The following is a 72,089-nucleotide window of genomic DNA, read 5'->3' as shown; positions in this document are numbered from 1 at the left end:
ACGCTCACCACCCCTCACCCCCCAGTAAAAAAAATCTTTCTCTCAATAGCTCAGGGGGAGGTAATATTAACATAATGATCTCTTTTTTGCAAATGAAAATCATCCAATCATAGATTTAGAGTGGGAAAGGACCTCAGCTGATCCAAACCCCTGCTTAGTTATATACTGTAAGGTGACTGTTTGATGGAACTTTTTTTTTTTTTTGGTTAAACCTTTTTTTTAAAACCTTTACTTTCTTTCTTAGAACTGATACAAATATCAGTTCCAAGGCAGAAGAGAGATAAGGGCTAGGTAAATGGGGTTAAGGGTCTTACCCAAGGCCATACAGCTAGGAAATTTCTGAGGCTAGACTTGAACCCAAGTTCTTCATACATTTTTGGCTCTCTATCCATGGAGCCACCTAGCCACCCCTTGGGTGGAACTTTAAAATCAAACCGATGGAGCCAAGATGTTGTTCTGGTCAAAATTTGTTCTGGTCAGCAGAGGACATGACCTAAAACCACGAGAAGGCCACTTTTTGTGCCAGGGATCTTCCCTGGGACCCCAAGGGGATCTTGAGTTTTCCCTTGGGGGAAGTAGGTGGGAGCCCAGGCTCTGGATAAGTGATGGTCTTGTCTTTCCTTTTTCCTAGACGCCTTTTGAAGAACGCCACTGGAGACTGTTGGAGAGGGGCCAAGAAAGACTTTACAGGAAACTTCAGAAAGAAACAGTTCCCAGAGCAGCAGAGCAGAGAGACATGTTCCGTGTGTCCACCCTGAGCGGAGCTTTACCATGCATTCTGAGGTCTCAAAATGCCACCTAATTTGTTCTGTCCCCTCAAGAGCTAGACACCAGCCCTAGGGGATTTGGATACACAGTGAAGGTAGCCAGTTGGCCTCCCATGAGGCTTGGATCCCAAAACACCCAAGGGTTGTCACGGGGATAGCAGAGGATATTAAGTCAAGGTGAAGAGGGGTGCGGACCATGGAATAAAGGATGCTGACTAGGAAGTCCTAGAACATCTTCTGTGTGAGTTCAGCATCACAGCCGCACACTTTCAGTGTTTTTTTTTTTTTTGGAGGGGGAACTAACTGAGGGTACAAAGTGAACCCTCCAGCTTTGAGCAGTCTTACCTTTTTTGTGAGTAATTTCTGACTCCCTAGTTACCTCAGGATGCTAAGATCCATGTTCTGAGGTTCTTTCCTAGAGAGATGTTCTATTGTGGGAATGTTGTTGCCAGATTCTCTTTTGAACCTCCCACTTTGTTGGTTCTAAGAAGGAAACCTGTTTGTAGGGTTAATGGTTTCCAGGGTCAATGTGTTGATTTTGTTTGTGCTTAATGAAATTTAACTGTTACAAAGTTGGATTTTGCTTAAGGGGTGGGAGTGGGGTTGTTGGGGTTATTTGGTAGTGATGTGGGAAAAAATAAATAAATTGTGTTTGTTTTTTTTAACATGCTAAACTAAAACTAAATCAGAAGAGCAAGGGGAACTCCTATTTATCTGCCTTATGTACTCTAGGCTTCTTATCTGGTTCTTTCCCTCACATTCTTCCCTATAGCCTGAATGAACTAATGTTCCCAGCCATCCTAGCCATCCCACCCCATCTACCACATAGCTGTGGTTTACAGGAAAGAGAAATGGTTTTGAAGTAAGAAGACCTGGGCAGGAATCTCAGCACTGCCACTTAATTACCTCTGGACAAGCCTTTTCTCTTCCTGGGCTTTCATTTACTCATCTTTCCAATGAGGGGAAGGAATCAGATGTTCTATCTGCCAGTCCTGTGATTCTGCTCATCCTTCATGACCTCTCTTAAACGATACTTCCTCCAGAAAGCTTCCCCTCATATCCCTTCCACTACAAATCAGAAATGACTTAGCAAAATCTCCCTGGCTAGTGTCCAGCTGCGGGCGTGCTAGGGTCAAGAATTGGAATGGGTTGGGTCTACGTGGATGCGTGATCCCAACAAAAAGCTTTCCGTTTCCACCAGGATAGTCTTACATAGGCAATGGCGAGCAGAGAGGGGGAAAGGAGAAGTGAGAGAGTGACAAAGAATAATAAGCAGAATTCTTCAGTGGCTTACAAGGCTTAGATCTGAACATGCCAGATGTTTTATCCGTTGTTCTTATTGTGTTTTGTGGATATATTCAAGTTTTGTCCTACCCTCCTTTCTGGAGAAAGGGCTCATTCTATCAACTGTCATGATTCCCAGCTTTCAGCTGTCCTTCAGCAGGGGCATAAGGATGCCAAAGTCAACCACAGCCTCTCCATGGTGCAGCCAAGGGAGGAGGAGAAGAGAGTACCAGATGTCTGGGCTGGAAAAAACTACCTGATTCTCCCCCAAAGTTGTGAATGATCTCTAGGACCAGAGCTCAGAGAGTTAAGCAGGAATGCTCAGCTTCAATCTACATCTGGGGAAGTTTTTCAGTTCCAGAATGGGGAGTTCAAATCCTGGCTCTATATGATCCTGGGCAGGTTCCTTTATAGCTCTAGAACTCACTTTCCTCACCTGTAAGATAAAGGAATTGAACTCTCTAGGTCCTTACAGCCCCAAATCTCAAGATCCTGTGAACTACATCAGGCTCTTTGCTTGACTCTCTTCTCTTCAACTGCTAGAGTTTGTGTCTCTACTTGGGGTCAGTTAGTCTCTGAAAGACTTGAAGTTAGTAAATTCAGTTCAACAAACATTTAAAGGCCTTTTGTGTTGGCAGGGGAGGAGGAAGATACAAATTTTAGAGAAGACACTCCCTGGCCTCATCAACCTTAGTTTCATAAGGGAAGGAGATGGAAACATGGACAAACTCTAGTACAAAAACACCAGGGTAAATGAGGTGTTCAGGGAAACAGCTAGTGCGAGGGCTCACTGAGCCTTTTTCAGGGCTGTTCATCCTCCTCTGACGTCCACCTGCCACCCAGCTCTCCGCTGTGGCTCTGAGAAGCAGGAGCATGTGCAGAGCCTCACCCTGATAAACTCTCTCCAGGCGGGCTAAACCAGGTTGAAGGAAACCAACGGGTCTTACACCCATCAGTGAGTTGGAGGATGTCTGCCCCAAGCATGTGAAGACATCCCCCAGTGGAAGGGGAAGAGGAGAACAATTTGTTCCAGCACTTTGGAGACCTTAGAGCTTGGGCAGACACTGGAGACACCATCACCGGTCACCCTGACTTTTGTCTTGCCACTGGACTTTGATGACTCTGGAAGAGAGAGGGAAGCTGATGACTTTGTATGCCTCTGCCTCACTGAAGTCCATTTTTTCTGCAAGTTGAAAGATCACCCAGGGATACATTTTGATCTTTTTTCAAATACGAAGGGCAACGACCACAAAAACACTAAAGAAAAAGCAGGGTTTTGTTGTTGTTTTTTTTTTCAGCAGAAATTGTGCTGGACTTACATTTTGGAAGATCCAGATTCAAATTCCATCACGAGCACATGGTAGCTATGTGACCCTGACTCAGTTTCCACATCTAATAATAATAATAATAATAATAATGATGATGATGATGATGATGATGATGATGATGATGATGATGATAGCTGACATCTATATAGCACCTACTATGTGCCAGACACGGTGCTAAGATTTTTCAAATATCTCATTTGATTATAACAATAACCCTTAGAGGCAGGTGCTATTATTATCTCCATTTTATAGTCCAAACGGAGGCAGTCACATAGCTAACAAGTGTCTGAGGGTGAATTTGAACTCAGATCTTTCTGATACAAGGTTCAGTGCTCTATTCCCTGTACCACTTAATGACCCTATAAAAAGGAGTTGGTCTAAAAATGAGGTAATTATAAGATGGGTAGACAAAGCATATGCCAAGCTCTGTGCTAAGTTCCTGGGAGATAAATACAAGCAAATGACATTTCTTAGACTCAAGGTCTACATGCCAAAGGGGGGAAAAGATTTTTTTTATTTTTATTTTTTAGAAAAATTTTTCATGGTTACACGATTCATGTTTTTACTTTCCCCTTCATCCCCCAAAGGGGAAAAACTATTGATAAAGAAGAGATCAAACAGGGAGAGGGAGCAGCAGTATAATAGGTGAGGAGGAAAAGGACTCTAAAGAGAATGCAGGCATGAGGGAGGTAAGGCATGGCAGGACCCTTTCCTAAAAAAAAAAATATCTCTGGCTCTAAATCCATCATTATTGTAATGAGTGCATATGAGGTCTGTAGGGAAAAGATCATCATCAAAAAGAGAAATCAGGGAAGGCTGCCTTGGGAAGGTGCCATTTGAGTTGGGCTTTAAAGTATGGGCAATAATAACACACAAGGAGAGAGTACAATAGGCATAGAGAACAAAACATACAAAATATTTCTGGAAGACAGTCTGTAAAAATAATTAGTTTGATTAGAACAGAGAGTGTTAAGTCATGGGAGATAAGGTTGGATAGTTAGCTTTGTGCTAGGTCATGGAGGATCTTGGATGCCAGGTTAAGGATGCCATGGTTCTGTAGATACTGGGGCAGCTAATTGGTACAGTAGACAGAGCACTGGGCTTGGAGTCAGGAAGATTCCACCTCCTGAGTTCAAATCTAGTCTCAGAAATTCGGGCAAATCACTTAACCCTATTTACCTCACTTTCCTCATCTATAAAATGAACCAAAGAAAGATATGGCAAATCACTCCAGAATCTTTGCCAAGAAAACCCCAAATGGAGGCAGGAAGGGTCAGGCATGACTGGAAAATGACAACAAAAACAACATCAAACAGTAGATAGCAGCAACAACATAACTGGATTTATGTGTAAGGAAGACTAGTCTGGAAATGGTATGAAAGTTTAGATTAGAGTGGAAAGAGAATGGAAGTAAAAAGAATTGGTAGGAGTCTGCTACCATGATCTCCAGAGATGATGAGGAGCACTTTTGTTAGAGTGGTGGTTTGGGGAAAAGTGATGATGGGATGGGTACAAGAGGTGCTGTGGAGGAGGAAAGAATAGGGCATGGCAGCTGCTTAGGGGAGACTAGGGAAGAGGAAGAGTCACCTACTCCTAACCTTTCACACATGGGAGACCTGGCCAATGGTGGTACCAAAGATAGAAATAATGAAGTCATAAAGAAGAGTGGATGCTTCTTCTTCCAGTTACTTTGTGTTATGTATACATGATCTATCCCCCGCACCCCCAGTAAGCTCCTATAGAGCAAGAACTATTTCATTATTTCCTTCCAATTAATACTGGATGCCTAGAACACTCCATGGTATGTCTTAGATGTTTATTCAGTTGGGGGAATAATGAGGAACTTTGTTGAAACATTGAATTGAATGTGTTGAAAATATTCAACTCGCAGTTGGGGACGGGTGGTGGGTAAGGGTCTGGAGTTTAAGCAGGAGGCCAAGTCAAGTCAATCAACATTTATTATTAAGTGCTTATGTTGTGCCAGGTACTGTGCTAAGCCCTGGGAATACAAATACAAGCAGAAATAAAGTCAATCCTTGCCTTCAAGGACCTAAGATTGGGAAAGATAACATATAAAAGGAAGCAACGATGGAGAAGACCCTGGCACAGAGGAATGGTGGAGAAAGCTTGAAGACTCAGGAATGGAGTGCAACGGAGAAGGGAGATATGGTTGACCTGGACACTTTCCTCAAATTGGAGGGTCTGGGAGCAATCAACCAATCAGAAGAAAGGACTGTAAGGGCGGAGTATATCTGCATTGTGAGAAGGTCAGGGATGAGGATAAATTTCCAGGATGAGGTTAGGAGGCTCCAGGAGCAAAGTGAACTTCCATGGTGAGAAAGCTGCTATAGTATGGTGGGGAAAAGTCTGGAGAGTGGAGTGGAACCCAGAGAAGAAGAAAGACAAGTTTGAAGATAAAAAATTGGGAGGTACCTGAATAGTGGTTGTAGTTGAAGTTGTGGGAATAAGTGCCTTTTTTAAGAGAGAGATTGTGAAGAGAGAGGTAAAGAAGGTTTGGTCCCTATCTTCCTAATATTTCTAGATAGGTGAAACCACCATAAAATGACTGCCAAGGATAACTTTGAAGGGAAGAAAAGCCACAATTAGTCTCTTTAAGGAGATTATCCTTTGGGGAAAGGAAGAGGCTATATGTATATATACACACATATATGATCTTTTTTAGTACCAGACATAGAGCCATCCTTTTCATTCCTCCAGTCCATTTCTCTGAGTCCATACCCAAGCCCAGCACCAGCAGTGAGAGGACTCTCACCACCGAGACTGCCTCAGTAAAAGCCATTGGAGGAAATGGATAGACTACCACTTAGAGTCCTGATGTGTTCAGGAGATAGCTCTAGTAAACCTGAAGAACTGCTTTCAGAAAGGATGTGAACCTATGCCAACCTTGCTTCTCTTTTGGAAAAGAAGATTTCTGGGAACTGGGATGGGCAAACTGGTAAAGGCAGTTTTGAATGGAAAGTGGAGTGTGGTGAATAGAATAATAGGTGTGAGTGTGCTGGTGTGTGTATATCTAATCTTTGCTACCAGAGGAAGCTGAGGCTTAGGTTAAGCTGATGGAGGCACTAAGTCTGGTACCACCCCAGATCAGGGGGCCACAAGGCTGCCTAAAATGGGGATGGGGTAAACCAACCCAGGTCAGAAATGGAGGACAAAATTTCTGTGCCAGTGCAATAGTAGGATCAAGCCATGAGTCACTGCTGCAGCCCAAGTGAGATAGACACACACCACTAAAAAATTAGAAGTCTCTTCAAATTCCTCACTTCTAAATGAGCAAATCTTTGGGGCTCTTCCTTCCGAGAGGGAAGTCACAGCTTATTCTTCAAAGGTTGAATGATGTGAATATGCAGGTACCATCAAAGAAATGCTTAAATCCACTAGGGTCAAAGGGAGAAGAGAAAAATATGGGTGATTGGTTAATTTTTTGTCATACTGAAGCAGCAATTTTTGAACTTGACAATAACAAGAGAGGTGTTTGCTATCTTCCCTGGGTATATAAGACATGACAGAGAACCAATCAATAATGACTTGTCAAGTTCTAATGTCTTCCATTCATTTATGTGGGCAGAAATGACTGCCAGAAGGAATCTAGGGGAACCTGTGGCTAGATCCTGAGACTCAGCTCTAGAGACTTCTCAGTAACCATTGATTTGGGTGGTGGTGAAGATAGGTGGCTCAGTGGATAGAGTAAGGCCTAGAGATGGGAGGTCCTGGGTTCAAATTTGGCTTCAGACACTTCCTAGCGTTGTAACCCTGGGCCAAGTCACTTATCCCCAACTACCTAGCTCTTATCGCCCTTCTGCCTTAGAACCAATACACAGTATTGATTCTAATATGGAAGGTAAAGGTTTTAAATTAAAAAAAATAATAATCATTGATTTGGCTTAAGCCTCCATCTAAGATTTCCCTTAGGAATGTCAGAATTTGCTTCATTTTTTTCCAAGGAATATTTGTATCATATCTAAAAGTGCCTTCATCTTCCATGTATATACTCAGGTTAAAAATATCAGAGGATTTGGAATAGTTTTTATTTGATCTGGCAGAAAACATAAATGATTCTAACCTGAGTCCATAAATGGTCAAGACATTTCCTTCTGCCTCATGTAGGTGTTGGCCTACGGACCAATAGAGTTCAATTCTAGTATTACCAAGGGCAAAGAATCAAGGAGTCAAAGAACTTTCCCATCTGGTGAGCCTCACCTTCCCTAGGATCCTATCTAGTCCTCTCGTCTTACAGCACAGCCCTGGGAGGGACCCCTTTCAGAAGGAAAGGATTCAGGATTGCTAGAGAATTGCAAATCATCAACCCCTCCCCTCTGGTAGATTCTGTTTTCCCATAGAATCCACCAAGTCCATATGCCTTAAAGTACCAGTAAATCTGTAGGCCTGGGTTGTTTTCTCACATCATGGCTCCCCATTGGACCTACTTCCCCTTCCTGTTTCCCTCTGGTGATGGCTCCTTATCTTCTGAATCTCCAACTCCTCATCAGTTTGTGACTCCATTTGGCACCATTTCTTCAATGGACCTGGTTTCCTGCAGGCTACTTGTTGGTGCTCAGGTCTCCTCCAGGAAAGAGTTTGGGTAGGTGTGTGACTCCAGTCTTCATTTATCCATCTGTCTTTTCTCTCCATCTCTCAGGGTTCTTTCCCTTAGAAAGCTCCTTCCTCTATCTGACTCTCTTCTTGGATCTCTATCTCTTTCTGTGCCTGTTGGCTCTAGTGCTCTTTCTCAGGGGGTTCTCTCTTTGTTCTTGAATTTTCACCCTGCCTCCAGTTAAAGTCAGTTCTGTCTATTCACCACAGTTTCTTAACCTTTCTGGCATTTACCCAATACATTACATGTTGTTTTTTTTTTTAATGCTAATTTTGGTTATATTAAATCAAAAAGCCTTTGCAGGAACAAAATTAAAACAAGGTAAGCAGGGAAGTAAGTGTTCAATTGGGGGAAAAATTTACATCAACTATCACTAATGGTCTGATGTTCAAGATATACAGACAACTAGAAGAACTACATAAGAATAAAAGTCATTCTCCTGGGGAAAATGGTCAAAAAAGAAGAACCAACAGTTCTCAAAAGAATTACACATTACAGTCTTCAAAGTGTTTTTGCATCCATTATCCTTCCCTTTTCTCCTCAACCCCCAGCCCTCTTTCCATTCTCTTCCTTCTTGCTGTCCACAAACATACTCAGAACAAAAATACTGGGATCTCCTCCTTTGATAACAACCTCAGGCTATCCTCTACCTCTTCTCCCTACTGTCAAACTCCTAAAAAGACATAATTACATTCACTACCTCCACTCCTTTCCACCCATTTACTTTTCAATCCCTTGTAACATGGCTCTTTACCTTCTCTCTTTCCTGTTACTGTACTCCCAAAGGTTCCCAAGATCAGTCATTGTTAAATTTGCCATTCTGGATGGCAATTTGGAACTATGCCCAAAGAGCTCTAAAAGATTGCTTGCCCTTTGATCATAGATAAAAACTTGTACAAAAATATTTATAGTTAAATCTGATGGCCTTTTCTATCCTTGCCTTCAAGACCTCTGAAGCTTTCTGGACTTTTTACCATCCTCTCTCAAGTATGTTTCATTTCCTTGACTTCTCTCCTGGGTGTCCTTCTACCTGTTTGGTCATCTTCCATCTCCTTTGATGAACCATGTACCATTTTCTCCCCCACAGGTATGGATATCCCCTGTACTCTGTCTTGTCTCATCTTTTCTCTTTACACTTTTTCCTTTGCTGATCTTATTTAACTCCTCTTTGTTCAAATATCAGTTCTACTTAGATAACTCAAACACACACATAACAACATATCCATCTGCTGAACTCAGCAGGGCTGTGATTGCTTGCCCTCCTTCTCCAAAGGGATCCCTCCTGGCTCAGTCCCAGGGTGGGTATTTCATCCCTTAAAAAGTGGAGTCAGGATCTTTTTCTCCAACTTTCTGACTCTTTATGCCCACTCCCTGGAGTCTCATGGAAAATCAGTTAAAGCTGAGGTTGGATAATGGGTTTCCTCAAAAGAGAAACACAGAGTATTCAATGTAATATGTAGACCATGCATAGAACATTTATTTTCCTACACATACACACACACGCTGACAAATTTGAAATAATAATATAACTCCCGTTATATTACTCTGTGGGGTGCGGTTGGTATTTAAAACATTAAAACAAGAAGCATTTAGTGGGGATTATCAGATATTTTACCTTTACCTCAGCTCTATACTGTCTGGCAAGATAGGCCAGATCTGTGTTTTTCTTTGAAAAAGCACTTAAATAGCTGCTGGGGGCTTCTCCAGAAGTATTGACTAAGGAGTCCAAGAATTCCCAAATTTTGGAGTAGATACTCTCCTCTCATTTTCAATTCTTGGTCACTTAGGATTAGTGAAAGAAAGCCTAGAAGGCAGCCCAGGGCCCAAGGCCTAGCTCAGGCTCCTCTGGGCATCTCCCATGCTTACTGCCATGGGTGAGCCATGGCTATTCGTCCCAATTCCCAGGGAAGGAGTTTCCATACATGGTCATTCTGGAGGAAAAAAAAAAAACAAAACTGTCTACAGAAAGTGGAAGCAACATCTCCTAAAATGAGCTGTACTTCCCCTCTCCACTCCTCTAATCCTCACTGTCATAGGGGGACCAGAGGACCATCTAGGGCAGCATTGACAAAGGTTTGCATGTCCAGACTGCAATTTCAAGCTGCCTGTGAGCCCCCTGCATTACTCCAAAGAGCAGAGGGAGGAAGTGCTCGCTTTGGGTGTCTGGACAGAGGGCTGGGCATGCAAAAAATGTCCTTGGGCGCTGGGAAGAGGGGGAATGGAGAAGCTCCCCGAGCGCCAATACTTTGCCAGTGTGGGTCTAGGGTATCCTCCCAGAGTGCCAAGACCTTCAGCCTGGAGCCAGAACACATGTGGCTCAATTGGGGTGGCTCAAGGTCCAAGAAATCTGGGGTGGTTCTCTCCTGATTAGTCTCCATAACATATATGTATAGTTTTGTGTGTATGTATATAGAGTTATAGTTATAGTTAAATATATTTGTAAGCATAATATACTCTATTATAAACTCTCTCTTTAAATTCCAACCTTACCTTTCCAACTGCCTAAAACATACCTCCCTTTGGAAGTCTCATTGGCAACTCAAACTCAAACTCAACATATCCCAAACAGAATTTTTCTCCTTACCCAAAGCCCTTCTTTTTCCAAACTTTCCTATTTCTGTCGCTCAGCTTTGTAATCTCATCCCTGCCTCTCACCCGCTTTGTAATCAATTAATTGTCAAACACTGTCCAGTCTCCTCTCTCTCCACTAATTAGTATTGAATATGAATAAGAACAATCCTATTTAAGTCTTTCTAACCTCATCCCCTTTTCTGCTAATTATTATAATTGCCTCCTCTTTGGATTCTCCCCTTACCAAGCCTCCACATCACTGTCAAAATAATCTTCCTAGCCCAGTCTTCTGAACATGTAACTTCCTATTCTGAAACTTCAGGGGCTCCCAAGCACCTCCAGAATCACATGCAAACAATTAAGGGATTCCGCAGTCTGATTCCAATTTACCTTTTCGGTCTTATTGGACATGACTCTCCTTCGTGAACTCTGCGTTCTAGCCAACTGGCCTAATTGTTCCCTTAACTCAACATTCCATCTCCTGCCTCCATGAGAACGTACAAGCCGTACTCGGAGCCCAGAATGTCCTCCCTTTTGATCTCTGCCCATCAGAGTGATCTTCCTTTAAGATTCGGGTCCCCCCTCCTAGGTGAAGCTTTGTTCCACCCTTCCCCCTCCATTCCTCCGACTCATTTTCTCAAATTACCTTGCATCATACTCATGCTCAGGAACTAGATCTCTCCAGGAAAAAAAAAATGTAAATTCTTTGAGAAACACTTTCATGTTTGTTTCTGGATGCCTCAAACACGGTGCTTTGCACATGACAGGGATAGGGACTGATTGTATTAGCAAAGAGAACTCCATGGATGAGGAAACCTGGAGGTGGGCATCTTCTATGCCTTTTTGGAGAGTGGCTAGAGGATAAGCCAGTAGTTGTCAGAGGACTTGAACCCGTGTCTTTCCGGATCCAAGGTCAGTTCTCTATCCACTCCTCCAGGATTCCTCTCATGAAGTGCTGGCTGTTAATAAAATGTTGAACGTTGAATATAGAATGTCAGGGGGGTCTTACACAGAATGTCAAATAAAGAGAACTTAAGAATCATAGAATATGGAATATCAGAGCTGGAAGAAATGTTAAAAGTCCAGCTCCCTTCTCATCTACTGACTCTCCCACAGGTACAAAGCTGTTTTTCACAGGGATACTACCCTTCCCCCTTTTTCCTCCCCTCCCCCCCAAAAAAAGATTCGTGGGCTGTATGGAATTGGCCGGTAGATGGCAGAGGTAGCCCAGGATATAGAAGGCTGGTACCCGGCTTAAGAGACTGAAGGTTATGCCAGTTTTTCAGATGTATGACCAATCTGGTCCTGGGAAAGAATCTTCTAATATTAGAGCTGGAAGCAGGAGGTGTGACTGTGGACATGCCATTAGCTCCTCTGAGCATCATTCTCCTGATCTGTAAAATGAAGCAGTTGTACTAAATGATGTCTAAGGTTCCTCCAGAATTTATGATCCTGTGATTCCTGCAGATGTGCCTCCATGGCTGCCACACTGAGGACTGTTTGACTGACTGAATGACTTAGAGCTCTGGAAGAAGTTGGCAGGTCGGAGGAAGGAAAATCAGGGGACTAGTAGGGGTTGGAGTAGTCAGGAGTGATTTTTGCAGAGGAGTGGAAGATGACCTGAGCCTAAAAGGCAAGGAAGCAAGTCAACAAGCATTTATTAAGCATTATGTGCCAGGCACTTTACTAAAGGTGCCAGGGACACAAAAGCAAAATTTATTTCTGCTCTCAAGGAGCTCATAATCTAATGGGGAAAGACACCATGAAAATAATATGTACAAACAGGATTCATACAGATGAAATTGGGGATAATCTCGAAGGGAAGGCACTAACACTAAGGAGAACTGCTTTTTGCAGAAGGTAGGATTTAAGCTGAGACCTGAAGGAAGCCAGGAGGCAGAGGTGAGAATTCCAGACATGGGGAACAGTTAAGTTGAAAATGCAGTCATAGATGAAGTGTTTTTTGTAAGGAACTGCAAGGAATCCAGAGTCACTTAATATAATGGTGGAGTATATGGAGGGAGGTGAGGTTTAATAAGACTGGAGAGGTAGGGCAGGGCTACCTTTCAGGTTTTGAAGAATTTTGAAGATTTTACATTTGATCCTGAAGGCAATAGGGAGTCACCATAAGTTTTTGTACTGGTAGGGGGGTTGGAAAGTGTGTGACATGATCATAGCTGTACTTTAGATCACTTTGGCTGATGGATGGGCTAGAGGAGAGACTTGAGTGAGGGAGGCCAACCAGAAGGCTTATGCCAAAGCCCAGGGGTGAGGTGATCAGGGTGGGAGATGTGTTAGAGGAGAGGAGAAGTTAGGAAGGTAGAATCCAAAGGACTTTATAAAAGATAGGATATGGAGAGCGAGAATGGGGAATTGAGGACAGCACCTAGATTATGAATATGGGTGACTGGGAAGGATAATGGTGCCCTCAACAAGTAATAAGGAAGAGTTAGGAAGAGGGGAAGGTTTAAAGGGAGAAGATAATGAGTTCAGTTTTGGAGAATTTAAGATGATCATGGGATATCCAGTTCTAAATGTCCAATATGCCGTTAGAGATGGGGAACTGGAAGTTAGCAGAGAAATCAGGGCTTCATAAGTAGATTTGAGAATAATTAGAATAAATTTAATTGAATCTTTGGGAACTGTTAAGATTACTAGGTGAAAATAGTATAAAGGGAAAAGAGAAGTAGGCCCAGGATAGATCCATATGAAGACCAGCAAAGAAGTCTAAGAAGGAATGGCCAGACAGGTAGGAGGAGAACCAAGATAAATTAATGTCCCAGAAATTTAGGGAATAGAAACTATTAAGGAGACACAGTGTTAAAGGATGCGTATTGAGAAAAGACCATTTGATTTGGCCAGTGAGATCACTGGCAACTAGAGTGGGTTTTTTTAGTTGAATGATGGAAGTTGGAAATCAGACTAAAGAGAGGTAAGTATGAGAAAAAAGGAATTGGAAGCAAATGATTGTAGAGAGCCTTGTCTGAGTGTGGCCTATGGGGTGGGGGCTGGGGAATGGGGGTGGGGAAGAATAGCATGAAATGAAAACAGCCTGAATGAGTGATATTTTAATAAGGTTTGAAAAGGAGTTAGAAGAGTATTATTTAGAGAAAGAAGATAATCACCCACTTTAACTCTTCTTATTCTGTAGAAAAGACTGATACTTCAAGAGATACTTGTCCACATAATACACAACTTGAGCACTGGGGAGCTTTGGAAGATGTCTGAATAATCCAATTAAACAAATGGGAGCTGTTTATTAGGAGGGTTGGGCAACTCAAAGACTGTCTTGTTTTAGATGTTTTGTTAACACAAAAGAAACCTTGCTGGGAAGGAAATGGGGAGGGGTCTTGAAAATTAATAACTTAGAAACAAGATGCCATTATTTTTTTAAAATTTTTATTTCCTAGATTAAGTCTACTTAGGAATTGCGCAATCAACTGGATGTCCAATAAAGAATCCCCCAACCCCCCTTTCTGTTATTAGATCAAATTACAGTAACAAATTTTAGGGCGTGGAAGAAGCAATTGCATAAGAAGTTTCGTGACCTTTCAGAAATCACTGCTAAATTTAAGGCTAGACAACCGCCCAAAACTTAGTTCATTGTGATGACTCAACCAGAATCAAGTCTCTTCTTTGGTCAAACCCAATACCTCCTTGTCATATACCAAGCCTATATTGAATAGCATTTAAAAATAGGATCCTCCCGGTCACCCCCACCCCCCCTTCCAGCCTGGGATCCCAACATCATAACCAAACGACCGATTTTTATCTTTGGGAGGAACTTCTCAGGGAGGTGACCTCGGACTTCACCTCCCCTCTAGCCATTCACCAGAAAAGCAGGACCTAAGCAGGTAAATTGAGAGTTGTGCAGGCAGAGGGTGTGAAAACGGGCGCAATAGCTAGCCTCACAGTCCTCAAGACCACCCTTCCCCCTTCCTCGTCTTCGCTTTCCCCTCCCTAGCCACTACCCTTCCCTTCCAAGAGTTGTAGCCATCTATTAGAATGTAAGCTTATGGGGGAGTGTCAACGTGGAATCTAGAAGCCCCCAAACTTGGGGCTTTTCACCTTTAAGCTAACTAAATTGGGGGTCATGGAATCTTACTAGGCTACAAGTTCTTGGGGCTTTTCACCTTTAAGCTAACTAAACTGGGCGTCATGGAATCTTACTAGGCTACAAGTTTGGGGGCTTCTAGATTCCACGTTGACTGGAGCAAAGCCCAACTTTTGTAATTGTACAGGTGCGGGGGCCCATACGTAGTAAGTGCATAATCCATGCTTTTTCATTCATTCATCAGAGGATTTCATCTCGAAACACCTCAGCTCCGGAGAGCCAAAGCGAAAAGCGTCCAGGAGGAGGAAAGTTTCCAGGGAATAGAAGAAAGGGAGGAGGGAGACTTTAAGGCGGGTTTAAACCAGAGAACTAAGCTGGAGTACTATACCCGTGCTTGCCTTTTCCCCGGAAGAATGTAAGCTCCTTGCGGGCAGGGACAGTTTATTTTTTTATTTTTCTATTTTGTATTCTTTGTAACCCCCAATACCCAGTATGTGGCCTTGTACACATAAAGCACTTAATAAAAGTAAAATTTAAACTGAATAGAATTCAAGCTAAGATGGGCGGGTCCTTCGCCCAATGGGAGCGAGAGGCTTTAGCAGCCAATCCTGGAGCACGTTCGGCGCGCGGGGCGGGGGAGGGTAGGGAGAGAAGGCGGCCTCACAACGGGCAGCATCCAATGGGCGCGCGTAGGGAGCGGCCTCTCGGGCTCAAGTGGGAGGAGACGTGGAGCAGGAGCCGTAAGTGCTACTGGGTTGGCGGCGGCAGAGGCGGTAGCAGTGCCGGCCGTTCGGTCTCTTCGGTGTCTCCGGTTCCTGGAGGTCCCTGCGTTAGCGCGGCGGGTTGTGTGAGGGGAGGTGAGCAGAGCCATGGCGTGATGGGAAGGGGAAGGAAAGGTGGATGAGGCCCCCAGATTGCGATTAGGCTGGGTCGAGGCCGCGTAGGTCCGAGGGGGCCGCGGGAGGCGTCGGGCCGACGGCCGGGCCTCGGCGCGATCGCGCAGGTGCTGGGCCCGACGGCTGCGTCTCTCTCCTGGGCTTCCCCTTCGCGCCCCGGGCCTTCTTTTGGAGCTGGAATGTGCGGACTCGGGAGACCACGTATGCCATCTCCCTGGGAGCTGGGCTGCGGGGCGGACAAGGCCGGGCAGCCTACCCGGGCCTAGGCGAGAGGGCGCCGCGCTTCTCCCTATCCCCACCCCCACCCAATGCGGCGCTTCGGCCCCAAAGCGCATTCCTGGTCTGCCTTGGTGAGAGAACGAATAAATGAGGCCCGCCAGGACGGCTGGCCGGACGAGAGGGTGGGGGGTGGGGTGGGTGGGGGGAAAGGGCGAGCCCTCCCACGGACTCCCCCGGAAAGACTCCGCCAGTGAACTTGGCCAAAGTATTCTCAGGCTACAAAGCCCTTTTCTCACGATGAGGTTTTTGAAGTAAATGAAATCGGGAGCGGCGGCAAAATTCGCCCCATTTTAGAGAGCAGGAAACTGAGAGCTAGAGAGATAAATTCGTAGGGTTAAAGATTCTGGGTCCCTGGCTGGGCAGTGAAGGCACAGGGGACACAGACCAGGCTCAGTTTTTTCTGCCATGTATTATTATACCTTTTTGTCCCATTCCGTTCCCAAAATGGCATACACCGTGACGGATGGCCCAGGGCTCCTCGAGGGGCCCAGGTAGAAGAAAATGAGCTGAATTGTACAAGTCCCTTTTTTCTTATGCCACACTTCCTTTCAAGAGAGAGAGACCCCCGCCCTCATCCCCCCTTCCAACCCCGGACCTCTGACTCCTCTGCAGTCTTTACTTGTATCCTATATCGATCCACATTGGTGTGGGGGAAGCGGGGGGGAGGGTTGACTTGGTCTTAGGAGTGTTTCCAGATATATCTGGTATAATCCACTTGGGGTAAGAAGACTTAAAAACAGATGTTTGGATCAATATCTAGATAGATACATATGTGCTGATATAGATCTGTAGAAATAGCTATTCTCCCTATAAAAAAGATATTAATGAATATCTATATACATGTTGAATATATTATACACATATGAATAATAGAGCTCTATTGCTATCGAATAGACATAGATATAGCTATCTTGATTATATTTATATGGAATCTGGACTCCAAAGGTTTTTGTGTGTGTGTGTGTGTGTGTGTGTGTGTGTGTGTTTATGTAAATAACAATGTTGTTTATCTCTTGCTTGGTTGGAGTTGTTTTAGAAAAAAAGGTACATAGCTTTTGTGAATTTCTCCATTGAGTGTCTTTCTTGGGTTGAGTTTATTCTGAGATGTGTCAGTTTTGGACCTTTCTAATCTCTGGAGTTGCTGTGCTGAGAATTGACCTTGCCTCCCTTCTGAGGAAGTAGATACTTAAAATGTGAATTTAAATGTGAATGGTGAGGTGGGGGAGGGGAGCACTAAAGAAAAGTATGATTACATATGCTAGAATGTCCACTAGGATGGCAGCCTTTTTTTAAGAAAAATGAGTCTTGAATCAAGTTTAGACTAGGGAGCTGCACAGAAATATAGTTCTGGGACCTCCCCTTTATGTTTTTTTTCAAAGACTGTTGACTCACCAAAATTATTATTATTTTTTAAAGAGGAAAGTGATTTAATTTAGGACAAGGGTTCTTAACCTTTTTTGTCTTGGACTCCTTTTGGCCATCAGATGCAGTCAGTGGACCTTTCTCAGGATGATGTTTTTTAAATAAGGGAAATACTAAATTTCATTTAGTGAAAATGAAGATGAAATATTTTCCATCCAAGCACATTCACTCCTGGAAATCTGGCCATGGACTCCTTGGTGGAAAAGAGTATATGTGAGCCCAGTTCCCCTATTAGGCCAGTTTTTTTTTTCTTTAATCAGAAGGTTAGTAGAAAACAAAATGAATAGAGGAAAACAGTGCCACCTTAGCTAAATTATCTTACATATTCATAAACCTCCAGTTAAAGGTGTTGTTCAGTGTCAGAATCTTCATACTGAGGACCATGGCATGCCAATACAGTCCATGGGTTTTTTTTTTTTTTTAATTTTTAAAATAAAAACCTTTTCCATCTGATTTAGAATCAATACTGTATATTAGTTCCAGGGCAGAAATGTGGTAAGGACTAGGCAATGGGGGTTAAGTGACTTGTCTAGGGTCACATAGTTAGGAATTAACTTAAGTCGGATTTGAACCCAGGACCTTCTGGTTCTCAAACCATCGAGCCACCTAACTGCCCCCCATGGGGTTTTCTTGAACAAGAGCTAAGAGTGTTTTGCTGTTTCCATGTCTAGTGGATTAAAGTCAAAAAGATTAAGTAACTTGCCTAGAATTTATATAGCTAGTATCTGAGGTTGGATTTGAACCCAGGTGTTCCTGACTCCAAGCCCTGTACTCTATCCACTAACCATCTAGCTAACTAGAGTTAAAGTAGAGGTAAGAAAAGAGAGAAATTTACCAGGTACCTTCTTTGTTGAGTTTTAAATTCCTCCCTGTCCATTGAAATATTTGTTTTTCATTCATCTAATTCATTAGGTTCTTTAATTGGAGTCCAGGGATAGGTTTTTATTTTATTTTAGTATTTTATTGTGTACATTTTAAGAGATTATTCAGAAAAGGAATTCATAGACTTCACCAGTCCAACAGAAAAGGGTCCATGAGTCCTTATCTAACTAGTATTTTTTATTTACCTACCAGGAAATTGAAGGACCTAAAGTTTGAGATGATGAATGACAGAGGGTGAGGAGGTCTGACATTGGATAGGACCTGGGATTTGTGGTCAGTGGGAAGCCATTGAGTTTTTGATTTTTAAACTGTGGTCTGGTATCAAGATGAAACTGAGTTTAGAAGGACTATCTGGTAGGCCTGTTTAAGATAAATTTAGAGGTGGGACAGCTAGGTGGCGCAGTAGAGAGAGTGCTGGGTCTGTAGTCAGGAAGACTTCTTTCTAAATTCAAATCTACCCCCCACCCCCATTTCCTAGTTGCATGACTTGGTGAGTAACTTAATCCTGTTGGCCTCAGTTTCCTAATCTGTAAAATGAGCTTGGGGAAGGAATGGTAAACCACTCCAGGATCTTTGCCAAGAAAATCCCAAGTGAGGTAGCAAAGAGCTGGACATGACTGAATCACAGTAGTATGGGCAGAGTATACCTGTGTGATATATATGTATATATACAAGAGTTGAATAGGCGTCATGCAAATCTCTGGGAATACAAACATTAGCAGAAAGACAGTCTCTGCTTTTAAGGGACTTGTATTCTAACTTGGGAAGACAATACAAAAAGGGGAGTTGAAAAGGTATAGAGGAGATGTGTGGTGACCAGCATGGAAGGGAGGCCAGTGAGAAAGCCATAGAGAGAGAGGCACATCAGTGTATCCTGGAGAAAAATAAAGACATGACAGGTTTGGTTTTCTCCTTAAAATGGAAGTTCTAGGAGGAACCAGCCATTAGAACAGGGGTCAGCAACCTTTTTGGCCGTGAGAGCCATAAACGCCACATTTTTTAAAATGTAATTTCTTGAGAGTCGTACAGTGCTCACAGTGCGGCTCCTGTGACAGCGCCTGAAAAAATTGACTTTATGGTTCCTGCAGAAAGAGCCATACGTTGCCGACTCCTGCATTAGAGGGAGCAGTGTAGGCTATCTAGGAGTGGAGTGAGCTTCCAGGTTGAAGAGTTTTGAGAAAGCACAGGAATGAAACCTAAAAAATCTATTTTGTGAAGCATAAAGTATTGTAAAGTCGAAGTGATAGTGAATTGATGTAGTACAGCCTCCTTATTTTACAAAAGACTAAACTGAATTTTCCAGATTGAATAAGTTTTTTTGCCCTATAAAATACAGTATTTCTGACTGTTCTTTCCTCTGTAGTCTTCCTTGTGTCAAAGATAACTGCTTTTCATGTGTGGGTGACTGAGAAAATGGTAGTACCACTAGGGGAAATGGAGAGATGTGGGAATGTAGGGCAGGCTTGAAGGGGAAAGATTTATTTATTTATTTATTTTGCCATATTGAGGCTATTGTGAGACATTGCAGGGATGGTATTTTGTTGGTAGTTGGGGTTGAAGGACTGAATTTCCTGGGGAAAAAAGATTAGGCCTGGAGATATAGTCAGAATAATTGAAGCTTTGAGAGAAAATCAATTTACTTTCAGTTCACCAAAGTGAAACATAGTGAAAACAAAGGAATAAGGTAAGAAAGGCCTTGGAAATAACACAAGGAAGAAGAAAATCAGCAAAGGAAACAAGAGAAGCAGTCAATTAACTGAAGAAGCAGTGTAATAGAGATACCTGTGAATCTCAAAGTGTTGTCCCCTGGATGGTCCTTAAAACCCCTTTAAAGCTCGGTAATGTCAAAACTTTTCATAATATATATAATACATTTTTCTTTCTAATCTTTCTAAAATGGTAAATATTAGTCAATATTTACCATTTTAAAAAGCTCTCTGGGGGATCCTCAGTAATTTTTAAGATTGTTGAGACCAAAAATTTTAGATTGTTGACCTATATAAAATAAAAGTTTTTGCTGACTTGGGAGGGAGTAGTGCAAGGGAAGGGGGAACCTTGGATAATCGGACAATCACCCATTGAAAGCGACCTTCCTTCAGTGGGAGGGATAGAGGTGGTTTGCCCTAATTTTCAACTTTAAAGAGCTGGAAAGGTTGTTGCTGAATTTGGGTGAAACGAAGGGAGAGAGTGGCATTTCAGATTAATTCCATTTTTAATCAGATATTTGATCTTTCAGACTTTTCTAATTTTTTAGTTATGTATATCATAACTTTCATTCTGGCTTGTGCTAGAGCAGAAATCTGGGAGCCTTCTTGTGTAGTTTAAAATGGAGTTCTGTGGGTACTAGCAGGTAAGTGGTGCAGTGTATCTAGCACTGGACCTGGAGTTGGGGAGACCTGAATTCAAATTTTGAATGAGGCATTTGCCTTTGTGACTCTGGGCAAGTCTCTGCCTCAGTTTTCTCACCTGTAAAATTGGGATAATAACCTCATCTCCCTCAAAGAGTTGTTGTGGGGATCAAATGGGAAAATATTTGTAAATTATTTAGCATAGTGCCTGGCACATAGGTGCCAAATTAATGCTTGTTTCCTTCCCTACTGGGTATCTGTGTGAGATTTCTGATTTATTAAGCACTTGGACAGGCACTTATACTTTTCTTTTTTCTTGTTAAGGGACTTTTTTTCTCAATTGCACATAAAAGCAATTTTTAATATTTTTTTATAATTTTTGAGTTCCAAGTTCCCTTCCTCCCCTCCACTCTCCTTTAGAAGGCAAGCACTTTAATATAGACTACTCATGTGCAATTAAGCAAAGCATATTTCCATATTAATATTGTTGCAAAAGATAACCCTTTTCAAAGAAACCAAGAAAAATTTAAGAAGTTAAAAAAGTTAAAAAGTATTCTTCAATTTGCATTCAGTCTCCATCAGTTCTTTATCTGGAGGAGTTCTTTCTTACTGGAGTCAGTAAGAGTTCCAGCCCAGCCATGACACTGGCTATGTGACCCTGTGCAAGTCACTTATTTCTGTTTGCCTTAGTTTCTTCATCTATAAAATGAGTTAGAAAGGGAATCATTCTAGTATCTTGGCCAAGAAAACCCCAATTAGGATTACAAAGAGTTGGGCCATGCCTGAACAACATTATATTGCCCAAAATAGTAAATCATTTACAGTTAATCATTGTACAATATTGCTGTAACTTATGATAATTTTCTGGCTGTGGTTACTTCACTCTGCATTGGTACCTATAAGTTTCCTAGGTTTTTCTGAAAGCATGCTGCTAGTCATTTCTTATTTTCCTCTCATAATCTAATATAAATAATTAATAATAAAAAAATAATAAATAAATCTAATAAAAATAAACAAGAAAGACAATAAAGGAGATGAATGGAATTTTAGAAAAATATGAAATTTGATATGATAGACCTTTGGAGAAATTGGGAATAGAAGAAATATAAATAATAAATATAAACAAATAAAAATAAGAATCTAATCTTATGAAAAAAACCTCAATAAAATAGCTAAACTATTGTTAAATTTCATTTAAAAAATAAAGAAAATACCAAATTACTAGTACCAAAAATGAAAAGGTTAAATTCACCACCAGTGAAGAGGAAATTAAAGCAGTTTTCAGGCACTGAATTTAGAGGATTCTTACAATGCATAGTTAATCTATGTTATCTACACTCCCTTGTTATATGTATGTACTTATATATCTTGAGGTGGCAGAATCCTGGCATACTTTGGTGATAATGTGGTTTGGGTTCTAGACCACCATAATAAAGCAATTTTCTTGATGAAGTGAGTCACAAAAATTTTGGTTTCTCAGTTCATATAAAAGTTATGTTTATGTATACCGTAGTCTACTAAGTGTATAATATTAGGTCTTTTTAAAATGTACATAATGGGGGGCAGCTGGGTAGCTCAGTGGATTGAGAGCCAGGCCTAGAGATGGGAGGTTCTGGGTTCAAATATGGCCTCAGACACTTCCCAGCTGTGTGACCCTGGGCAAGTCACTTGACCCCCATTGCCTACCCTTACCACTCTAATGCCTTGGAGCCAATACACAGTATTGACTCTAAGATGGAAGGTAAGGGTTATTAAAAAAAATAATAATAAAATAAAATGTACGTAATACCTTAATTTGTAAAATATTGCTAAAAATGCAGACCATCATCTGAGCTTTTAGCAAATCATAATCTTTTTGTTGATAGAAGGTCTTGCCTCCATGTTGATGGCTGCTGACTAATCAGAGTGGTGGTTGCTAACAACAATGAAGTTTTCTGCATCAATTTATTCTTTTGTTCACTTGAATACTTTGGGACCATTGTAGCATTATTAATTGGCCTTATTTCAGTATTGTTGTGTCAGGTAATAGGGATACTCACTGAGGAGAGACAGGGAGGATTATTTGGTGGAGCAGTCAGAACACAATATTTATTGATCAAATTGGCTGTCTGTTATGGGTTAATGGCATCCCAAAACATTTACAAGTAGTAGCATCAATGATCATAGATCACCATAATAGATGCATTTCTGTACCCGTTGAACTTAAGTCTGAGCCCTGCATGCCTCCCCCCCATATACATACCTTTTCCTCAGCAACATAGCACCTACACAGAAATTGATTAGCGCATTAAAACCTCACAAACAAATGCAGAAAAGCAGAAATACTAAATGCATTTTTCATAAGATTTCAGAGCTGGATAAGACCTTTTAAGATTCAAAAACAGACTCCAGAGAAACCTGAAAAGGTAAATTTATTTGAGAAATTAGAAGGAGCTTTAGGATGATGTAATGCTAATAACATTCTAACATTTGGAATGGGAGAGAATGTTTCAACTTGAAAAGAAGGATTAAAGGGAAGAGCAGGCATCAGATCAACTTCATTCTTATCTGAAACATCAGATAGGGAGGGTTGAACAGAGTTTTAGCATAGAAATATATTAAACTTAACAGAAGTTGTTAAGGATAAGAAGAGGAAGGGGTTAAGAGATAGGTTTACTCAGGATAGAAGAATAGTTGAAAGCAAAACAAATTTCCTGATCCTGAAAGAGAAATTAAAAGGAGGGAGGGGAGAAGGAGATAGAAGAGTACCGGAATCTGTTAGTATTTTAAATCTCTTCTTGGACAATGGAGAATAGTTAAATTGTAGAATATAAAAATAATGGAATGCTATTGCATTATATGAAATATTGAAAGAAATTTTTAGAGAAACCTGAGTATGAGCTGATAAAGAAGTGAGTAGAACAAGAACAGTTTTTACAAGGACAACTTTCTATAGAAAAAACAACTGAAAAACTGGAGAAGTCTGATCAATTCATTGAACAACTATGCTTCCAGAAGAAAGATCTATAATGAAACATTACTTGCCTGATAAAGGATGGGTCTAAGTTATTGAAGATGATATACATTTCTAGAGCTGGCTTCTGTGTGATTTCATTTTGCTTGACCATGCTTTTTTTGTTACAAGTCTTTCCTCCTTTCCTTTTCCCCTTTTTTCCTTCCCTTCCATACATTGGAGAATGACTAAACAAGTTATATTATATGAATGTGATAGGAAACTTGTGCCATGAGAAATGATAAAGGGGGGATGGTTTTAGAGAAACTTGGGAAGATGTGAACTCAGTGTGGAGCGAAGGTAACAAAATCAGGAGAACAATTTATACCAAGACAATAAATAATGTGTTAAAACCGGATAATTTTAAAGGAATTAAGAATAATCAGTGTAATGATCAACCATGATTCCAAAGGACAAATGGTGAAACATGCTACCTATCTCCTGATAGAAAGGTGAAAGACTTGAGTACAGAATGAGAAATTTTTTTTGGACACGTTTTGCTAGATGTTTGAAAATGGACTTAAAAAAGAAACAAACTAAAGTAGGTAAAGTGGGAGAGAGAAAGAAAAGGCAGATTTTTGCTGTTTGAAAAAAAATGTTTTTAAACCCTTACTTAATTGATACTGAATATTGGTTCTAAGGCAGAAAAGTGGCAGGAACAAGGCAAATTGGGATTAAGTGTCTCTTCCAGGGTCACACAGCTAGGAAGTGTTTGAGGGCAGATTTGAATCCAGGATCTCAGATCTCCAGGCCTAACTCTCAATCCAGTGAGCTGCTACATAGAAGTAATTTTTTTAAAAAGCAGTAGTAATGCTGAAAAAAAGGGCCATTGAAACATTTTTAAAAATTTTAAAAAGAACAGGAAGATTAGAAGGAATCACAGTAAATTAAGAGTTTTGAAAGTAACTTGTAGAATTTATTATGATTTTGTTTATTTTTAAAGTGAGCAGAAAAACAGACCTGATTTTGACTAATGGTGATGAATACCTCTACCTTCTATTGACAGTCTATAGAGTTGCCCTATGAGGCATATGTTGTTACCCGTGAGGAATTATATTGATAATGTTTTCCTTAACTGTACCTATTTTGTTATGAGAGGATTCTGTTGCTTAAAAGAGAGAATCAAAGGGAAGTGACAATTTTTTAAGCATCATTAAATCATTTTAAAAAGCAAAAATGTGAAAAAGAAAAGGTGTTTTTCTAGGTAGAAATATGAAGAAACAGCAGGTGTAGGAAGAGAAGAATCAAAGTGATCTCTAGATGAAAGGTATCCACATTTATGTTTTTTCTCATTGGAAGAAGGTAGATTAAAGGGAAAGAGGTGTTTTGTTTTTTTTTTTCCTTTATCCTGTTTCTGAACTTCATGAATATTTATGTATTGTTGGAACTGGGGGGAGTTGGAAAAGGAGAAAAATAATAGGATCTAGAGTTATAGAGAGACTAGACCAATGTAGTCTAGGAGTTCCTAATCTTGGTTTTGTAAATTTGTTCCTTAAATAAATGTGATGAGGGACAGCTAGGTGGTTCAGTGGATTGAGAGCCAGGCCCAAATGGGAGGTCCTGGGTTCAAATTTGGCCTCAGAGAGACACTTCCTTAACCCCGATTGCCTAGTTTTCATGCCTTGGAACCAATATTCTGTGTGTATATAATATAAAAAGACACAGTTAACTTTTATTATAATCTAATGTATTTTATTTTTATGCATTCAAAAAATCCTGAGGAGTTTATAAGCTTCAATTGAGGGTCCAGGAGAGAAAACAGGTCAGAATTCCCTCATTTAGTCTTCACCCTTTCTTTGTACAGAGTAGAAAACAGAACCAGGGAGGAGGGGAGGTGACTTGTTTAATGTTATACAGGTAATAAGCAAACCTGGAATTCAAACACAGGCTTTTTTATAACAAAACTACACCAAGCAGAACAAGTAGGGAGCTTTGAGCATCAAGAATATAGCAAGGATACTTTGGAAATGGAAATGAAAAACATTAAGTGGGGTTGATGGGCAGAGTGGAGAGCTAGCTTGACTCTTCACAGTCCCTTCACAGCCTTGAAGTTTACTTACTTTCAGTGATGACGGTGAAACAATGATATCAACCATTGGAAGCTTTTAAAACCATTGGCTATTTCACAGGTGATTGGCTAGTTCTTCTTAAAGTGTGGAATTTTTAATCCCCCCAGTATTTATAGCCTCTAAGAGGGAATGTAGTGTATGAGAAAAATATTGGCTAATAAGCACAGTACTAATAATCAGAAAGAGAAAGGTGAGATGAGGTCAATGGACACAGAATATGTTCCTTATTTCCTTTATTTTTAAGCCAGATCTACTTCATTTTTTAAATCCTTGCCTTCTGTCTTAGAATCAATATTGTGTATTGGTTCCAAGGCAGAAGAGCCAAAAGGGCTTGGCAATTGGGGGTTAGGTGACTTGCCATGGGTCCATGTAATTAGGAAGTGTCTGAGACCAGATTTGAACCTAAGATCTCCTGTCCTTAGGCCTGGCTCTCAATCCATTGAGCCCTGCCACCCCCAATTGATTAAAAAAAAAAAAGGATAAAAGGAAAGGTAGCATAATTTAAGATTTAGGGAAGGACTTAAAAGCTGAGAAGGAAAGACTTGATTTTATAGTTTAGATTGGCTCGTTGTTGTGCCTGTGGGTTTGACAAACATCATTCATTCAAATTTCAAGTGAAAACTTTTTTTTTTTTTTAACCCATAACTTCTGTGTATTGGTTCATAGGTGGAAGAGTGGTAAGGGTGCAAGTGAAAACTTTTAGTCTTGTTTATTCTGAAGTTGTAACACAGTAAAAAGAATTAGTTGGGTTTATATTTGTGAAAATTGTTTAATAATTTTATGGGAAATTTATTTTTTTAATATGTTTTTATATGTATCAGTGAATAGCAAATGGATTTAAATACTTCAACAAAAACCTAAGAATAAAAGAAAATAGAATAATATATATGTCAGTTATTTGGGGGAGATGACTTTTTTTTTTTTTTTTTTTTTTTTAATTTTAAACCCTTAACTTCTGTATATTGACTTATAGGTGGAAGATTGGTAAGGGTAGGCAATGGGGGTCAAGTGACTTGCCCAGGGTCACACAGCTGGGAAGTGTCTGAGGCCGGATTTGAACCTAGGACCTCCTGTCGGGGAGATGACTTTTTAAAAAACATTGCTGTTGCTATTTCTCCCCTCCTTCTCAGAGAACCATCCCATGTAACAGACATTTAATGTAATTTAATTTTCATTTATTTATTTATTTATTTTGGAGGGAGAGGAAAGGATGGGAGGGGTAGCTAGGTGGCTCAGTGGATTGAGAGCCAGGCCTAGGGGCAGGAGGTCCTAGGTTCAAATTTGAACTCAGACACTTCCTAGCTGTGTGACCCTGGGCAAGTCACTTGACTCCCATTGCCTAACCCATACCACTCTTCTCTCTTGGAACCAATACATAGTATTGGTTCTAAGACTGAATGTAAGGTTTTAAAAAAGGAAAGGAGGAAAAAGAATAAATAATCTGCAAAACCAATTAATACATAAACACTGAAATTATATGTAATGTTCCATATCCATGAACTTCACACCTCTGTAAAAGAGTAAGGAAAAATCTTCTTGGTGACGTTTCTCATTTATTTTGCAATATTCACTTATATTTGTTTTGTGGCAATCCATTAACATTGTTATAGTGATTGTGTATTCTCTTTTGCATCAATTCATGTCTTTCCATGCTTTTCTGTATTCATTACAGTAATATTTCATTACATTCATATGCCACAATTTGTTTATCCATTCTTTAATTGCTATTGTTAATATTTATTAAGTATAGGAACTTTAGTTTTAGTCGGTGGGAGCCAGAGACCTTTTTATTAAGCAAATAGACAAGTTTATTACATACAAAATAATGTGTTTGATTACATTAAAATAAATTTGTGTCTGGTAAAAAAGAATATTAGGCAGGGGCACTTTTTGATTGCATATACTTATCAGCAAAAAATGTATTAGCACCTAACCCCAACAGATAACATATATATATCATACTTATGATACATACCATAAAACATGGGCAAAAGTAGAAATTTTAAAAAGGATGAGATAATATCAAATAATACTACTGGAGTTTATTGCCTAAGGAATTAATGTAGTCAGATCTGTCCTTTAGACATTTCAGCTAAATGGAGGATTGATTTAATAAGGGAGAGACTAGAGGCAATGATACCATTTAGAAGGCTATTGAAATAGTCCAGGTGAGAGGTAATGTGGGACTAAGGATGATGGTTACATGAGCAGAGAGAAAGGAGAGGAATGTAAGAAATGTCAGCTGATTGGATATATGGGTGAGAGACTATGAGAAGTCAAGAATGGCACTGAGATTTGCCTACTTGGGTAGCTTGAAGGATAATGATACCCTCAAAGGAAATTCTAGGGAAGTTTAGAAGTGGGTGGGAGAGGAAAAGTAATGTAGAGAAGTCTCAAGGTCTCAAGCCATCCACACTTGTTCATGTTGTACAACTTTAACCCACCAAAAATGAAAATAAAGTGGGATGAGGCTTTTACTTACTCCTTCAGGGAGCAGTTCTATAAAGGGACACTTAATTCACCTGAATTTGCCCTGTGTTTTTCTTAATACAGATACCAAGGTAGTAGTTAGGTTTTAACAGAGTTGAAGGACATGTGTGGGAAGGGAGGGGGAATAGATTAGGAGCTTGCCCAGCCCAAGCCAGGCTTGGGGCATAGTGGAGCAATATTAGATGCATGGTAGTAGGGAGTCAAACCATATCATACTCCTTTGGAGTTATCAAAGGGCAGAGAGTGGGTCTTGGCCTCAGAGTAAGGAAGATCTAGGTTCCATTTGTAATTCTTGACACATAATGAATATGCGACCCTCAGTGAGTCAGTTAATTTTTTACTGCCTTATCCAAGACAAAAGTTGCAGAGCTCAGTGTTGCCTAAGGTGTGGGTATACTTGAGCATAGCCATATGGATATATTATCAAAAGAAAAGAAAAACTGGATAAAGATGAAAGATTATAAATTTAACATAAATATTTTAAAATATACTAAGGTAGTTTCTAATTCATAGTACGATGGCCAAAAGACATGAACAATTTTCAAGAGGAAACAATTGACAGTCATACTCAGTCAACCTCACTAATGATAAAAACAACTTTTGAGAATACTACCTTGTAATACATCAAATTGGCAAAAACCAACTGAACCATATTGTTTTAGAGTTGTGGAGAAACGAGTATATGTTCATTGTTGATGGAAATACAAACATAGAATCTTTTTGGAGATCAATTGATACTGCCTAGTAGGTGTAAAAGAATCATATCCTTTGTCCCAATTGTTGAGAAAATACTCTGAAATAGCATTATTTGTAATTGCAAAAACCTTGGGACAACTTAAATGTTATTTAAATTATTTACATTAAAGGAATTGCTTAATAAATTACTGTATATTCATGTAGTAAGATAGAAAATATGAACAACAGAAATCAATATTGAAATACGTTTATGAAATAATGTTAAGTATGGGAATTACTGTGATCTTTAAGAGGAAAAGTGCATTGTTTTGAGGTTAAGATTTAAATGTAAATAATTGTCAAGGAAGGAATTTTGTGCATATTCACTGAGTAGACAATGAATCATTAAATATGGTTTTATTTGGCTATTTTAAAACATTTTAGAATACATAAAATATACAGACATTACTCAGCTGCTTAATCTTAAAGCTCACCAGTGACTTCTTAAATTCTGAATCAGTTGCAATTTTTTCTTTTTTTTTTTTTAATAACTATCCTTTGCCAATGTTGACTACTCCTTCCTTCTGGAAAGAATGTGAATTGTTCCCAATATCCTTTAAGCAGGGGCCCAGGGCAGACATTTTATTATTTCCCTTTGAGCCTGTTCTCTTCATTATTGTCTTCAGTAACTCTTTCCTGTAAGATCACATCAACTCCGGAACTTTAACATCTCTAGAATCTTCTGCCCCAATAGCACCTCTTTCTCCACAATTTGGAGAAGCTCAAAGGGGTGGGAGTTGGAGAACTCCCAGGAGATCCTCCATTTACCGAAGGCACTGAAGCAGCTTCCTCATCGTTTCTGACATTTCTGTTGGTCTTCATTATACCCAGGGCCATAAACTGCCCTCCTTTCCCCCTTTTCATCTTCTCTTATGTGTTGCCTTTCTTTCATGAGATCAGTGGTGGTGAATCTATGGCACAGGTGCCAAAGATGGCACTCAGAGCACTCTGTGGGCCCTAGGCCACTGCCCCTTCCCACCCCCACCCCCCAGAGTTTGTTACTAGAAATGCAGAGGGACACCTGCTGAGCTGCTCCCCTCCCCCTCTCTATGATGCTGGATGACATTTTTTCACATCTCCTACTTCTCTGCCCAGGTGAGGTGGGAGGCTTACAAGCAGCAGAGCTGGAAGGGGAGCAAAGTACTTGGGCCACTCATCTCCTCCTCCCTACACTTGCTGAGGAAATTCCTCACTTCACCCAAGCCTCTGTCCAAGGCACATCGGGCACTGTGTGTGTGTGTGTGTGTGTGTGTGTGTGTGTGTGTGTGTGTGTGTGTGTGTGTGTGTGTGTAGCACAGTATGTAGTCTGTTTTGGGGTGGGGGGGCACTCTTGAATCTAAAAGGTTTGCCATCACTGCATTATATTGTGAGCTCCTTGAGGGAAAGGCCTGCTTTTTTTTTTTTTTTTTTTTTTTAAATCACCGGTGTATAATACTGTTCATTGCACAGTTGGTGCTTAATAAATGCATACTGACTATTAACTCTCCCTCAAGGGCAAGGTTTTTTTTTTTTTTCCCTTTGTGTCCTGAGTACTTAGCACTATGACTGGCATGTTAGTAGGCACTTAGTAATTGCTTATTGAATGAATGGTTTGGGTGCTGCTCTCATATGATGTCTTTTCCCTTCAGCCCATTAAGGTTTTTCTGTTCTTCAGTTTTATAGTTCCAGATTGTTGTTCAGAATCATTGGACTAGTTCACAGCTCTACCAACAGTGTGCTATAATGTATTGTAATTTTTCCACATCCCTACCAGCATATGCCATTTTCCTTTGCTGTTATGTTAGCCAGTCTGGTAGTTGTGAAGTGATTCCTCAGTTCTCCCCTCCCTTGCCCCTCCCCTTCCCTCTCCTCACCTTCTCTCTCTTATCCCCTCCCCTCCCCTCCTCTCTTTTCCTCTCCTACTGCTCACATAGTCAGGAGGGATTCAAGCCCATTTTTTTTTAACTCCAAATACATTTTATAGTTCTTGTTAGCACACTGTCATACAAAGAATTAAAAGTACAGGCATCACTTCTACATCGAGATTTTCTCCATCATATTTTTGAAATATTGTGGGTCAGCATGAGAAATTAAATGGGAATTTTTTGGGAAATTTTGCAGAAGAGTCATAACATGCAAAGATTAGTAGATGACAGAGAAATAGTAGAAGCTCAGAAATGCACAAAATATGTATAGTGTTATATAATATCAATGTGTTTTTAACAACATAAACACAATTTATTTTTTAAAGTTAAGTGAAAAGATAAAATTTGTGAAAAGAATGTGAAAGCCAGGAAATGACACACAAAGGCTAGAAATGTAGAGATATATTTTTAAAAGTTTAGTAGCTCACAAACACATATAAGGTATTGTAAATACCTCCTAAAAGAAGAGATTCAGACTTCTTTCCCGGTGAAAGGGATATCTGTATATTGTCTCATGTATTTATGTAGTTGTTTGTATCTATATGTACATATCTGGCCAAATTAACTTTTCTAAGAATATTTTCAGGATCTCTGCTTGAGAACTAGCTACACCTAATAATGATGAACAAAATCACAAATAAAGAGTAGAATCTTAAATAAATTTTATAACTTAACAAGGCAAAAATAAAAAGATTTAGCAGTCATATGAATAAGGTATTTTTGTTATAGAACTATGCTGTCTTCTAGGTCTGTTCAAAATTTTGTCTCTGGCCTTCTCTCCTTCCTTTCCTTCCTGTAGATATTACCATTATGTTTGTTCTGCTTGTACTGAATTAAGTTTGTGTTGTCTTTGACATGTATCATCTAGGTCTGTGTTGATGAACCTCTGACAGAGTGTGCTGAAAAGGGCTGCTCCCCTCCCCCTCTCCACATGTACCTGAGGACATTTCTCACATGACTCACCCCTGCAGCCCACTGGGAGCACTTCCTCCCTCCTTTGCCTGGTTTGCCCTAAGGGGGTTCACATGCAGTCTGAGGGTTGTAGTTTGGGCACTCAGTCTCTAAAAGGTTCGTCATCACTGATTTAGGTTTTTCTGTTTCTAAGTCAATGTAACAAAATGGTTAGTATCAGCCTTGGCAGCAGGAAAACCTGGGTTCAAATTCTGCTTTTGATTTTTTACTAGTTTTTCCCATTAACAAGTTAGTTAATTTTTTTTTGACTACCTCTAAGACTACAAGTTGTGGATATACCCTGATTCTTAAGAAATTTTAGACTCTTGAGTAATCTATTCTAGTTTAGTCAGCTATCCTAATTGTTGGATTTTGAGGTTTTTATTATTTTGCTCTAATAAATAGTAGCTATGAATATTTTTGTGTAAGTAGGTTTCTTTTTTATTTTTATGGTATTTTAGAATAGTCCTGGCAGAGGAATTGCTAGGTCCAAAGACACTAACCTTTTTGTGAATCTCATTGTTTAGAGGTATGTTGTCCTCTAAAATATTTGCCCTAGTCTGTGGTGCCAGTAATAATGTATTAGAGCGTCTTCAATTTCTCTGTGGTCCTTCTGGCTTTATCATTTAAATTTTTTTTGCCTTTTAGTGGGAGTACAAGATGAAATATTTAGGTTTTCTTGCTTTTCTGGGAGTGTGAAGAGTGATTATTGTGATTATTAATAATTTGTATGTTTTCTTTTGTAAACTGTTTCACTTCCTTTGATCATTACTTTGGGGAGTATGTGTTGTTCTTATTGTTTTGCATCAGTTAATTATATGCTCCAGATACTGTCTTTTACAACTTAAAAAGAAATTTTCAACCTTATTGGTTAGCAATGCAACATATTTTAAAAGATTTTAACTCAGGTCTTCCCCTTACACCATCCTAGAAGTAGCAACTGAATCTTGCCAGTATGATGAAGAGACCAAATTCCATATTTACTTAATTTTTTTGTGTTGATTTTCATTAGTCATTGGTTTAGAGTTTTCATTCTCTGTTTTGACACTCCTGGTTGAGATATCACAGCCAACATAGAAGGAATCTTGTCTGAGCAGGTATTAATGTGGTTATTAAAAATTTATGTCTTTTCTTTTTGTTTCCTTCACATCCTTTGACCATTGCTTTATTGAGGGTATATTTTTGGTCTTAGAGCTTTGTGTCAGCTTCTTAAAGAGGTTATGTATCAAAAGGTTTATGTACTGATTGGATGGGATTTATGCCAGGAATGTAGGAATCCATTATCCATGGGGATATAAAAAAAGCATAAACATTAATAGCAAGAATAACAAATTTTATGATTATGTCATCATATGTAGAAAATCTTTTGACAACACAAACATTAATAGTAAAACAACAATATGCCAGCAAAGTGGAATCAATAGACCTTTCCTTATTATGGTAGATAATATATATCTCAAAGTCCCAGAAATCTTTGGGTTAAAATCAGAACTAAAGCAACTCCTTCTTATATAATATAGTGCCAGAATATTGGCAGTAGAGCAAGAAGACAAGAAATAAGCATGGACAAAGAAGAAATAAAATTGATTGCTTTTTGCCAATTGGCCTGATTCTTTACTTAGAGAAATCGAGTGAATTAACTAAAAAAATTTAAATAATTTTATCATAAATAAATTCTCAGAATATGTAAACTATCTGGGTGTCTATCTGCTGCCATAACACACACAAGAACTAAAGGAAGATAAACAACATTATATAGAAATTAAAGATATAGTAACTGGAGAAATAGAAATTTCTCTCGGATAGACCAATCTAACATAATAAAAATGATAACACCTTTAGTATCACAGCAATCAAACTACCAAAGGATTACTGTACAGACCTGGGGGAAAAAAATATCAGGAGAAAGCAAAGATCTGTGGTAATTATGGGGGGAAGTGGCAAGGTAAGGGGCCTTATGGTACTAAATCTTAAACTATACTACAAAGCAGTAATCATCAAATAATTTGGTGCGAATTTTAAAAAAAGCTAAATCTATCAGGGCAGCTAGGCAAATCAGTGTATATAGAGCCAGCCTTGGAGATAGGCTCTCCTGGGTTCAAATTTGCCCTCACATACTGCCCAGCTGAATGACCCTGGGCAAGTCACTTAACCCCAATTGTATGTTGAAATAATGGAATATTGAGCCATGAAAAATGATTGAAGGGGCAGAGTTAGAGAAACCTAGGAATACTTGTTTGAATAGATATAGACTTAAGTGAGTAGAACCAGGGGAATAATTTTTATGTATACAGCAAAAAAGGAAAAAGATTTTGAAAGATTTAAGAATTATAACCAAGGGACTAATGAATCATGCTTCCTATCTTTACTAGAATGAAACATATTTATTTTAGACATGGACAATGTAAAGACTTGTTCTGCATTACTGGAGGACTTTGTTTTTTTTTAAGAGGAAAGATTCATGGAGAATGATGATATTAGGGGCCCCCCCCAAAAAAAAAGATTGCAAATGAAACATTAAAAAGAAGATAGAGAATATTTAAAAAGTTCAGAAAAGGATTATAAACAAACATGGGAATATTAGAATCACTTTTTTTTAAAGCCCTTACCTTCTGTCTTGGAGTCAATACTGTATATTGGCTCCAAGGCAGAAGAGTGGTAAGGCAATGGGTAAGTCAAGTGACTTGCCCAGGGTCACACAGCTGGGAAGTGTCTGAGGCCAGATGTGAAACTAGGACCTCCCATCTCTAGGCCTGGCTCTCAATCCACCGAGCTACCCAGCTGCCCCCAGAATTACTCTTAAACTTAGTAAATACTTTAAAAAGAAGACAAATGTAATAGATTCACAGTTTTTTGTGCAATATTTAGCACATATAGAATTATTCATATTTGTTATTTGTCAAGTTTGTAACAGTAAGAAACAATTATATAAAGGAGTAGGTAGTATGATGTCATGGAAAGATCACTTGGAAATCTAGCCTCTAATACTAGCTATATGAATTCCTGGCAAATCACTGAATCTGTTGAGATTCATTCTGAAAGCTGAGGTTAATAATGCATGTGCTACTTTCTTCACATATTGTGTTAAAAGTACTTTGTATGACCTAAATTAAGGACAATTGAATTGTGACCTGTCACTGCTTTGATTTAGATATATAGCAGTAGTAGCAGCCCAACAGAATTTTAATTATAGAATTAGAGAAGTAAATTTAAATATCACTTTTGTTTTAATGGTTATTAGTACATTGTCATAATTCCTGCAGTTTGCAGTATTGTGACCCATAATTATATGGTCTGTGCTTGTCATACACTGTGCTAAACTACAGATTTTTTCCATTCTACACATACACTCCACCTCTTGCCTGACTGCAGTCTTCCAGGGAAGGAAGGAAATGCCATTCTATTACACTCCATTCATAAATCATCTTGGCTAAAAATTTGTCTGCTGGGGAAGGAAGGAAATGCCACATTTTGTGTAATGCTCCTTCCAGTGGTCACCTCCAGCTATCCTACTTGGTGCTTAATGTCTTCAGAGGACTCCATCCTGAAGCCTACTCCTTGGATTGGCAATAACCTACCAAAATCCATTCCTTTACAAAATTCATTCATTACAGACTCCTCTTTAAGTTCTTCCCATTTCAGTGATTCTGAAGTCTCCTCTCTCCCTTAGTATTATTCAAACCCCTTTTTCTATTCCCTGCTGCCTGTCTTTTTCTCATCCATTTCACCCTAATTCCTCCAACATCCCAGTCTAAAACTACTCACTCCTTCCAATGTGCTCTCTGGAATGCCTGCTCCAGAGGTAACAAACTTGCTTTCTTCTTAAATTTTTAATTTCTATTCCTTCCATCTCATGATTCTCATTGAGACTTGATGATACAGCTTCCCTGGCCATCTTTTTCAGAGCTGGTTGCACTTTAATTCATTTCCTTGTCTCATTTGGTCAAGATTGAGGGAGTTAAAAGTGCTCTGCTTCCCACTGGCACTTTGAGGCTCTTTCTCCTTAATTCCATTACTCTCTTGAGGTTCACTCAATCCATATTTAGTGCCCAATCAAATTCTCCTCACCCTAAGGACATGTTTTTGGCCTGATTTATAATCTTTCTCTCCTAACCTTTCCCCTAACTAAGGGATTTTGAGCAAACATTGTAAGCACCCTTTATTTCTCATCACCTATTTTCTCACCCCACTTCAGCTACTTATAGATCATACCCTTGACTTTGCCCTTATCATAATGTTTCATTTCTACCTAAATGAATTCTGGAATTCCCTTAGCTGATGCCATTCTACCTTTTTCTACTACCTCACAGCCTTGTATTTTGTTCTCTATTATCTCTAATCCCTCAACATCTCAGTTCTTCCCCACACCATCACCCCTATGCACTAACTACATTTCTGTCCTTTTCCTTGTCTTGACCCCTTGGGAATCCAGTGCATCTTTTATTGCCTTCTCCCAAGTCCCATACTCCCCTTATCATTTTACCAGACTTGTTGCTACCAAGCCTAAATTTTGGATCACTTCCACTAGCCATTGCTTTCAGTTTTATTCACATGCTGCTGAACAGAGCTGGAGAAAATGATGAAACTGTTGTCTGGAAACACTGCATTTGTTAATCTCTGGGCCCTTGCTGTGACAAGGCAGTCCCTTTAAATATCCCTGATCCTTTTATTCCTCAGACTCTTACTAGAAGTGTGACCCTGACTAAGTTGTTTAATCTGTTTGCCTTAATTAACTGAAGAAGGAAATGGCAAACGATCCCAATATTTTTGTTATGAAAACCCCATGGACAGTATGGTATTTGGAGTTATGAAGATTCATGGACACAATGGGAGGACTGAACAACAATCTTTTTACTGTGCCACTCACCAAAATGACTTTACAAAACCTTTTGATACCTCCTCAATATTATTGCCTTTCTTTCCCACTACACTAAGAACACTGCAGCATATTTAACAGAACAAAGATGAGGCCAATGCTGAGAGCTTTTTTATGTCTTCCTTCTCTTTTCACATCACTTCTATCTCAACACTAGCTCCTCTGTTAGCCATTTCTCATATGAGAAATCCTTCTTGTTAAGGCAAACTCCTCCAAATGCACAAGTAATCTCATTCTGGCTCAATTTTTAGCACATACTCTGTCTATAGATTGCATTCCCACTGCCTACCAACATACTTATGTCTCCCCGCATCCTCCCCTCATTCATCTATCTATGCCTATTAGCTGTTGGCCCACATCTTGCATACAGTCTGTCTCCACGTCTTTCATCATTTTCTTTTTGACTTTACAGTCTGTCCCTCCACCCTCATCATTCAATTGAAACTGCTCTCTTCAGTTACTCTGACCAAGTCTTGGTTGCCAAACTTACTCCTTTCTGACTTCTCTGCCAGTGTGGAAACTGTTGATCTCCCCATCTTGTTATTCTCTTCTCTCTAGGTTTTTGGGATACTGCTTTCTCTTGGTTTACCACCCACCTGTCTTGACCCCTCCTTCTTAGACTTGTTTGCTGGATCTTTCTCCAGACACCCCCCTCCTCCCCCAATGCCAGGAGCTTGCTTTTTTTCCCTCCCTTTAAACTCTCTGACTTAGTGATCTTAACTGTTTCCATGCATTCATTTATCTTTATGCTAATAATTCTAAGATCCTCTCATCCAGTCCTAACCTTTCTGCTGACTTTCAGGCTCCCACCTCCAATTGGCTATCTTATAGATGTTTTAAGCTTCAACATATCCTAAACCGAACTCATTTTAACCTCTAAACCTTTCCATCTTCCTAATTTCCTTATTAATATCAGGTACCACCATCCTCCTAATCACTCATACTTGCAAAATGTATACAGTGGTACCTTTGATACAGGAACACCATGGGAGGAGCCCGAGGTGGGTGAGATAATAATCGGTACAAGGGCGATTAAGGAAATGTTGAAGATTTGGGAAAAAATTAAACAGTTTATTGAAAAGATACACTTAGAAAAAATTGTAATAGGTCGTGGATTGGAGCTGTGTGAGGACACTTGTTTCACACATTATTTAAATGTTCTGAAAGGGAAGAGGAAACGGTTCCATGGAATGGTTTTTGTTGAAATGGCTTCTAAGTGAAATCAGGAAGGTGTGGCAAAATAGCCAAAATTCAATGAAGAAAATATTGATAAGTAAAGTAAAAAAAAATAGTTAAGTTTAGTTAGATATAAGTAATGTGTAAGGTCAATTTTGCATTTAAATGTAGTGTTACATGTGTAGAGAGTAAATTATGTTAAGCATGAAATGAAAATCTTCTCTGCCAGCATCTTAGTCTGACCTTGAAGGCAAATAACATTTCATAAGCAAGTTTATTTCTTTAAATTCTTTATTTTCTATAAGTATATTTATTGGTTATTTATAAAGTACATTTTTGTATTTAAAAGCATACGAAACAAAAAATTCACATTTTTGGGGGGACCCAAATGGATTAATTGCATTAATTTAAATGGGGAAATTCGATTTGACACGGGAGCAAATTGAGTTTTGAGCTTGGCCATGGAACAGATTAAACTGTCAAGGTACCACTATATCTTCATCCCATCACTTTTTTTTTTTTTTTTTTAAATAAACCCTTACCTTCCATCTGGGAGTCAATACAAGAGTGGTAAGGGCTAGGCAATGGGTCAAGTGACTTGTCCAGGGTCACACAGCTGGGAAGTGTTTGAGGTCAGATTTGAACCCGGGACCTCCTGTCTCTAGGCCTGGCTCGCAATCTACTGAACTACCCAGCTGCCCCCCCATCCCATCACTTGTTAAGTCATTTCAGTTCAAACTTTATAACTTCTTTCATATGACCCCTTCTCTGATATTAAGCCTTCCTGTTTCAGGTGCTCATCACTTGACATCTGGGTTACTGCAGTAGCCTTCTGATTGTCTCTCCTCAAGTCTTCCCACTGTGACCTATCATCCTTCACTCAGCTGTCACATTGATCTTCCTAAAATGTAGATCTGACCATGTTTAACTTCCTCTCCTCCTTCAATAATTTTAGTGACTTTGACAGTCAAATATAAAAAAAAAAAAATCCTCCCTTTTGTCTTTAAAGCCTTTCATAACCTGGTGTCTTCCTATCTTTTCAGTCTTACTGTCCCCCACTCCTTCAGTCTACTCACACTGGTCTCCTTGCTGTTTGTTCTTGTACAAAACACTCCATTTCTTGACTCTATTTTCACTGGTTATGTATGTTCCATGCCTGGAATTCTCTCCCTCCTCATCTCTTAGCTTCCTTGAAGTCTTGGCTAAAATCTCACCTTCTACTTTTCTGATCCCTTTTAATCATGCCTTCCTTTTGTTGATTATCTCCTGTTTATCTTGTTTATATCTTGTTTGCATTATTGTCTCCCTCTTTAGATTGTGATTTCCTTGAGAATGAGGATTTGATACTGGATTTGTTGTCATATTTGATATTAGGTTTGGCCTTTTCATCCTCCTGGGAATTTAATAAATGGTTTTTTACTTCCTGACAACATTGGGGTAATTAATGTTAAATGATATTTGGTAGAAAATTTTCCTTAAAGCCTGTTTTTCCCCCTGCATTTAAATCCTCCCTCCCCCCTTTTCCCCCAGGTGTTAACATATTTCTCCCACTTGAGTTAAGTAAGGAATAACTGCTTATGTCTATATTGGGTGATTTTGGGGCCGATTCCCTTAAGACCAGAACTGTGACTTTGGGTAACTTTTGACTCATTCTCTGGGCCTACCATAACCCATACAATTTGGAACAGGCTTAAGATTTTGCTTTGGGGTTGGGGGAGGGGAATGTTTTTGGTTTTTTTGATTAATTGAATCAAGATACTATAGGAAGACTTACCAGATTTTTCTCTAGCAGATCTTTGATCTTATATTCAATTCAAAAGTGCTTTACACATTATAGTAAATGCTTCCCCAAGAAGCTTTCTGGGCTTGAGCTGAATCTTACTTATGATATAGGTAACAGTTATCTACGTTTATCTTTTTTTATCTATAGTTACCCTTTTTTTTTTTTTAAACAGGTTTTAAAACTACTACTGGAAATCTGCACTTTGGGCTATTGTGAAAATTAAAGAAATGGTCTACAAGCATATATAAGGAGTTGAAGATTTTAATTTTTGCCATTTTGGGGGCATATATCATACACATATCATTTTTCTCTTTTGGGATCTGAGAAACATCATGAGCACAGTAAGTTATTTTTGTTTTTTAAACAAAAGTCTATAAAAATTAGCCCTTATGTTTTTATTTTGTTTTCAAGAATAAGGATATATGATCTTAAAGCTTCAGCCTGAAAAAAATCATCTATTCCAATCCCTTCATTTTAGGAAACTTAAGACCCAGAGAAGAAAAATGACTTGCCTAAGATTATAGAGTGAATTAGCAGAACCAGAACTTAGAATATTGACCTCTAGACCTAGTCCATTGTTCAAGCCACCATACCATACTGTTTCTCAAACTACTTAGTGGTATATTGAACTGAACACTAGTTCTAGTTCTGCCTCCAACTCACTGACCTTGAACATGTAAGTGACTTGACCTTTCTGACCTGGGCCTCAGTTGTGTCTTATAAAAATATGGGATTTCTATTCTGGAAATCTGTTTGGAATTGTGTTTTTTTTTTTAGTTTTTAAAAAATATATAAAACATCTGTATATTTTGACTCCAAAGATCCTACTTCTAGGTCATATACAACAAAATGTTTTCTTGCATTTTTCATAATAGCAAGGAACTTAAGGCAAAGTAAATAGCTCTCAGTTGAGAAATGGCTAAACCAATTGTGATGTATGAATATAATGAAATATTGTGCTGTGCAAAAAGAATAAATATAATGAATTCCAAGAGAAGCATGAGAAGACTTGTATGAATTGAAGCAGAGTAAAGAAAGCATGACTATAACAAAGTGATTGGAAAGAGCAAAAAAATAAAAAGACAATATTGTATAAATACGATAGAAGCTTGACTTTGGAGGAGACTTAAAAAAACTACACTTCCCTTCAATCTTGACAGAGGTAGGGGAATCTTTATGTAGAATATTATACATATAGATTAATTCATTGTTCATTGTTGATTGGTTTTACTGAGCATATTTTCCCCCTCTTAATTTGTTAAAAGAGATGGCTTGTTGGGTAGTGGAGGAAATTGATTTGGAAAAGATGATAGAAAAAGAAAATGTCAATTTTTTAAATGTGGAGTTAGACTAGTTAATTCGTTCAACTATTATGTTCAAATGAATATAGGCCTGGTTCTTAGGGAGGGTATAGGTATATAGGAGAGAAAGATAAGTTCAATTTTAATCTCAGCTAATTGGCAACACACACTTTCTCTCCTTCTCCCTCTCCCCCTCCCCTAAATCTTTGATCAAATATAAAGCAGAATTAGATTAGAGGAAGCCTTAGCACTTGCCTTAAAGGCAAAGAAGGTTTCAGAAGTCAGGTATTAGTAGAGGGACGGTTCCATTTTAGGTTTTTTTGAGGCAACATGAGTAAATTACAGGCAAGTAGTTTGAGATACGGTTGGAAAGAGGACATGGAGAATCTTGAGTGCCTACAGGTTGTTGTACTTCATTCCAGAGGTAATGAAAAACTATTGGTGATCTTTAAGTTCTTTTCCAACTCAAATCATAATGTGGGATTTAGATTAGTTTGCCCTTTTCATTCAGTAGATATAACAAGTATACCTTACTTTAAAACTACATGGGGATACAACCTGGTTCTTGGGGAAATTATAATATACTAGAGGAGAAAGATATGTTCACATCTTGTCACTGCTGCTTAACTAGCTCTAAACAAAAAGTTTTGACTACATGTTACTTGGAATAGATTCCACTTTAAAAGTTAAAATAACATTTGTATTTCTGGTAATTTTATTTTTACAGCATCTAGTGTGTCTTATTTACTTAATTGGATTGTATTTTTAAGCAAAACTTAAAGATGTTTAACTGACCAGCTATTATAAACTTGTTTCCAGGTGTGTGTTATCCGTTTTGTTCACAAGGGCATAGTCTTTTTCATGTATGGCAGGTTGCATATTCATTTTTTTTTTTTGCATACAAAAAGATTTTTGCCTTAAATATTACGCCACATGAGTTAAGAGGGAGTGGACCCTTAGATGATATCTTTCACCAAGGACACAAGAAGAAATTTTGTTGCCTTAGGTTAGGCAGATATAATAAGAAGGGATTCATTAAATCATGAGGCATGTTTCTTGTTAGTGGCAGAGCAGTGTTTTGAATCCAGACCTAGCTGACTCAAAATCCAAAATTCTTTCTATATTACTTAATGTATCATATCCACGTATCTTCATCCGTCTTACTAGATCATATGCTTCTTTAGGGTAGAAACCATATCTTAACCATATTTCTCTCTTTCTGATAGCATCAAGTTTGGAGGGGGGTAGGAAGGAGAAAGTAAGAATGAGTGTGTGTTTTAGGTGAATGAAAAATCATCTTAATTATACTAAGATTGAACTGTTAATTATTCACTGAGAATGTTTTATACAGGCAAGAAAAGCCTTTTTTGATTTGTCCATTCCTGCTATCCATTCATATTTATCTCTTCTCTCTTTCATCCGTTAAATTCTTGAGTAGAACTTTTACTTTTTCTTACTCTTTAACTCTACATTTTGATTTCCAAATGAAAGAACTCTTCCCCAAAATAATCAGTGACCTCATTGCCAAACCTAGTAGCCTTTTCTTAGTCCCCATTCTTTTTGGCCTCTCTGTAGCTGTTGGCATCAGTGATTACTCTTTTCTCCTTGATATATCTTTTCTATAGATTTTAGAAACACTACACTCTCCTGGTTCTCTTCCTAATTGTCTGACTCTACTCCCTTTTAGGCTTCTTAGATTTTTATCATGTTATACATTAGAGGTTAGGGGTACCAACACTTCCTGGGCTCTCTTCTCTTTATTATTTCACTTAATGAAGTCAATACCTATAGATTCATTAATCATCTTAAATAGATTTATTTATTATTAGTCTTATTTGTCCAGCTCCAGTATCTCTCCCCTTAGCTCCAGTCTCACATCTTCAGCTACATGTTGGACATTTTGAGTAGCATGTGCTGTCGCTGTCTTAAAACTCAATTGAACTTAATACCTTTCCCTCGAAAACTTCTCTTCTTGATTGCATTTCCCAACTGTGCCTTTTCTGTGGTTGTACCCAGTACTTAGAATTCTCTCCATCCTCATCTCCCACTCTTGGTTTTCTTGACTTCTTTTAATTGTATTTCTCTCCCTCTAAGATTATTTCTAATTGTACCTTCCTTGTTACATAGTTGTTTAGATGTTATCCCCATTAGACTAAACTTGAAAGTAGGGTGTTTTTTTTTTTGTTTTGTTTTTTTTTTCTTTTGCCTTTCTTTGTATCCTCAGCTTTTAGCACTATGCCTGGCACATAGTAGATGCTTAAATGCTTCTTGCCTTGATAAGAGTAGAAATTAGGCACAACATTCTCTTTCCAACTTTTATAGTGTTTCCCTCCCTGTTCACTCACATTGTTTAAAATAGAACCCTCCTTTCACCAGTATCTGACTTCTGAATCCCTTTTTGTATTTAGGGCAAGGCTGAGGTCTCTTGGATCTGCTTCTGACCCACCCAGAGTTGACATGATCTCTTCCATTTCAAAATTGTCATAGAACATTTTCTTTACCAAGTAAATAGTTGCTTCCTAGAATAGATAATTTGAGAACCTATGATGAAAGAAAAGCAGTAGATGTGGTCCTTCACAGTAAATAACTAGTAGAGAAGTATCCTTGTTGGAACCAGCCTCTCCACAAACTTGTCAGCATCATGCTCAGCTATTGTGTATACCTGAAAATGTGTGCAGTTGTGAAAGAGAAGATGAAATTACTAATAAAATCATACAGAATGTATAAAGTTAAATGTGCAAATGTTGAGGCTTGACCATATTAGTTAAATGTGAAGAAAATGAGATATAAAGCCACCTATCTCACAGGACTGTTGGGAAGATTAAATGAAATAATCTTTTTTTTTTTTTTTTTTAAGCACTTAATGCTGAGCCTGACTCTTAGTAGGTACTATTTCATGCTGATTTCCTTATCTTTCCTCCTCCCTTTTATAAAGCCCACAGGAAACTTGACTTTTTTTTTTTTTTAATCTTGTTGCAAGCCTTAAACAAAAGGCCTAGGACCAAGAAGAACCAATCTTTTAAATAGAAATTCTCCTTGGATACTTGTACAAACAGGCTTTTCTAGGGGATAATGGATTTAAGTAAAGAAAGCTTTGTGATCATCCCTTGTTTTTTATTAGTAAACTAAGGGCAAGAATGTAAGCAGATTTAGGAAAAGGTATCTTTTAAATTGGTAGTTCTGTGAATTATTGGCATGCTTTGTCACAGTCACAGAATTCTGTAGCTTAGGTATGGTGACTTTAATGTTTCCAGAGAAATAATATCTTCTTGAATTTTTTTAGCTAGTTTTAGGCAGTGGCCTGAATAAATATTCATACTCAATTGATATCTTGGAATCATTTGCAAATGAGAAAACCAGACTTGCCTGAGACAAAAGTACTTTTTGGGCTTAATGATACATACCATTTGATATGGAATCATTTTCTTCCTCAACAAGACTTCTGGACAGGGACTTTTAGCAAGGCATTTCACAGAAGTCACTCAGCATATACCTTGGTGAACAAGATGGTGAGTTGTAGGCTAGGTGATAATATAGTTAAGTGGGTTTGGAAATAATTGAATGGTTGTACTCAAAGAGCAATAAAAAATAGATAATTGTCTCCCTGAAGGGAAGGTGTCTAGTAGAATACCCCAGGGATCTATCTTGCCATTTGGTATTAATCATTTTCATCAGTACCTCAAATGAAAGCATATATCAGCAAACATTTATTTAAAACCTAGTCTTTACTAGGCACTGTGCTAAGCACTGGGGATGTATAAAGGCAAAATATATCCCCTGCCTTAAAAGGTTATATTTAATGAAGGGGGAAACATTATCTTCTACTTGAAAATAAGTGTAGACTATATACAAAGGAGATATGAAGAAATTTGGTGGTTGCAGGAGAGACAGTAGTGTTTTGGGAAGGTGACATTTTGGCTTGAGCTTAGAAAGAAGGTAAGGGCTCCATTAGGTAATTATGGAGATAAAGCACATTTTAGGCTTGGGGATAGAGCTTAGGCAAAGGCACAGAGAAAGGAATAGTATGTTGATTTGAGGAAAGGCAAGTACTCCAGTTTGGCTGGGATTAGTGTTCCATGGAAGGAAATAAGATTGATTCCTCTGCGTTAATCAAGAGGTGGTAATTGCTTGAATTAGGGAGAATGATGACTGCAAGGTTGAGAATTTTTAGCTTGTAGATTGACAGGAAAATAATACGGATGCCTTATGTTGGAGGAAAGTGGCTATATAAGAAAATATTTCAATAAATTGAAATGATAGGAATAAATATAAAATCCTGAACTTGGGTTAAAAAAATGTCAACTTAACAAATACATGATGGAGAAAGCCTTGCTAGAGAGTATTTTATCTCAAGAACTCAGTGTTTTGATAGACTAAGCTATATGTCATGGCAATCAAAAATGTTGATGTAGTCATAGGTTGTTTTAAAAAAGACATCTTATACAAAACAAGGAAGCGATAATCCCATTGTATTCTCTTCTGATCATTTCTGGGTGCCTTCCTTTTAGAAATAACTTTTGTAAGATGTAGTATTTCCAGGGTGAAGAGTGTATGTAATAGAGCTCATGCTATATGAGGATCAGATAAAACAACGGAGAGAATGTTTAGCCAGAAGAGAGGTTTATGTGGAGACTTCATAAAGTTGTCTAAAGAGTTTTTCATGTGGAAGATAAATTAGACTTTTCCATAGCCCTAGATTGTAAACCTTGGAGTGGTGGGTAGAAGTTGCAGAGAATCAGATTTCAGCTCAATATAAAGAAAAACTTCTGACAGTTACAGCTGTACCAAAATAAAATGAACTTCTTCCTTAGAAAATAATGGGTTCCCTTTTATTTAAGGTCTTTAGGCAGTTTCCATTGGACTCTGACCAGGGATATTAAAGAACTGGTTCTTCAGTAAGAAGTTGGATTAAGTGACTTGTAAGGTCCCTTCAAACTCAAATTTTTTGATTGCAACCCCCCTACACTTTAAGATAGATAATTATGTGGCTAAAACAAATAACTGCCTGATTGGCTAACCCTCTGGTAATGAACCTCTCCATTTTTAGCAGTATTCTACCTTAAATGACACATCATCTGTTACTTTGCCTACAGTTGGAGCCTTTACCATTTTTTAAAGCCCCACTTGGATTTCAGCTCAGCTGATAAAATACTGAAAAAATCCAACATCACTGCTACACTGTGATGTAGACTCAAAGTAGGCTTAAGTAATATACTAAATTTAATTACAATTTGTTCAGACTTTCCAGACAAAAAGAAATTCTGAGCAGCTATGCTGAAACACTTTATTTCTTTCAATTGGTAAAAAATAAAATAAGAAAATTGATCAAGTATAGAAACAAAGAAAACCCCCCAAAATGTGTAGATCTCTAAAAGAATGAGAAGTACCTTGCAAGGGATTCTAACCGGAATCCTAAGCCACTTAGCCACCCTAGTAGGTTAATAAATTTGTGTTCATAAATTCAAAGAATTGCAGTTAGGAGAGACTTTAAAATTCATCTAGTCCAATCTCTATACAAATCACCTGTCCCGTATACATCATTCCTGACAAATAGTTAACTATACCAGTAATATCAGACTCAAATAGAAACTAGGGTCACTAAACTATAAACTATATGTAAGGATCCCTATGAATTGCAGATTGATTTAGAAAAAGTCATCTGCAATATTAGAGTTGTGGATACTCTTATTTTAAGGATACTGGCAAAAAGGATGACCAGGATGGTGCAGATGAAGTCTTGAGGGACACTAGATTTATGTCGGTATAGCCATAAGATCACTTTGATTTTATAAACCATAAAACATTACATGTAAACTCTTTTCACTACTATTTTACACACAGAATAAATGAAAAGCAGTTCAGGTCTTTTTATGTGACCTGCTTCCTATCTAATATCCCTCATTCTGGTTTTTTGTTCAGTAGATTGTTAAATTCAATTGCCAAACTTAATTATTTCTGAATTATAATAATTTTGATCTTTGCATTTATCATTTAATTTCTTTTATCCTTAATAGACTCAAAGAAAGCGCCGGGGTGGAACAACAAATTCCAGACAGGCTCAAAAACGAGAACGATTAGTAGGTCCAACATCTGACATGACTTCAGAAGCTGAGCCAATAGAACTTGTAGAAAGTGGTAAGTGTACAAATAAAACTTACAGAACCTCTTATTTCAGGAAGATATTATAAGGACCTAAAATATTGAGAATTATTTTAGGACCATCCATCTCCAAAATTTTTTATTCAAAATTTAAAGCCAGCTTTTGTTACAGCCATTCCTTAGATTTTTGTTTTTATTCTAAAATGCTCCAAAGTTTCTGAAACTTGAAAATGTGGTAATTCATAAGGTGCAAGTTTTGTGATTTAATTAAAGGGTTCTCTTTTCTTTAAAATTATCCTTTTGTCTTAATGTTAATTCATGAAAGCTCATAACCTTCTTTCTTGGTTTTCCATAAAGAGGTTATAAAACTGTGAATTACAGGAAAGTTCTAGTCATGGAACTGACAGTATGAGGAGTTAGAGAAAGAATTTTATTCTGGGCATTTCTTGTGAGTGTGGTCATTTTATTCTTATACCAAAATCTTAAAGACTGCCAGAAAAGATGACATTTTTCAAATCATTTCTGCCTTGTGAAATAATTTGAATCAGTCCTAGGAGACTTGTAGTTGTTTCTACTTAGCTCCTGATATATGTTATCTCTGTCTTATGCCTTTATTTATTGAGGATTTAAAAAAACCATTGGCTATTTATAGCTTTTTGTATTGTTACCTCCTAAATGTGACTCTTTGGTTGATGCTTATAATTAATCATAATAAAGGCTAGTATTAGCTAGCTAGGGAGCTAGTTTTTGGTGTGAGGTCTCTTAAATTTATAAAGTAGTACATTATGGAATTCCCAGATGGTTCTGAATTCAGGCCCAAGGCAGTACAGACTAGCTACCAAAGTGGGGAAAAAAGTCCTGGAAGTTGATTAAGAGATATTTATTGCTAGGGTATCTGCTGATAATTTCCCTGTTTCTGGAAGGTCAAATTTGGGTGGATGGAGGATATTTATTTAGATTTACTGAACTTTATTGTCAAATTTCTTGATGCTTGTTATAAAATGCTTTCTTTTAAAGCTGGAGAAGAAGTGGTGGACCTCACCTGTGAATCTACAGAACCGGTGGTAGTGGATCTAACTCACAATGATTCTGTGGTGGTAAGGATCAGTAGTCCTTATTGAGATGGAGGCTACCAGGTTTTAGCTACTTGGGCAATCAAATTGATCTAGTGCAGTGGTTCCCAAACTTTTGGCTTACCGCCCCCTTTCCAGAAAAAATTATGAAAGTATTTATTGAACTCAGAATAAAATGTAATACAAAAAAAGTGTGGCCATCACCGCTCCCCCTGGATTGTTGCAGCACCCACCAGGGGGTGGCGGCACCCACTTTGGTAATCACTGATCTAGTGCATGCCACTTCTTAATTATGAATCAGTAATATTATTATACTCCAGCAAGCAGATTATTGCTCACATGATAATGTATATATAAAGCCTTTGCAAACCTTAAAGAGCCCATAGGGATGTCAGGTACTTTTACTCCATATTATCAAAAATAAAAAAATATGTAAGGCTTTAGATACTTTTCCAAAACTTATTTAAGTACTAGGAGGACATCTCTTTGTTTAAACATAAAGATATAGAATGTGTTCCTCTGTTTTAGAACTAAAATTTTATTTGCAAACAGTCTCCAGCTGTAAAAGATATATCATTCCTTCTGTCATTTGGCCTAATGATGCCAGGTATCATACTGGAAGTAATTTAGTCTTCCTTTCATTTATAACATTTTAAATATGATTATTGATGTAACATAAATTAGCATTTTAAAATATACATTTCTTTATCTCTGCTATACTGATTCTGATGACTCCTAGAGCTTGGTCTTTGGCAAAGATACCAAGTCTTAATGTAGAAAACTTAGAATAACAGTTAGAGCTGGAATGGACTTCAGGAATCATCTAGTCCAAATGACTTGCCCCTAGGTCACACAGTAAATAGGACAGAATCTGAAACACTATGCAAACCTAGCTCAATATATCTTCTGGTTGTAAGAAGATTGTATTGTTCTTCCCTCCATGCTAGAGTTAAAAGGTGCTGACTGTAACTATTGTAGGAAACAGCATTAGAGTTAGAGGGTAAACCCTAGTTTGCATCTTAATATTAATATGAATTTGACCAAGTCAGTCTCTGGATCTCCATTTCTTCATCCAAAAAATGCCACGATTGGGTTCCATCTCTAAAGTTCCTTTTAGCTCCAAAGCCTCCTTATCTATGTGTTGTTAGAAGCTGATTTGTGTTTTTTCATTTCATGATTTGAGTTGAAGAGATTCCAGAACCACTCTGTTCTTCTCAAAGATCTAGGAAAGATAGATAGGAAAGGATCTTCAATGTATTTCTATCACCCCTGGAATATATTGAGAAGACACTGTCTTATACTATGGAATCCATTTGTTTGTACATAGATGGGAGCAAGAGCTCTCCTTCCCTTACTCTCTTCCCCCTAGTTGGGATCTTACATACCTCTAATATTGATAACAACATTTTCATAGTGTGTTAAGTGCTTTACAAATATTGTTCTTTAAAATCTCACAACAACTGAGAGATAAGTGCTCTTACCTATTATTAAAATTATTAAGGCATAATTTTGATTCCACTGACCGATGTACTACCTCTATGTTCAAGAATTCCCAGATTCCCTTATTTGACCATAATCTATTGGCTTTTCACCTCTGCCTTTCCTTACAAAACTTTATTCTTTGTCCCCACCATAACCTTCAATCTTCTGACCCTTCATTTCACTCCTAGGCCATCTACTCTGCACTGGCTACTCTGTTCTTTTTCCTCCATCTTGGCTCATTGGTGAACCACTTTAATGCTACATTGTCGTCTCTTGAATCCCTAATTCCTTTATCATATCACCAGTTATGCCCAGCCAAGTCTTAGCCTTGGATTACTCTCATTGCTGTGTTCACTTCTATCCGTGAGTTCCTTCCCCAACCATTTTGACTAGGTTCATTACAAATTCATGTTACACAAACTTAGCTGGGCCCTCATTGCTGCTACTCCTGCTATATCTCCCTTATCAGCTTACTCTCCCACTCTCCACAGTGAGAGATATAAGATGATAGCAGGGACAGAAGGATTGTGAGGGTTTTTCAGATAGAGATGGGAATATTGTAGGCAGCAGGAAGTGAGCCAGTAGTGAGGAAGAGACTGAAAGTAAGTTAAAGAATGGGGATGACAAGAATCTGTTGGAAGAGATGGGACAGAATGAAAAAGTCAAGTCATCATATGAGACAGGGAAAGGTATTCCTTCTGAAACCCTCCCATGGATTCCCATCCATTCATCATCAGCTAAGAACCTCGATTCATTCACTATCAACTTCTTTGTCTCCCTCTTCCTCATCCCCTGTCACTCAAGTGCCTTCTACTATTATGTCTTCCTTTACCCTTCCCAGGGCAATTTTTCCTGATAATTTCTCATGATCTTCTTGATCTATTTTCTAGGTCAGTTGCTTTTCTCATGAGATATTTCACATTTTCTTGTATTTTTTCCATTGTTTTGCCTTTTATTGTTTCTTGAAGTCTCATGGACTCATTAGCTTCTATTAGCCCAATTTTAATTTTTAAGGAATTATTTTTTCTTCAGTAAGCTTTTGTACCTCTTCTTTTTTTGCTTTTATTTTTTATTTTTTTTAACCCTTAACTTCTGTGTATTGACTCCTCGGTGGAAGAGTCGCAAGGGTGGGCAGTGGGGGTTAAGTGACTTGCCCAGGATCACACAGCTGGGAAGTATCTGAGGCTGGATTTGAACCTAGGACCTCCCGTCTCTAGGCCTGGCTCTCAATCCACTGAGCTACCCAGCTGCCCCCTCTTTTTGCTTTTAAAGAGTTCTTTTCTCCAGTGACATTTTGTGCTCTTTTACCAAAATGTAAGGTTTTTTTTTTCATAATTTTCTTGTGTCACTCATTTCTTTTCCAGTTTTCCCTCAACCACTCTTATCCATATATTTAATTTCTTCCCAGACCTGAAAATAAAATGAAATTTGGCCTGTGCCAATGGGTGACCTTTCCCCAATACTACTCTATTCCTCTAGTATTTGCTGATTTGAATGGATGAAGGGACTAATTTATCAGGAGTTCTTTATATCAATGAAATCATAATTCAATTCAAAAACCAAAATGTACTATACCATTTCCTTAGTTTAATAGTAACCATTTTAAATGTTGTATTTACATAATAAATGGTGTCTCAATCATTTATTGTGAGGGAAAAATTGACCTCTCTTTGTATAGATTCTTTTCTGATTATTGGATAAAGTTATTTTGCCAAAATGTAACACCACTAGATTTCAGCATCTTATACCTAAATATATCTTAACTTCCCACCTTCTTTGGTCTATGTGTAAAGTATCCCTTTATCTTTTTGACTTGAAGTATGTCTTGGAGTTTAAGCTAATATTGTCCATCTATCTGTGAAACGTTTAGAGGTTTGTCATTTCACAACAAATATTAAAAGGTGCTTTTGTAGGTGTGTGTGTGTGTGTGTGTGTGTGTAAGATTTTAGTTTTTTTATTTGTTTTTATTTTTTTATTTTAAACCCTTAACTTCTGTGTATTGGCTCTAAGGCAGAAGAGTGGTAAGGGTAGGCAATGGGGGTCAAGTGACTTGCCCAGGGTCACACAGCTGGGAAGTGTCTGAGGCCAGATTGAACCTAGGACCTCCTTCCTGTCTCTAGGCCTGACTCTCAATCCACTGAGCTACCCAGCTGTCCCAATAGATTTTAGTTTTGATTTGTCATTTGCTAGAATCTCTTGACTGATGCTGTATATATTGGCTTTTCCTGGTTTTTAATTAATAATTATTTACATTCACAACCTTAAATGGGAATTATGGTGAATGATTTGTGGAAATGTTAGTCTAAAAATAAATGTTTGGCTTTACATCTATTTCCTCTGCTGAGCCCTTTTAAAGCAAGTAATCCCAATTACTTTGCAAGTAACCTGTAGTTGACACCAGGTACTTTCACTCCTTTCTGGCTCCAGGCTGGTGTACGGGAAAACAGAGGGAGCCTTTATCTCTTTTTGTCTTAGGATGAATTTCTAAAGCTAATTGTGATATAATATCCAAAACCTACTTTAGGGATGAGAGAAAGTTTGGTCAGTGAACTCTTATAAAATTAGTACAGTTAGACCTAACAAAATTTTATAAAGTTTTAAAACAGATACATCCATCCATATGTTATCATACTTCCTAATTCTCAATATAAACTAATGATTTCATAACATTCAAGTAGTTTTTTCCTACAACTCAGAAATTATAATTAATCAGATAAATTATGTTAATTATGTAATTTAATACATTTCAAGATACTATGGCAGTAGCAATGATGGCTATCAAAATGAAATCTTATTCCTATATTCAAATATGATTAGTCTTCATGGTACTTTTTAATTAAAGACCAAATTTGTTTTAAATGGACAAATAACCACCTATTTTCCCCAAACTTGTCAGGATATTTCAGGAGAAAATTTAAGGTCAATGATAGTATCTAGAAAAATTTAACTGAGGAAGCAAGGAAAATTTATGATAATTCTGAAATGTTGCCTTCATTATAAGTTCATAATGTCATTTTTCCAAATAAGGGGAAAAAAAAGCCCCAAAACATTGCAAAAAGAAGAATGGTCCTTAATTCTCCAGAGCTATAATAAAGCCTACCTAGTGTCTGATGAAATCTGATGACAATACATTAGGGAATAAAAACTTTAATTTAGCTACTCTAAAGCAATTTCCCCTAAGGAATCAACTCTGGTAGCCAGAAAGTGAGAATGGATTTTATTTTATGTAAAACTGTCTTGTTTTCCTCTTTTTTTTTTTTTTTTTTTCAGGTGAGGATTTTGCTGATCTTTAAGCACTCTGTGAAAGTTGTGACAGACTTTTCAAATTGAGAGAGATAGTGAATACCCTGTTTGAGATGGAGGAAGGGAATACAATTCTATATATTTTTAAAAGTTAAAAAAGTGTTTTTATTTGCAAAGTAGGCATTAGACTAAATTATTTTAATACCCCTTTTACTTCTAATGTTCTACAAAAAGTTTTCTAAACTTTTCCCTTAGCTGATAGACTGTTTGCTGAGTTGAGTTAAAATTTTATCAAATTCTCAATGTTTTAAGTAACAGAATGATGTTGAAACAAATGATGTTATGCTTCTACCCTCTGGGAGGGTTTCTGTTTCTGATTATTACTACTATGCATTTTACAGCCCTTGTTATGTGACTTCTGATATCACAGGGATAGTTGGCCCATATATGGTGTTTTTCCAGTTAAGAAATAGCTGGCATACAGATTTTTTTTTTTTTTTTTTACAAAAAAGACAGTGGTTAGAAGAAATGGTGAAGGTGTTGATTGATTAGTCAATATGTATAAAATCTGGTGAGTTCTTAGCTTTTTGGTATTCTAATATATGTTCATAAGTTGCAAATTAAAAGAGAGATTTAAAAAACATGACTGGACATGTAGTACTTTGTTTATAAAATTCCATGTATTTCAAGGTAATTGTGAATAAAATCTGATGTGAAAAAAAAGAATGTTGAATTTTGAGTTGGAGAACCTTGTCAAATCCCAGCTCTTCTGTTTAGTAATTGTGTGACCTTGGGCAAGTCACTTCCCCTCTCTAGACCTCAGTTTTCTCATCTCTAAAATGAAAGAATCACCTACTTCTAAGTACCATTAGACTCCAGATTTTGGGATCCTATTATAAGAAGATTAATATGTTCAAACATAAATCTCATAAGATTATGGGAAATTAAATATCAGATCCTTTTGTTACCCTGTGCTGCTATGCAAGCTTCCCCTATGACCATCTCAAAGAGAGCTCATGCTCTTCATTTACTGTGCATCTTGGTATATAGACAGTTAAAACCATTAAATATTATTTCTTCATAGTTATTTTTCTTGTGAATTAACAACTCTTTGATTTTTTTTTTTTTTGTCATTTCATGATCTTCTCCCCATTAATTTTTAAAGCCCTCTTGATTAGGTTTTTGTTTCATTCCAAACAGATTGGTCAGTTCTCGTTGCCAGTAATCAATCATTATGCTCTCTAAACCAATTGTCCTTGCCCATACATCCTCTCCACTCCCGCCATAATCTTAATCTTTCATGCTCATTTTATGTTTAATTTCTCTAATCCTAACCTTATACAGGAAAAAAGTAATTCTATCACCTGCAACCCTATATATAGCCTTCAGTTGGTCTCTAGAGTACATCAAAATGATCTCATGAGATGGCTCCCAAACTACATATTCAGTCAAATCATTCTCTAACCTCCAGTCATTTATTACCTGTTGCCTTTTGTAATCTCCCCCTGAATGTTTCCATTTATAGGTGTCTCAGATTAAATAGATTAAAAACACAGAGTTCATCTTTCCCCCTAAATCTCTCCTCCATCCTTCATTTCTCCTGATAACATCATCCTTATGGTCATCCATTCTGTTTCCTTACTTGTAAAATGGAGCTAATATTTATACTCTTATCACTTTTGAGTGATGACTAGTAAAACACTATATAAACTTATTAAAAAGTGACATTATTATCAAAGTCTTGACATAGTCAAATGTTTCAACTTCAGAAGTGTTATTTTTTTTTTTTGTGACACTAAAGATGATGCTATGACCATCCTCTTCTCCATTAATCCCTACAGACTCATTAGACCTTTCCATCTGACTTGGAAGTTGAACCTTTCTGTGTGTATTGTATTCCCTTTTTAGAATGTGAACTTCTTGAGAACAGAGACTTTGTTTCCCTAGCTCTTACTAAATGCTTTTTCATTCATTATTATTAGATTAGATTGTTTCACATTTTACACATGATCTGAGATCATACCTCTCAAATAGCCTGATTTAGCTTCTCTGTCATTAACATCCCCCCCCCCCCCCCCCCGGCTAAGCTAGCTGACTCAGTGGATTGAGATCGAGGCCTAAAGACATAGGTCCTGGGTTCCAAGCTGACCTCAGATATTTCCTAGTTGTGTGACCCTGGGAAAGTCACTTAACCCCCTTTGCCTAGCCCTTACTACTCTTCTTCCTTAGAACCAATACAAGGTAGTGATTCTAAGATGGAAGGGGAAGGTAAGGGTTTAAAAACAACAAAAGTCCTCAACCCATTACCCCCTAGGGCCAGGAATGAGTTTCCTTATCCTTAGCAGGACTTGGCAGCTCTTTTTGTTGCTCTATAGAGGAGATTGCTGCTGTGTGAAGGTGAACTTACAGTTTAGCTTTAGTAGAACCATTTTTATGGCTTTTGTTCCCTTTCATCTTCTTGCAGTATTGTCAAACGAGTATTTATCCTGTACCTACTTTATGTCCCTGGGCTAAATTTAGGGTTAGAAGAAAAACAACAGTCCCAGCTTTGAAGGCACTCATGTTCTAACAGTAGAGGAGACATGTAAATCAGTATATACAGAGATAAAAGTAGATGGAATGGAATGTTATCAGGGAAGGCACTAGTATCAGGGGACTAGGAAAGGCCTCCTGTAGAAGATAGGATTTGACCTGTGTTTTGAAGGAAGCCAGGGATTCTAAAATGCAAAGCTTGAGTGATTGAACATTCCAGGAGTAGGGGACAACCAATACAAAGACAGGAGATAGACAATGGAGGTGTGAGTAAGTAGGCCATTATGACTGGACTATAGGCTGTATAGAGATGAGTAATGTGTATAAAAACTGGGAAGATAGGGGTATTCAGGTTGTGAAAACCTTTAAATGCTTATCAGTTCATATTTGATTCTAAAGTTTTAGGGAGCCATTGGAGTTTACTGGGGAATGGGGGAGTAGGTACAGTGTAAGGTATGGCATGATCAGACCAGAGCTTTAGGAAAATAATAATAGTAATCACTACCATTTAAGTGCTTAATGATTTGCAAAGTATTTTACATTTTACCTCATTTTAATCATAACTATCTTAGGAGGTTAATGTTTACTATTATCCACATTTTACAGATGAGGAAAATTGAGACACAGTCATACAGCTAATTAAGTATGTGAGGTAGCATTCAAACTCAGGATTTCTTGACAACAAGTCTAGCATTCTGTGCTCTGTATTACTTGGCTCCTTGTGTTAGCTATGTAGAGAGTGAATATGGATAGGGCAAAAGATTGAGCAGACCAACTAGGTATTGATGGCCATAATCTAGATAAGAGATGAAGAGAGGGGGTAAACTAGAGTGCTGTGGTGTGAGTGAAGAGGAAATGTATTTGAAAATTAGTATAGAGAAAGAAATAAGATTTGAAAATTGGATATCTGGAGCGAGAGAGAAAGAAGAAATGATAATAGAGGTTACAAACTTTGGTACCTGGAAGGATGGTGGTGCCTTGGATAATGATGGGGAATTTCAGAAGAGGAAAGAGTTTGAGAGAAAAGATTTCATCAATTTTTTGATGGACCATCTTTCCATTTTACTTTGTGAATTATTTCTTCTATCCTATCTAGCCACTGTTTATATACTTCTTAATGAGCCGCACTGTAGAGGAGCATTCTTTTATTCCTTATAACAAATATGAAGAGCAGATTAATTTATTAGTTGATGAATGGTTGTGCTGCACACTCAGGTTTCTGGAAAGCATTCCTTACTACTTAGTCTTCCTGTGTCTCAAATGAAAATGTTAATCTTTTGTGGCTCCTCTTGGAAATTTCTCTTGTCAGGCTTCTGATCTTATGGGGGCTCTGGAGAGGATTGCTTTTTCAACCATCCTATTTGCTTAAGTATTTTATTATAATGGTAGTTTCCTTGGTTAGATAGCATACTTCCTTTAATTCCATTAAGCAGTCGCCATATTAAGTCAGCAAATGCAAAGACTTTTGACTAGGAGATTTGAATTTTTCAGTTCACTCTTTCTTTATTGTGTTGTTAGAACCTAATTTCTACTAGATTGCTTTCTAGTTTTCCTGGTAGTTTTTGTCAAGTAATGAATCCCTAGTAACTATAGTCTTTGAAACTCACATTTTCTTAAAATGTATGCTTTTCAAAAGGATAGACTAAGTTTCCTGGACTTTGTTCCATCCGCTTCCCTTTCCTTCTAAGAGTAGGGAATTGATATATTCTGCTTAATACTACACTGGAAGAAACCTTAAGGTTTATACTATGCATTGTTTATCTTCCTCCTACATTGAAAGAATTTATAGTATTCTTGAACTTGAAATGACTGTGAGGTTATCAAGTCTACCCATCTGCTTTCCCAAATAACTATAATTTTATGATCACTTACATCATTATTTATGGAGAGTTAGCAAGACCATCATCTTTGTTAAATATTTGTATCTAGCACTTTTAGTCTGTAAAATGATTAGGTGTTTTTTTAACCCTTATTTTTTTATCTTAGATTCAATACTATATGTATCATTGGTTCCAATGCAGAAAAGCAGTAAGGACCAGGCAATTGAGAATAAGTGATATTTGAAATCCAGGACCTCTCATCTCTAAGCTTGGATTAATTAACTAAGTAGGATTAGCTCACTGAGCCTTCTAACTGTCCTGACTTTTTGCTTTTTAAGTAAAAGGGGTGAGAAAGACAAATGAAGCCTAACACACTTGTTTTAAGGAAACCAAAGCCCAAGGAAGATAATAACCTGCTAAAAAAGATCACACAGGAACTGGGCATCATATGTGGAATTTGAACTAAAGTCCTTTGATTCCACATCCAATGCTCTTTACATTATATTACTTCTTCTCTATCCATCTATTAGTTTTTTAGTACTTGTTTTTTGAAAGATTTGAAGTTAAGATATTCTGTGCTACATATTTATATTTTTAAAATACTATATAATTATGAATGCTTAAAATCAAATTCTAATCACCTTTTTTTCCTTCCTTCCTGTTTCTTTCAAGTTTGTTGAAGGTAAGTAGCAACATTTCATATTTAACTACATCTTAAGGAAAAAATTTGAATCACAAAGCTTTAGTATTGACAGGGCTTGATGTTAAAAAGAGACAGGAGCCATGTATTCCTTCTGGGCTCTAAAACATTAAATCTTTTCATATTCATATTTCATAAATCTTGATTCAAATCACTTTCAATTTCCATATTCAGTTAAATGGCTGATGGTAGTTTTAAAAATGTGTGCATGCCTATCCTTTCTATAAGTCTCAGGAGCCTTTACCACATTTGAAGAAAATGACTTGTGACTTTTGTGACTTAGACTCAGTCAGTGTCATAAATTTAGCCCCAAACCACTCTTAGGCTTCCTTAGTGGTGCTACTGAAGCTCCTTGCCAGAATATCTGTCTTTGATCCTTTTCTAGGCATTAGTGAAAGCCTTGTGACTGACAGGAGATTTGTAAAGAAGGAGAAGAATGAGGTATCCTGTGTAACAGTGAGAAAACTATAGGTTAGAGAAAAGTAGCCTAGGCTGTGTGAAGAATGGGAGCTGAGGAAGCTCTTTCTAGGAAATTTTGGACAGTAGCATCAATATTTGGTCAAGTGAAACAATACTGTAGAAAAAAATGACCATGTAAGCTATTAGAGAAATTTTATTGAAAGTATTTCCCAACTGTTAGGGTGGGAGCCAATAGTGACATGTTATCCTGAAAGGGTTGGAATCCTAATAAACCTTCACTCATTCAATTAAAATCTTAGAAAATCGAAGGCAAAGGAGAAACCCAAGGATAAGTCGAGGACAACCTGACAGCTGTGTTTTGAGTAGCGATGATGAAGAAACAAGAGACAATGATGTGTATGTGACAGAAAATCCTCCTAGAGAATCAGTTGTTTTGGAAGAAGAAACATCAAGCATAAGGTATGTACTCTGGTATTTTCTCTGCATATGTGATATACAGAAATACATGAAAATACATAATGTAAACATATCTTTTGAAAACTACTAGTTCCTAGAGAGAACTGTATTAAGTGAAAGTAGCTATCTTGTGTCTAATTGACGTTTATCTTAACTGAATCTTTCTTCTCATAACTAAAGATAAAGTTCTATTTTGGACTTATCTTCTGGGATGTATAAAATATATGCTTTTAGGATCTGTGATTTTATTGATGTTAATGGTTCCGCCTTTGTAGATAGAAACACTTTTACACCTTAGTAGGCAGTTTTTGTGAATTACTATAACCAAAAAATTGCATCACCTAGTGGTTAGTCTTCTGATAATGAATGCCCAGCTGGACTGGTTTTTGGACAGCAGACACAGTTTGTCTGTGATACATGCCTGAAGTCTTTCTAGCTTTGTTGAGCAAAACTTTTACTGTTCTGGCATAGTTTTTGAGAATGCCTACACACCATGATGTGGCATCAAAATGGAATTTTATAGAATATTTAAGATATGCTTTGGTGTATCTGTGATCTCTTTAAAGTTGGAGCTCCATTCAGTGGTGCAGATCACAAACAATCCATGCCTTCTCATCTTGTTGGATTCATCCATATTCTTACATAAGTCCTCCCTAGGGTGTCTGGCCAAAATACTGGGGGCTTTTCTTTAGTCTCTTGATTCTGGCTAGCTATCAGTAGAGTATATGTGCTTCTCCATTTATTATCCCTTTATCTTGCTTTTAGACCACCCTACTTCTTCCTTTTGTCATATACTTTGATGATACCTTCCACTAATTTTTGCATGCAATTTGTAATTGGTTACATACAGCATCTGATCTATATCCACTATATATCCATTACCTTTTCTTTCTTTCTTTCTTTCTTTTTTTTTTTTTTTTTTTAATTTTAAACCCTTAACTTCTGTGTATTGACTTATAGGTGGAAGAGTGGTAAGGGTAGGCAATGGGGGTCAAGTGACTTGCCCAGGGTCACATAGCTGGGAAGTGTCTGAGGCCGGATTTGAACCTAGGACCTCCCGTCTCTAGGCCTGACTCTCAATCCACTGAGCTACCCAGCTGCCCCTATCCATTACCTTTTGAGTGATCTGAAATTTTAAAAATAGTATACTGTTTCAGGGTTTACAGAGAGCATTAACTAAAAATTTGTCATTCAGTCTTCTTATCTGACTCATGATCCCATTTGGGGTTTTCTTGGCAAAGATGCTGGGGCAATTTGCCATTTCCTTCTTTAGTCTATTTTTCAGATGAGGAACTGAAACAGGGTTAAGTGACTTGTCCAGAGTCACATAGCTAGTTGGATTTGAACTCGGGGGATGGGCAAGTCTTTTTCACTCTAGGCCCAGCATTTTATCCACCACAACACCTATCTAATTAGAATAATATGTTGTTAAAAATAAACATTTATTTTAAGGGTAAATTTTAACTTTATACACTCTTTTCATCTAGTCTACTATCTTCTCATTTAGTTCTGCACTGCAGTTCAGCTACAGTGTCTACACAAAATATATCAGGATAGACTAGCTCTATACAATTGATTTCCTTTGTAATTCTGGATATTTTCATTTTTGCATTTAAAAGTGTTGTCTTGAGGAATCTACAGACTTCACCAGATTGCCAGAGGTCAGCAACACTAAAAAGGTTAAGAACCTTTGGTCTAGAGACAGTTGGTATTCCTCAACTTGGTGGAGCTCATTTGAAAGATTCTGCAATATTCTCGGGCTTGATGAAATTGATTGCCACATTTTCATTCACAAATGGCCATTTCATGGTCCTCACTAGTAGAGGTTTCCTATTTGTGTTTTGTCCTGGATGTCCTGTGACAGTGGCAAGTTTATGTCTCACCCTATTGATATTATTTTTTTGTTATATATTTCTTGATATTAATTACAGGGTCACTGAACCAAGTGGCCTCTGTTTTGGGATCTCTTAAGAAATCATGTATGATTTTGATATGCATGAGAGATAATTTGTTAAAAGAAAATTATTCAAATGGCATAGTCTCAAATAATAAGCACACTTGACTGTGTCTATAAGAAGTAATCAACTATAAGATAATTTGTTTATCTTCTGCAAGGATTCTTTCTAGATTATTTAATAATTTGTAAAAATAGGAAAGTAAGCATAGGAATCATTGGCTGTTGATATTTTCCTTAATTAACTTTTTAGGAGTAACATGTTTTGTTTATGGTGTTAAAAATTGATCACTTGCACCTTCAAAACAATTGAGGGTAACAGCATGGATCTCTGTTCTATAATTGGTCTGATCTAAGTATTTTTCTATCTTCATTTGATCTCATGCCATTTTTCCTTTCCTGTCCCCAACACAGCCTAAAACTGTGGATTTAGATTCCAGATTTGATGGCTTTTTGTCTTAGTAGATTTTTTTCTATTGCTGGATGTGTCTGTTTGCTTTTTAATTACTTTCAGGATCAATTAATCAAGTCTTTATCGAGCATCTCCTTTTTATCAGGCACTCTGGAGACAAAGACAAAAATGAAACTATTTTATAAAATTCTATATTCTAGCAGAAAAGAACAGTATGGACATCTAAAAATGTATGCAAAATACATATTAAGTAATTTGGGGAAGCACTTGCAACTAGTCTTAGGGAGATTAGGAGAGACTTCTTGTGGAAGATAGCAGGTATCAGCTGAGTTTTGAAGAAAATTATTGATGCTCAGAGGTGGAGATGAGGAGAAGGAATGTATTTTCAGGTATGGGGGACAGCCACAATTGCCAACTAAACATTTCAGCCTGGATGTGTCAGAGGAATCTCATATTCTGTCCAAAACTGAACTCATTTTCTTTCCTCTCAAACCTTTTTCTTCAAAACTTCCCTATTCTTCTAGTCTCACAGGCTCCTTAGATTCCTTCTCTCTACCCACACAGTTATCACCTTAATTAATTCTCTTTTTACTTCTTGCCTATATTATTGCAACAATCTTCTCTTTGGTCTTTCTGCCTCAAGTCTTTCCCCTCTCCAGTTCATTCTACACTACTGACAGAGGGATGGATCTGACATGATTCCCTTCTGGAGTTAATTCCAATTGCTCTTGCTCTGTCTTACCTCTAGGATCAAATATTAAGTAGTAGTTGAATGACTGACTGTTTAGCTTTTAAAAACTTGTCCCCAACTAACTTCTCAGCCTTGTATATATTTCCTCTTTTCTTACAAACTCACACCTCACCCCTATTTCTCCCACCTCCCTTTTCCTTGTTTCTCACACTGGACATTCTCACTCTTCATCTCCGCCTCATATAATCCCCTCTGTTCTTTCAGAATGAAACTCGCATATTAACTTTTCATCAAGTTTTTCCTCATCCCACCCTGCCCCTCTTCCTAACTGCCAGAGTGCCCTTCTCAAATCTGATATTTAACCACTTTACATTTATTTTCTTTGTATTCTTTACATAATTACATCTGTACAATTCTCACCTTGTGTAAATTCACATTTCCTAAATTTGACTTTAAGAATTCTGAAAGAAATCACATTCATAATTGTAGATTTGATAGTGATGAAACATTTGAAGAAGTGAGTAACACACTGTAAAATTAGCTCAAGAATTGGAACTAGAAGTGGATGAGAAGGATGTGGAGCTGATTAAGTCTTACGTAGAAGAACTGTCCAATGAGGGTCTATCTGCAAATGAGCTGCTATCTGCAAAGACTGCAGAAGAAGAAATGGAAGCTTTGGAGCCTAGGGTTGAACCAAAAAGATTCATAAAAAAAAGTTTAGCTTCATAAAAAAGTTATGTACTCACTTACCAGTAATAAAACTTAGGCTCTGTGGGTGGGGAAGGGGCAATATATACCACACACGTATGTTAACTTTACTGGACAGTTATATGCATATTCACTTTGCTTTTCATAATTCTGTTTCTTTTCGTGTGGTACAGTATTTAATATGTTGGCATTTTAGTTACATTTGAAGTTTGCATAAAGGTATAATTTTATGTATACCTTTGTTATATATATGAATATATGCTAAGTTAAATGGGGGGGATGGGGCATCATGTAACAATCTCTTAATGGTAGAGGTCTACAGAACTTAAAAGCAAGGACAGTCTGTCTTTGTCTCCTCCATTGGAATGAAAATTCTTCACATATGGAGATTGTTTTCATTAGTATTATTGCTGGTACAGTTGGCTAATTGTTTTATAAGTGATTTGTGGATTTTGCATGTATTCTATGAGGTTTTTTGTTGTTGTTTTTTCCCATTACCCTATTTTCTAAAAATGTATTCTTCTGTGGTTGTTTTAGACTTCCTAGACTTCCAGGGTTGGTAACGATAAAAGATGATTGAGTTCTGCCTAGTTTGTATTTTAGGGGTTAAAATGGAAAGTAATTCTTTTTATTCAGCCACATTTATCAAGGCCTTCCTTATTGTGAATTTATGGCGCTCTTATTAATCTAATAAAGAGAAGGACATCAGATCAGAAGTGTGTTTTACTTAATAGTATATGTAAACTAAGTAGAGCTGAGGGCTATTTATTTTAATTGCACAAATTGTCTTTTAATTAGTTATCCTTATCCTTTCTTTTATTAGAATTAAAATGTTGATAAACTAATTTAAGTCACCATTTAAGAAGTGGTCAGTGATTTCTTAGGACATTTTCCATGTGTATGAGCTTCTATCCTTGTCCGCAGATCCTCAAATCATACTCCCTTTTCCCCCACAGAGGTCTTCTGGTAACATTTGGGATTGACCAGAGTGATATTTGAGTCACTCATTTCCATTTACTGGGCTAAAAGCACACTGTTCTTAATCATTGCTGATGATTCTGTTTGGGCTTTTCCTTTGAACTAAGAGTCAAAGGGGACTTTAGGATAAAGTATGAAGATAATCAATAAATTAAGTGATATAGCACTTGCTCTGTTCATACATATATAAACAGAGAAGTCATTTTATACTGTTATCTCTTCCAAGTCTTTTATAAGTATGAGCTCAGTTAAAGGTCATCTAGTTCTGCCCTTTCATTTTATAGAGGAGAAAACTGAGAACCAAAGAGGAGTATTGGCTCCTTGAGTTCTATAAGTACCTTTTCCCAATTTTAAATTACAAGACAGGTTTTCTACTTAAGGGCTTAAGTGAAACATATTTGTTTCCCATAAGAAGTAAGTCTTCAAATTGTAGTGAGACCAAATAGTGGATAGTTTCCATTGTTTCAGATCCTGTTTTTAGCCAAGATGGGATATGAATGATTTGTAGTTGAAGAAAAAAAGCCATCAATAATTTGAAATTGACTAAAGGGTAATTTTTTTATTAAGATCTTTTTCCTTATTACTGTTTCATCATTGTTTCTCATGGAAGAAGCTTTTCTTTGGGCTGAAAGAATCCTTTGTTGAAAGGAAGAAAAATAAAATACATACAATATATTAAATATATATGTATATCATATGTAAATGATATATATCTTCTATATTACAAAGAAAGTATTTTATAAACTTAAAAAACACTAAACAAATTCTATATCTGTTTCATCAGTTGGGGAAAATTGGTTATTTAAGTTATCAACTACCAAAACTGGGATTTTTTTTTCCTTTTGTTATAAAACTGATCCAAATCATTGTGTTTTTAGGCCTTCTGGTACTGTTAGTTGTCCAATTTGCATGGATGGATACTCAGAGGTAAGAAAACTACAGCTTGTCATCTAATACATTTTCCCCCAAAATGCTTTAGTGAAAGAGTAGATTAGAAGGGAGATTTTTCTTTAGAAATAAAATTACTCACTTTCAATTTAGTCTGATTTGAAGGCACCTAAAATTATCATAAAGCAAAAATATAATTACTGTCTACCCAAGTTGCAAGTACTTTTATTGAAAAAATAAGTGTTCCTTGTCTTTTGCTCTCTGTAAATTCTCTAGTTATGGTTTATCTATTTGTTCTACTTAGTATCTAATACAAAAGATTGAGAGGCTTTTAGAGAAAAGCCCTTTTATACATGTATTTTTACAGAAGGGGTGATGTATATAGCCTTGATGAAAAAATTACAGCTTAGGGTTGATTATGTCAGCTTTACTATTATAACATATTGTTAAAAGAAGGATGCCATCTTTGCTGAAGAGCCCTTTTTTTGGAACAGCTAAACTGTACAATTTTAGGGCAAGCTTTAAGATTATGGTTCTTATTGACCTTTTTTTCCCCAAAGGGTCTCCTTGATATTGTCAAAGATTGAAAACAATGCAAGAAAGAGCTTCCTTAACTATAATTTAGTCAAACTATTGTTTTATAGGTGAGGAAGCTGAAAAAAAAAAAAGAGATGAAGGGAATTGTCTAAGATTGTACTGTTAGTAGAATCTGTGTCTCCTGAATGCAGAACTACAAATCTCAATGGTTGGTTATCAGTAACAAAATTGTTGCCCTACTATTTAGCTAATTACCACCAATATATGACATTCAGAATGTTTTTAGGTATGGAGAACAGGGCTATCTTGTAGAGACCTAGCTTCATGAATTTATCTGTTTGCTATTTTTCTAGATTTTGCAAAGTGGACGACTTATAGTCTCTACAAAATGTGGTCACGTCTTCTGTAGCCAATGCCTCCGTGATGCCCTTAGAAATGCTAGCTCCTGCCCAACTTGCCGGAAAAAGCTGAACCAGAAACAATATCATCCAATATATATATGATATGTACTATGTTTCTAGGACAGCCTTACGTGGATTGCTGTGAAAATGTCCTGAGGTTGTCAACATACCTGACTGTAAGGAGAACTTGATTTTAAAAACGATTACCTGGGTGTATGTAAACAGATTTTATGGTCCAAACTTTAAATGTCATAAACCAAGCTTTTTTGTTTTCTCACGGTTGATAAGGTTGGGCTGAATTTCTGAGGGTCTGTGAAGTTTGGCTGAACCACATGACAGATTCTCGGTACCATAAGGGTATGTGAGCTCTTCGGTTTCAACGTCATCTTAATCAAGTAATTTATCTAATAAGCCTAAAAGAATGAAAGGCATAGATGAATGGCTTCTTCCCACTTGTGAGGTGCACAGGTGGGAAGAGTGGTGGAGTCCTGCTCCCAAGCAGGCTCATCAGATGAGTTTCACATGCCTTGGTATAAAAAAAACTGTTTTTGATTCACAGCCTAGAATGAAGGACATAATGACAGGCTCTGGGCCTTCCCCAGGGAAAAAGAATACCCTGATGTATTGAAGAAATTGCAGAGCTGCCAAAAATAAAGCTCCCCAGGTATAGCTGCTGGGTCTTCTTCACCAGCACACTTAAATATAGAACAGTGGCGCTAGGTCTCTGTGGAACCTGGAAGCAAACTCACTAGAGTTTTTGTTTTTTTTTTTTTTTAAATATTATTATGAAAGATTTCTTATTGGCAAAGTCTAAATTATTGAAGCTTCACTTGATCATTAGCCATGTGTTTCTACTTCATAGAGACTCATATCATACTTTTAGTTTTAATTGGTATCCATTGACCTCCTCTCTTCCCTAATTGAATAATCAGCAGCTGGTGAGCAGATAGCTGTTCCATAAAGTTGGCTGCCAAATTATAGAGCTCAGCCTTTAAGTCACAGCCGCCTGTCAACACAGACATGAGTTTCCATCCTGCCATCTCAGCCATTTATCATTAGTAGAGATCTATGTGTTGGACTTTTATAGAAACTTATGCCATTTAGAATTTTAAGTTAGTGGCATTAAAAGAGTAAATGATAAGTTTTTTCTGCACATGGAAATTAAACCTCATCTTAAATGAGATTGCTGACTAGGTTCCCTCCTTTATGATGCAACTTTGTAATAAAGCTCATTGCTTTTGAAATTCTAATTGAATTGGGGCAGAAGTTTGTTCAGACTTTCACATTCCTCTGAAAGGCTGGATATTGACAGTGGCAGGAATGCCCCTTTTTGCCACATGTCTATCTGCTGTTCATATTCTCAGGAATGTTGATAATGCCGTAGTGTTATAAACTTGCCCCAAAGATACAAATATGGGGCACAAAAAAAAGGCTTAATTTTTGTATTATAATAAAAACCATTTTGTGTTGTTGCCTTCTCAGTCCCTTGATGTCTGTCAAGGGGTTGGGGGTGGAGGGAACAGATCCATTTTTCCCCATGTGTTTTGCAGGTGGTGGAAGTAGTTTGTAACATTATTAGCTGCTTGGTGGGGAGGGTTGGGGGGGAATCAGTTCTTGGCAACTTCAGTCCAAGTCATCTCTGCCTGCTTGTTGTTAATGATATCAGTACCATTCTATTGAGTCTTTTTTTACCCCCAGTTATGTGGTGGGAGTTAATATTTTGAATCTGTGCCTAGATGGGATAGACTTTGTTTTATGAAGTTTTGGTGTATATATTTTTTTTGACCTTCATGGAACCCTTTGCTTCTGATGGTCCATGCCTCTTGAGTTGGATGCAGTCTTGCCTCCAAACCATGGTTCTTTGCCCACTTAAAAACTGGGTTTTATCCTTTAGTGCCCTACCTTTTAACCTGGGGAAGACTGGTAAATTCTACTTTGTACCCTGAAATTACTTGTTCTTCACACCAGTAAAGAGTTCCTAAAACCTTGTATTCCTCTTCCAAACCCTCTTAATATTATTTACTTAAAACAAACTAAAAATTTAAGACTGTTTAGAAAGAGGATTGTGAAGGGGGCAACTCTGTCTTTGCTACTGATAACCAACCTTATGTTTGATGAAACAAATTAATGTATAAAAACTTAGTTTAAAATGAACATTTCCCCCCTTGCCACAGGAAGAAAAAGCAGTAGCTGTATTACCAATCCTGACTTTTAAAAATAACATTAAGTACCTTTTTAATTAGAGTATATGTCATATTTTTATCCATCAAGTCAAGAATAGGGGTGTATTGAAGATTAATTTGGGATTATATGTGCATAGCTTTCCTGCTCTAGCTTTAATTTTGAATGGTATTTAAGTTTGTTCCAAGTAGATATTTATTTTTTGTCTTGTATCAACTGTACTGATGTGTAAGATCCTTAAAAAAAAAAAAAAACAACCCTATAATACAGCAAAGTTCTTTGGCTAATTTGTTTTGTGACTCTTCTTGAAAAACTATACCTGCCCAATTCTACTCTTGTCAATCACAAATGTTGTATTATTTCATTGTAAATCTAAATTGAAAAGGTAATGTTTAGTTGTAGTTATTTGCTTAGTGTAGCAATATAGTTTTCCAGAACTGCAAAATATAAACAGGCTGATTATGTAAAAATCATACTTTTACTTTATTTATGTATATATATAGTTCACTTTTTTGTTATTTAAACCGTATCCATGTTCATGTGTCAGGTCTGTTTTGAACTTCAGCTAAATGGTTGTTAATTAAGATGAAAATAAACCCATTAATTTGACGTACAGTGTGTACTCTTTATTTTGGCTTCTACATTTATTTCTTTTGTAACCTAACCGGTGTCGTTTTACTTAGTTTCATGTTTGAGGTCTGTCATGGAGCAGTTCATTAATTTTGTTCTGCCTTTTGCTATTGTGTTCCTCATTTTGCCCCCTAGAAATCCTCTTCCTTTAAGGCTCAGCTTCCATCTTGAGCTGAAAAGCACTTCTTCCCCATATTTTCCTAGAGCACTTTGGACTTGTCCTTTGCCCCCCTGTCTGTACCATTTTACCTTGAATTATATTTCTGTACAAATCCATCATAGTACAAGGGAGCAGAGAACAGAAATAGACCATTTCATTTGTACTTTATTAGTAATGATCATGATCAAATTGTTTCTTTTTCTCTTCCCTCTTATTCTTTGTAAAGAGGGAGGCAGGAAGAAAGGAGGAAAAAGTTTGAAGTGGTGATAAATGCACAATTATTTTGAAAACTAGCCAACTTCACCTCATCATTCAGTTACCACTTTGCTATTAAGTGGTAGGGAAAACAAACCCACTGAACTCCAGTTCAGATGGCAACAAGGGAATGGCAGTTGTGGTAAGTTGTCCCATTCTTTGACTCTTGGCATCTTTTAGAAAATCTTTTGGGTCCTATGAAAGGTTTGTTTGAACTTAAGGACAAGAAGTAGACTTCCAGATGTCATAGCCACCAGTAGACATCAAAGGGAAATTTTTCCGAGTATGAAGTCAGATCTATAGCAAGGCAAAGCTTGTTTGCCAGTGACTCTTGCTAGGAAGCTAGAGTTATATTCTGAGTTACACAAAACCGATCCTTAGACATTGCCCCCCCCTTAAGGTATAGTTGCCTTCTTTGGAGCAAAAAAGTTATGAACCCAATAATGAGATGTAAAACAGGGAACTCTTTGGGCTAAGAGGATTGCTATGGCAAAAAACAAAAACAAAAACAAAAACCATGCCTATTTAAGGCCTTATTGTATTTCACCAATTGGATAACAGTTTGGAGCTGTAGTTTGCCCACACAGTTTGGAAACATTGTGCACGACCCAGCAGACTCTCAGGAACTCCTGGATAATAAAGCATTAATCCACTAAGAACTGTAGGAATGAAGGTTTCCTGCTGTGTTTGAATCCAACATAGGAAGGGACTGATAGAGTTGTAGAGTTTGTATCTTGTAGACTTTGTATCCACAAACTCAAGGCTTCCTTTCCCCTTAAATTGGCCCCACATTGTTTTTCCTAATGATGGGAGACCCTACCAGTGTCTCCTTTTACTTTCAATTTAGGTTGAATCTGTGAGAAAAGAAAGAAAAAAATACTTGGTCTATAAACAAATGGAAGTCTTCAGAAAATGATGTTTGACTTCCTAAGGGACAAAGTGACTCAACTGATTTCATTGTTGAGAATCCAAAGGAGCAAATTTCAAGTAAGAGAAATACAAAAAAAATTAAAAGCTAGTGCCCTGTAACTCAATCTCTCTGTGGAAGATAAGGGCAAGAAGTATTAGTTATAATATAATATTAGTTATAACATTAAAGTTAGCCAATTACTATACTAAAGCTTTGTGTGTGAGCAGATAACTTTAAAATTGTTTGACCATAAATGAGATTTATTCTTCATTAAGCAAATATACAGTGTTAATAAAATCAGTCAAGTTTTTAAAAATAAACTGCCCAGAGAATATATCTTGTACTTAGATTCCATTTGAAAATTTATTGTTACCTGCTCTAGTCTTTTATGTTCTTTCCTCTTATTCTGACCAATAAAGAGGGGAAAGAGATATAAGAAATAAAGACTGACCCATCATTGTCTCTGAAAATTCTCTTACAGATAAATTCATGATTCAGATTAAGATTTTTTCACATCCTGGGAGCTAAGGGCCAAGGTGTTTCTAAACCCATAATGGAAGTTCATGTGACCAGTGTAGGTGCAACAGCAGCACAGCAGGGTCAACTAACATTGCTCAAATCAGTATCCAAGTACTCAGACCAGGATAACCAAGGAGCTTAGGACTCCCAAGGTCTCTGAGGTGTTATACCCTAAGTGGTGGAGGTCAGCAAAGGACCTGGGGGGACCCAGGCCTAAACCTAGCAAGGCCAACCATACTGACTAAAAACACAATACATAGGAAGGCCTGGCCTTCCTGAGTAGCCAAAACTGGAGAGATGATAAAACAAAGAAGAAAAGAGCCAATGTCAAAAATTAATGAAAACTTGAAGATCTTCCAAAATAAAAGAGTATCTTTATAACAGGTGCAAATAATAACTCAAAGGAAAAAATAGATTTTCCAGAAGGATCATGTGAATACCTGGAAGATATGAAGCAAAAGATAACAAATGGAATAAAAGTTCTGGAGGAAAGAACTGGAAGAATTCATAGTTCAGAAGAAGAGAAAGTAGCAAACCTTACCCAAGAAATGGAATTTTGGAAAACTAGAAAAAAAGAAACAAGTCAATTATAGCATGAGGCAATGAGAAAAAAAAAAAGGAAAAAAATATGCTTCAAAATATTTGATCTAGAAAACAGGTTGAGAGATCATTTAAGAATCATTGGACTTCCTGAAAACTATGAAGTAAAAAAAAAATACTGGCATAAATGAAAGAAATGAAATCCATCCAGATCTACTGGAAACAGGGCAAACTGAAGAAAACAAATAAACTAATATCTTTCTGTGGGGAACTTCAAAAAAGAAAGTCTCAGGAATGTCATAGCAAAAATCTGGAGCTCCCATATCAAAGAAAAAAAAATTACTGCAAGCAACCACTAAACAATACTTCAGTTTGAGTATGAAGCAACCTAGCCAGAATTACAGAAGACAGGTTCCAAGTTAACCCCAAGGGACTTATGATTAAAAAAAATTGATACAAAACCAAAGAAGGAACTGTTGGAATTGCAGATCAAAGCACACCATCCACTTTATTTCCTTTATGAGTTTTTTATGTATATGTGATGTGTGTCTTCAATCACAACATGGGGAAAGTGGAAATACACATTGCATGAAAGCACTGGCATAACCTGTATCAGACTATTTGCCACCTAGGAGAGAGAATATGAATCACAAAATGTCAGAAAATAATTGTCAAAAATGGTTTCTGCATGTATTAAAAAATTTTTTAAAAGAGAATCATGGGGGCAGCTGGGTAGCTCAGTGGAGTGAGAGTCAGGCCTAGAGACGGGAGGTCCTAGGTTCAAACCCGGCCTCAGCCACTTCCAGCTGTGTGACCCTGGGCAAGTCACTTGACCCCCATTGCCCACCCTTACCAATCTTCCACCTATGAGACAATACACCCAAGTACAAGGGTTTAAAAAAAAAAAAAAAGAGAATCACGTAAGACCTGGCATCTACTATAAACAAGAATGCTACTAATACAGTATTCCAAAAGGCAAAATATCTCATTCATCTGTGTTCATCTATCAGCTTCCAACAAAAAAAATGTATATAGAGATATATATATATATTTTTTTCTTGAGCAAAGCTCAAGACCTTTAGTGGAAGAGTGAACTTTGAAGCATCTCTCATGAAAAGAGCAGAACCAAATAGGAACTTTGAATGTATGTAATGCAAGAATCAGGAAAAACTGAGAGAAGTGAATTTATCTGAGCAATTGGAAGAAAGGGCCATATAATGATGCAGTGCTAACTACCATAAAAGGGAAAGGGTATTGAGGGAGTTAAATAAGAAAAAAACAGGTTTGGGGAGAGGATTGATTTTGTTCTAAGGTGTGAATTATAAAAGGAATATGCTAATAGAGAAAAAAAATTTAAGAATGTGGAATTGGCTGTTTATTGCATTTGAGGTGCTTGAGAAGAAGAATATAGAAACATTCAGAAGGGGTGGGGAGAGCAAACAGATGAATCTCACTCTTAACCTGAAATGGACAGAAGAGGATTGGAATACTGCTCAACATGCAAACACACACACACACACACACACACACACACACACACACACAGAGTTTGATGTATAAATACATCAACTTAACAGAAAGAATTAGGTATGGGTGTTGGTGTTTATCTTGGGAGGATTAAAAAGGGAGAAAACAAAAGAACTAGAATTAAAAAGTTCCTATCAGTTGGGGAAATAGAAAAATGAGTTATTTAATGAATATTGGTATGATTGCACTGTTGTGTGAGATGATGAAAGATGATTTCAGAGAATTCTGAGTAGTATGAACTGAGCAGAATCAG

The 72,089-nt window shown here is 37.6% G+C and overlaps 2 protein-coding genes across 2 annotated transcripts in view; both read left to right on the top strand.

The window, feature by feature from the left end:
• The window catches only part of CFAP99 (cilia and flagella associated protein 99), a 166,342-nt gene extending 165,540 nt beyond the window's left edge, over positions 1–802 (top strand). Inside the window, exon 12 of the mRNA XM_044681773.1 lies at positions 632–802. Coding sequence (XP_044537708.1) covers positions 632–802 — 171 coding nt within the window. The remainder of the gene's footprint in view (positions 1–631) is intronic.
• Positions 803–39,688: 38,886 nt separating this feature from the next.
• RNF4 (ring finger protein 4) lies at positions 39,689–65,331 on the top strand. Its single transcript, XM_044680925.1, has 7 exons — positions 39,689–39,760; positions 46,735–46,855; positions 47,837–47,916; positions 57,642–57,651; positions 58,389–58,548; positions 64,167–64,215; positions 65,067–65,331. The coding sequence occupies exons 1-7, from the start codon at positions 39,752–39,754 to the stop codon at positions 65,214–65,216; spliced, it is 579 nt and encodes a 192-aa protein (XP_044536860.1). The 5' UTR covers positions 39,689–39,751; the 3' UTR covers positions 65,217–65,331.
• Positions 65,332–72,089: the final 6,758 nt, after the last annotated feature.

This window comes from Gracilinanus agilis, chromosome 6, assembly GCF_016433145.1.
Source record: "Gracilinanus agilis isolate LMUSP501 chromosome 6, AgileGrace, whole genome shotgun sequence".
In the NCBI taxonomy this organism is placed as follows: domain Eukaryota; kingdom Metazoa; phylum Chordata; class Mammalia; order Didelphimorphia; family Didelphidae; genus Gracilinanus; species Gracilinanus agilis.
Note: the sequence above shows the minus strand (reverse complement) of the source record. Positions and strands in the feature narration are given on the sequence as shown.

Bases quoted from the DNA above. Each gene is read 5' to 3' on its own strand.
- RNF4 (XM_044680925.1), top strand. The intron at 58,549-64,166 runs GTATGTACTCTG...TTGTGTTTTTAG, and splicing joins GAAGAAACATCAAGCATAAG to GCCTTCTGGTACTGTTAGTT. The intron at 64,216-65,066 runs GTAAGAAAACTA...CTATTTTTCTAG, and splicing joins GCATGGATGGATACTCAGAG to ATTTTGCAAAGTGGACGACT.